The sequence below is a fragment of the Engystomops pustulosus genome, chromosome 6, assembly GCF_040894005.1.
Source record: "Engystomops pustulosus chromosome 6, aEngPut4.maternal, whole genome shotgun sequence".
Lineage (NCBI taxonomy): Eukaryota > Metazoa > Chordata > Amphibia > Anura > Leptodactylidae > Engystomops > Engystomops pustulosus.
The window spans coordinates 146186988-146259076 of NC_092416.1; the positions used below are offsets into that span (position 1 = coordinate 146186988).

The 72089-nt window shown below is 39.7% G+C and overlaps 1 protein-coding gene and 1 long non-coding RNA gene across 4 annotated transcripts; one reads left to right on the plus strand and one right to left on the minus strand.

The window, feature by feature from the left end:
* Positions 1 to 3364: 3364 nt before the first annotated feature.
* On the minus strand, positions 3365 to 33032 carry MATN4 (matrilin 4). 2 transcript variants are annotated; one of them, XM_072111671.1, is made up of 13 exons: positions 32900 to 33032; positions 18491 to 18591; positions 15425 to 15994; positions 14854 to 14976; positions 13889 to 14011; positions 12786 to 12908; positions 11772 to 11891; positions 10342 to 10464; positions 8376 to 8498; positions 6419 to 6823; positions 5822 to 5974; positions 4859 to 4963; positions 3365 to 3596 (listed from the first exon to the last, which is right to left on the minus strand). In XM_072111671.1, exons 2-13 carry the CDS (start codon positions 18561 to 18563, stop codon positions 3538 to 3540), a joined length of 2100 nt encoding a protein of 699 aa, XP_071967772.1. In that variant the 5' UTR covers positions 18564 to 18591; positions 32900 to 33032; the 3' UTR covers positions 3365 to 3537. The 2 variants fall into 2 exon arrangements, with proteins under 2 accessions (XP_071967772.1, XP_071967773.1); XM_072111672.1 differs by lacking the exon at positions 10342 to 10464.
* Positions 4113 to 44823, plus strand: LOC140064606 (uncharacterized). 2 transcript variants are annotated; one of them, XR_011847781.1, is made up of 5 exons: positions 4113 to 4193; positions 40349 to 40441; positions 42065 to 42154; positions 44484 to 44612; positions 44696 to 44823. It is a non-coding gene; the product is annotated as an uncharacterized lncRNA (long non-coding RNA). The 2 variants fall into 2 exon arrangements; XR_011847780.1 differs by lacking the exon at positions 4113 to 4193 and adding an exon at positions 29878 to 29999.
* Positions 44824 to 72089: the final 27266 nt, after the last annotated feature.

Here is a 72089-nt window from a genome sequence, read left to right on the forward strand (position 1 = left end):
GACCCTTTATAATTTTTCGGAGTTGGACTGCCATATCAGGAAGATGCCTGCTAGAATGCTCTGTAGAATGCCAAGTTCTGCTATTGGTGTTAGAAATCTGGTATTAATTATTTTGTGGTAGTTGGCTTCTAACATTTTTAAATTTCTGAAATACTGGCAAGGAGGTAATAGATTGCCTGTCAGCCTGTGGTAAGTGTTCTGTGGTCTGCTGTAATAGAAATGAATGAAAATGTGCCTGTCTGTCTATCTATGCCACTCTCCCAGCCTCATCTCCTGCTGGCTCTACTGGGTTCTCCCTACACTGAGGCACTCCATGTCTCCTTGCCTTTCAGAACTATGCTGAGTCCTCTGACTGTACACCCTCAGCACAGCCTTATGGCATTTTACTTCTGTGTCTGGGTCTTCTGCAGGTCGTACTCTAAGGCTGAGACAATTCTGAATTATATCTGGTTCTTTTCAATTGGTAGTCTGAACACTGATCTATTGGCTGGACTGCTGGCTTTAATAATTCTCGCTCTGAACAAGCAAGGGTTAACAGTCTTACACTTTCAGAGCTCTGTCCCTCTCACCTGGGGCATATGTCATACTCTAATAAAAAAACCTGTGTGTGCTATTCACCATTGCTAGTTAAAAGATTTTCTTGCTAGCTCTCTTGTATTTTCTTTGCTTGCTATACATTTGTACTTCTGATTTTTCAATATTTGGCCTAAGTTCTTGACTATTCTTCAGTGTATACGACTTCGTACTTTATATGCTATCTCAGTTGTAACCCTGATTGTGGACCTCCCCTTTTTGTTACTTGTTTGTTTGCCTTGGGGCAGGACTTAGCATAAAGAGGCATGAGGGATTAAGGAGCATTGAGCCAGGACTTAAAGGACATCTACCATCAGAATCAATGATAGTAGATGATTAGTACCCAACTTCCCATCCTGTCCCCCTGTGCGGTAATATTCAATTATCAGCACGCTGGCCCTTTAAATTTTACAGCGCGCGTCCCCATCTCCAGAGTGCAGGTGAGTGCGAAGCCGGGAAGGGTAAGTTGATGTGCAGGCTGGCTCTGGGGATACACGGGTGCGCCTGCGACCCGGAATAGGGGTCGCAGGGGCACCTGTGACATTTAATAAGATATAAAATAATATATGTGCCCATATACAGTGCCTTGCGAAAGTATTCTGCCCCCCTGGAGATTTTCAACCTTTTGCCACATTTCAGGCTTCGAACATAAAGATATAAAATTTATCGGATATTTTAGACTTTTGTAAAAAATAATCAACTGAAAAGCGGGGTGTGCAATATTATTCAGCCCTTTTACTTTCAGTTCAGCAAACTCACTCCAGAACTTCAGTGAGAATCTGTGAATGATCCAATGTTGTCCTAAATGACTGATGATAAATATAATCCACCTGTGTGTTATCAATTCTCTGTATAAATACTCCTGCTCTGTGATAGTCGTAGTGTTCTGTATCATGAAGCGCAAGGAGCACACCAGGCAGGTCCATGATAATGTTGTGGAGAAGTTTATAACCGGATTTGGATGCAAAAACTTTAAACATTCCAAGGAGCCTGTGCAAGCGATAATACTGAAATGGAAGGAGTATCAGACCACTGCAAATCTACCAAGACCCGGCCGTCCCTCTAAACTTTCATCTCAAACAAGGAGAAGATTGATCAGAAATGCAGCCAAGAGGTCCATGATACCTCTGGATGATCTGCACAGATCTACAGCTGAGGTGGGAGAGTCTGTCCATAGGACAACAATCAGTCGTACACTGCACTAATCTGCCCTTTATGGAAGAGTGGCAAGAAGAAAGCCATGTTTTCCAAGGAAGAATGGGCAAGAATTTCAGTCTCTCGCTGTGCAAAACTGATAGAGACCTGATACCCCAAGCGACTTGCAGCTGTAATCGCAACAAGAGGTGGCGCTACAAAGCATTAACTTACAGGTGCGAATATTATTAGACGCCCCACTTTTAAGTTTATTATTATTTACAAAAGTTAAAAATATCCAATACATTTCATTCCAATTCACAATTGTGCCTCATTTTTTGTTGATTCTTCACCAAAAGAATTACAATTTAATATCTTTATGTTTGAAGCCTGAAATGTGGCAAAAGGTATAAAAGTTCAAGCGCGGCGAATGCTTTCCAAAGGCACTGTACTCATGCTGTATGTCACTTCTTTACACAAACTTCATATGAATATTCACATGAATCCATGAGAAAAATAACCCTGTTTGCCAGAGCGTGTACCCCATACATCTATATGAGTGCTATATTATACATCTGAATAATTCACATATAAAATACAAAAGACCCTATGATCACTTCCATTTGTCTTCCAAATGTAATCTGTTTCCATGTGAGTTTTAACAGTTTTGTTCAGATGCACCGGGGCACCAACCATGAAACATCCTTTTTCTTGTGAGCTGTCGGACCTATGACATGCAATAGATAATTTTCTGGAAGGAGTAACCAGTAGTCGGTCGCGCTGCTAATGGCAGAGGTAGGTCTGATTGCTTAACAGTGATACAAGTAAATTTGTATAATAAATAAGTGATCACTTTCAACGCTGCTGCCAGACAGTACAGACCTCGTACCAACATAACAGAGACCTCAGCAACAAACAGCCTGCTAAATACTGGTCTTTTTCCCCAGCGCTCAGCTTTGAAGTGTCAATATTGTTTACATATGGAACATCCCATGTGCTCCCCCAAAATATAAAAAGAAGCCTATGGACCTGAAGAAGGGGTAAATCCGCCCCGAAACGCGTTGTCCTTTCCAGTCTTTTATGTAAACCAGTTGTGACAATAAATGCTCATTATTTATTATACAAATTTACTTGTATCACTGTTAAGCAATCAGACTTACCTCTGCCATTAGCAGAGCGACCGACTACTGGTTACTCCTTCGAGAAAATTATCTGTTACTTTCAGGGTTTCCTCCCTGTTAACCAGAGGACGCAGCAGCTCTTGTCAAACTGCACCTTTGAGATTCCCATCCACACAATCCAGAAAGGGCCTCATTCAAAAACATCACCTTCCCACACCCATGGAGCGCGGTGTTACCCGCTAAAAACTATGACATGCAATGATAGACTTTTCCCCATAGTAGCGGTTCTAGATTTATGGTGAAGCAGTTGGCCACATGTTACTTTTATAACAATGAAATAAACCATCAGATTCTCCAACAACTTTTAGCATCCAAATGTGTGTAAAAAAATAAAGTATGTTCCCATGAAATATGATTTTTTTTGTTAAGTTTTATTAAAAAGTTAAACAAAAATTAAATAAAAAATATCTCCGCACACTCTATACCACTAACATGGTTTCCAATTCCTACAGAAGAAAACAGTAAAATTCTTATAATAATAAACAACAATCTATTCACATTTATTTATAATATAGATAGTTTTACAGCTCTGTGTGGCCTGGTGGTCTATGCCTCCGGCAAGGGGTTACAAAATGATACCGCATGACATCAAAAAGTCACATAGATTTTTTCATAGCTTCTTTATTTAATTTTTTTGCATCAGGTATCTTCATTTCTTATCAGCCAACTGGTTTTCCAGGGTTTCAAGTCTTGCTGTCAGCTGGGCTAGTAAACAATGTTAAGGGGAATGTAGGGGTAATGCACTGTTTTATAGATGTTGACGTCCTAACAGCTGAAGTGCAAGATGAGCTATGAGCAATTCTAAACACTGACCGGTGCTTGTTTGCATCAGCCTATTACGTTGGCCAATGCAACGGCCCCAAGACGCTGTATGTGCCACAATTGCCGTAAAAGTGGGTCAGAGTACAGTGTTATCACAGCACCCTGCTGGGCTGGAGTTGAGACTGTGTAGTGACACTACAATACTGCTTCCATTCCTTCTTTTGTCTGACCTAGAGAGTCACTTGTCCCTAACTGTGCTTTAAAACTGGCGGTTGACTCTTCCACAGGACAGCCATGGAAGCCATGGAAGGTTGAGGGCCCTGGGTGAGTATACCCCGGCCTTCAATGTTTGCCTCCATTCCTTACAACTTCTCAACGGGATTTTATGTTTTCTCAGTAGAGAAAAAACAAACAAACTGCCCTTAGACCCCTCAAACATAAAGATATTTAAATTCTTTACAGGTTCCTTGTGGTATGGAGCCATGATAGTGAAGACTGTAATCCTGTACAGAATGTCTGTGTACCTGAGAGAGACATACAGAGGTACTATCTATTTCAGTGTTACAAAAAAGTTTGAGGGAATATTTAGTAAAATCATATCTGATTATATCATCAGTATAAAGTCCTAATAGAGATCTCCCCAACCCGCATATACATATGTAGGCTTAGAACCAATAAGAGAGGTAACAAATCGGCATTCTCAGCACAGTAAAGAGAGTTCAGTAAATGTATACATGCGGTCCGATCTACCCTCACTCTACCTCACTCTACCCTCAAGATTCCCACAGGCCTTGGGCTGTATGAAAATTGGGAGCCACTCACCAATTTTTGTTTTTACTGCTGTGACATTTTCTGCCTAAGTTTGATACCAGGGTCAAGGCTTTTTGGGAAAGGGGGATGGCCTTCTACAGGCTTTCAAGTCTGGACATGTTAATGACCTTCAAAGGTCCTAGAAGAACTCTTGTATCAAACTTGGTGGGTAATTTGGGGTTACAATGGGCCCCCTAAAAGTCTTGGAATGTAGCTGAAACTGCCCATATAGTAATCCACTCCAGAACTCGAGACTAAACCAATCTGGATATTTCATCCAGGGTATCCAACATCAATCATGATGCACTTACCAAATTATACGGCAATACTGTCCCTTTATACTTATCCCTTGTCATAGATCCTGTGAATAATACAATACAGGGACATAAAAAGGATATGTTTATCTGCCAGGTTTCCTAGCGTTGTGAGAGTGTTTGTCTGGAAACCGACGAGATGCTCACAGTCACAGGGATTCTTAATCTCTGTCTCTCCTTTTATCTCTTCTGCAAATACAAAGGATCATTTCTTTACTAAAACTGATTACATTTACATAACTCCACAAATGCTTCTCCAAGAGGAACACTGCTGTTATGGCCGAGAACCCCAAGACATATGTTCCTGTCTGATTTCATCTTGTCTAGTCATCATACCGGCATCTCATGTAGGCACTGGCTATCAATGTGACTGCTCTACAGATGTTAAGTTTAGTTTTGTGATATTTTTACAATGTTCTATCTGTCAATATTAATACTTATTTTCTGGAAGTTGCCTGATATATTGAAGGGCTCTTTATCTTTCCAAGAATAGCTATGGCTATTGTCAAAAGGTTGTACCTGGTGTCCCATCTTATACTCATTTCATTGAATAAGTATCAGCAGCTGTACTAGGCTTAAAGGTGTTTTCCACCTTTAAGATATAGATGACCTATTCATATTTAGCCTCCACCCATATATTATTCATGACCCATGGACCTTAAAGATGGAAAACCCTTTTACGAATGAGTTTAGTTTGGAATATCTACAAGACAGCCACATTTCCCTGAAAGACTTGGTTAAATTAAACTGCTTAGATTGTGATCCCTGAAGAAGCGAGTCAGCAGAAATGTAGCCCTCACGGATTATGGGGCCCCTTAACACTCGAGTGAAGGAATCTTTTTAATACCAAAAACATATTTTACTTCCTACATAATGGGCCCCACTTGATGAGTGTCTTGGGGGGGGGATATAATTTCCAAGGTGTTGAGCAACAAACTAAATCTTGTGGATGAAGGTAAGCCTAGCTACATGTCAATGTTGGATGGTAGCATTAGTCGGACAATAACAGCTATTTAGAGAAAAAGTAGAAACCTTGAGGCATCTTACCGGGGCAAATGTTAAGCTTCAAATCTTCAGCGATTAAATTCATTGTGGTAAAATCGGCTGTGTAGAAGGAATGCTTGTTTACGGGGTCAGATGCAATCTCATTGAGTTCATCTTCAACTGCTTTCCCAACACCCACGGCATACATAGTGATTCCTACAACACAGAATGTAGAAAATGAGCAAACAGCTAGAGGAGACCAGTCCCTGCTCCATGTGAAATGTAGCAGATCCCTGTGATTCAGTCTTGACTGATTTAATGTTTGCTAGATCGATTTAATATATATAATATAGACAAACTCTGTATTTAGAGACCCACCATGTGTTCATATATAGTAAATACATGGTGGTCCCTTAAGAGACATTTTGTAGTATATTTTGAAGAGTGAGTTTTGGAGTAAGTGATGATTTCTAATGCTTTTCTACAGGTTTGTGTTGTTCCACTATGAGATGATCATGTTAACATCTTTTTAATGGAAGGAGTTGCTTATTGCTTACACTATAGACATACCAAGAAAATCTTAAGAGATTCTGAGTGTTACTAATAAGGTTTTCATAATATATTCCAACTTATTACAGAACCTTTATGATGTCTTCTTACCTGCATCTTTGGCTTTTTTGGCCCATTCAGAGATGTCATCTTGTGAGCGTCCATCAGTGAACACCAAACCTATTTTAGGGACATTTGGCCTTGCACCTTCTTGTTGAGAGAAACTTTGCTCAACCATATGTTTCAAAGCCAGTCCAGTCATGGTGCCCTTCTCCATGTACTCTATGTTCTTTACGGCATTACTGATATCCTTTGCAGTTTTAAATTGGTTCAGAGAAAACTCAGTGCGGACACGGCTAGAATACTGGACAAGGCCAACATGTGTGCCATGGGCAGAGACATCCAAGGTGTCTACGATCTTAATTACAAACTGCTTTACAAGCTCAAAGTTCTGGGGTCGGACACTTTTAGAGCCATCAATCACAAATACTAAATCGATGTATCCAGTGGAGCATTCTATGAAAAAGAACAGCATGGCATTATAAGTATATGAAGAATGAAATATCTCATTTGATCAATTCGTTTTTTTAAATTTTTTTATTTGTTCACTGTAAAAAAAATATATGGCGCCCAAAATTTGATGTGAGAAACAGCTATTACTAGTCATGGGAGCCTTAACTTAGAAGAGGTGTACTTAGGCGTTCCTACTTTAGACCTGGGATTTTAGATATAAAGCAATAGTTATTTAGTTATAAACCCATTTTGTGCTCCTCTATAAGGGTGTATCGCTGGGATGGTGAAAAGATGAAGAATATATGCATGGAATAGTAATATTATATAGTATGGTATAATATAGTATAGTAAAAAGAATGTACAAATGTGATTCGATTTTCAACATGTATTTTTGTATTGATATTGGAGAAAGCATATATTTTCCAGTATAAAAAACAGCCATACTACCCCCCTAAGTAATATGAAAATTATTTTCATGCTTTATTTCCCTCATTACATTAAAAATGTACATAAAAACATTACACATGGCAAAGTTAACATAAGTTAAGAACAATAGAGGACAAACGTGGTACATTTTGATTTTGGTAAAATGACATGAAAACCCAACAGACCCTAAGTTAAAGGGATATTCCAGGAAGAAGCATAATTCATATTCAAATGGGTCATTAAAATATAAGTTAATATGTAATTAGTTCCCCTTGGCAGAAAAATGTTGTGGAAATATAATGAATTATTAAAATGCTACCGGCCCTTTAATCAGTCCATTGAGTTGGTCCCTATGGAAGAGACACAATACAGTAGATGGCTGCTTGTCACAAGTCCACATCACATGTCCTGCACCTGCCTGGGCAGGACATCTGACCATCACTATGTTTGGCTGTAGTGGGTTGGTTGCAGTGCATCCAGTATGACCAGTGTTGTGGTGAGACTCATCTCAGTGGGGAAATGTGCAGTAATGACGGTTACACACATCATTTCTATGGTAACAAAGCAAGAAAGTCTGTTTGAACATCACTAGGAGTAGAGCATAAGTGAGAGAATGTGTTATTGAGAGCTGTGGGATCATGAGAGTTGTAGTTATAGATGGTGGCCATCTTGGAGATAACTCCGTCTACTTTGGCCCTATATTGTTTTGAATCATAAAAACAAATTATATAAGCTCCATTTTGTGATTAATGGCATTGGGGCACATTTACTAAGAACACTGCAAACTGCACTATGTGCTGTTTGCCTGAGTAGTGTGCAGAGGGCACCAGATTCATGAATTGTGGCAACAACAGAGTGCACCAACCTTTTTTTGGTGCACCTTTAACATAGGGCGTGCTAAAAATTTCTGTCGGGCTTGCCAAATCAGTCAAATGAAACACATCCACAAAACTTGTGAACTGGGATTTTCTACCAAAAAATCTAATTGTGCCAGCTAAATCACTGTTTTGGTGGATGAATGTTAGCTGGACATATGATGAGTAGTAATGGTGTCACTTTGACTTATCATTCCTTCTCTACAGTTTATATATATCATAACAGACAAGACAGCTGGCACATAAATACTTACTATTGCAGGTTTTCCCATCTGCTTGCAGTTCTTGTCCCTCTGGGCATATGCAGTGGTATGATCCAGGTGTGCTAACACACTTAAATTCACATCCATGATCAACAATACTGCACATGTCATTAGCTGGAAGGATATTAGAAATAATAAAGAAAGATATGGAGAAGTAAATACATTGACTTTTCATTTTTAACATTGTTCTTTTAGACTTGAACCCTTTCTGAGAATCAAAATGTTATAATCATTATATATAGTGGTCATGTCACGGTTTAGAGTTACCAGATATATAGCGCTCTGTTCACACTACATTAAGCAGATTTGTTTGTAAGTCAAGGCTACCATTCCAGCATACATTGTAACTCTATTGTAATATGTGGCAAAACAGGATAATATTTTGCCGTGTTTGGTTATTGATTGTCTATTTCCACATTTGCATGTATTCAAAGTGAACCGAGCCTCCCACTGTTTATTCTTCTTGTCCTTTACTTGGTACAACATAAGGGGGTCTACAAGGATAAAGAGAATGTTTTACTAGAAATATGGAAGACAAATTATCCTTTGAATCCCGGCAGAATGATTCTCTTGCATTGTTATTGCAGTGTGTCATTTACTATTAAGGAAAGTTGGCTACGACATCTATAGAAGTGGTTATTTCTCTTTGAGAATTGACTAAACAGGAAATACCAGGCTTGCAGACCACAAAACTGAAGGATGATATTCATAAACTGGAGAAAGGAAAGCAGAGGCTAAAACAATTATTTTGCATTCCTTGCGTTATTGGAGCAAACCATTCTGCTCATGGACGGTATTAACTTCTGTACCGTCTCCAGCCTGAAATGAAATCTGGAACTTTAACTACTGTTCCTGTGATTTCCTGCCCCAGAGAGCTCTAGACTATAAAACCTGCCAAGAAAAATTACATCAAGCGCTCATCAAAGCCATAAGGTCCCATAAGTGGAATAGAATATAATGGAATGGGAATTTGTGTATAAACGTATCATAGCTAATGGTAACTATTGATCAACAGATTTACCAGGGTCTGAGAAGTATATTTAATAGATCGCTATCTCAGGTCATGGGAAATTTCATTACAACTTTCCATGACCTTTAATAAGCCTTAAAGTTTAATGAACCTTCATACATATTATAATGTGGCATTGGCTCTCTGTGCTTGAATATTTAAAGCTGTAAAGAGTTACGCTTTATGCTAGTAGTGAAAATGTAAGAATTAAAGGAAAGATATGGAAATATAGCATGGCCAATAGATCAGTATATGGCCAGGGAACAGTATGTCTCAGTATTGCTGAGAACCCCTAAATCTGTCTTTTGAATAATGTCTAACCATGTTGTTAGACTGACAGCACTGTCTTATGAGGGATGGATCACTTCTAAGCGTGAATAATGCATTTGGGGATAGGCAGCAGTTGGGTAGAGGTGAGTAAAAAGAAGTAGTCCCAATTAAGAATCAGTAGAATACTGATCAGTAGAATAGCAGTATTACACCATTATTGTAAGCAGGGACTACAGTATAAATAATCATTGCTCTCAGATATTGGACAATCTTGATCACATTTACTTTTTAACTATTGGACAAAAAGCAGACTTTAAAAATTTAGTTTTTCAAGTATTATTCTCATTGAGACATCCCCAAAACTTCTTGTACCTATCAGTAGTGTGGCCAAACTTCTTGGATAAGTCCTTAATAAAGATATTCATTGCACCGGGCAGGAACAGTAGAAAGCACCACGAAGATTTATAGTTGAGTTTTTATAAATTTAACAGCTTCACGATAAAGTGGTGGAGATGTAAGCCATCACATGTTTTAACAATCATTACTTTATCAACTATCCTTGTTCTTTTCCACCAGTAAATTTTTCATGAAGCAACCAATCATGGACATATAAGGGACGTACAAAGGTGAACCATTTGGGAACACCCGTAATGTGACGGCACTTTGCTTTCCACTTACACAGACATGTCTTTCCATCGCTCTGAAGAGTGTAGCCCTCATTACAGCGGCAGTAATAGCCATTCAGGATACCCACACACTCATGCTGACAGCTGTGATTCCCATATGAACAGTAGTCAATCACTACAATCCAGAAGACAGATATTAATATTACACAGTTAAGTGAGTTGGATCCCTCAAACACCAGCAAATTATTTGTAATCATGTCTTCATAATATCTGCAGGAATGTAAGACATTTGGAATTATTTGATCTTTCAGAATGGAATCTTTGTAGAGAAAGGTCAGTCAAATGAAGTAGTTTCGGCTCCAGTTGGATCAACATGAAAGTTGATTTCATTAATGACACGAGCGCTCATACTATATCTAGTACAGACAGATCTTTCATGCTGGATTGAAATTAAAGCCCCTTGTTATCTTTATGGGATTTCATCAAGACTCCTATTCAAGATCATTGTTAGACTAGAAAAATGTCTATACAGAGTTCCTTCTCGGATAAAAGCTCAACAAAATTGTCTATTAACAATAACAATGAAATTTAAGGGGAAGGATTAGGAGAAGAATCATTATGGTGGTCACATGAAGTCTGGCAAAGTCAGACACTGTGATTTATTGACGTATTTGTGTAGTCAGGTAGTCATTTATCAAAGATGGAATTTTAGATAAAAAGTTAAGTATAAAATAAACTAGAGTCGCCCATACAGATTTGATAAATTATGCCATCAATCTTATGAGACTATGGACATCTTAACTCCCTTTCAATAACAGGTAAATCTGCATCAGCATGGATTACATTTTGCAGAATCCTTTATTTTGTTCGGCACCAAACCCCTGGAAGTAGAGTCAGGCATTTGTCTTATTCTCCCTATTATTCTAAGATTAGGAGTTTCTAGCAGGAGGTTAAGAAGGAAGCCAAAAGAGCATTTGGATAACAGCGACCTTTATGTGTTTGGTCTAATTTGGACTTGACTTTAGATAGTCCATCTATAGATCACCATGCAGAAGGTGCATTATGTTTTGTCAAAAGTTAGACTTGTGCATATTGCAAACATTTTTATTCTGGTGGTGTCGCTTTCCTCTCTCCTGTATTATATGGTAACTTTTGGTCATTTAAATAGTAGAAATTGACCAACCATGGAATTGTCATTTTGATCCAGATTTATGGCACTTAGTCTACAAATTATCTCCTTGTTTGTATCATCTCCTTGTCTACTAATCTGGTGTGTGGAAACATTTCATAAATGCCTTCCACGCTACATAGGTTATACATTTCATCTATATAAACACGTATACACTGGTAGAGTGTAAAACAGAAGCCCACAGCATCTACAGAAGTGTTGTAAAGTGAGGCAAGATATGTGGCAAGTAGTGATTCGGTTTCTATCACGAGAAGGAATGCTACATAGAATGCCATTTCTAGAAATGTACTTACTTGTGCAGGTCTTTTTGTCCTCATTTAGCTGGAAGCCTGTTCGGCAGGCACAGGAATATGAGCCAAGGGAGCTGACACAGAGCTGTTCACAGCCATGATTTCCTTGACAAAGGTCTATCACTGAGAAGAGATTATAGCACAATAAAGTCAGTCCTAAAGTGCTAATGCTATATGAATATGTCTTTGGTTGGGTAAACCCCAAATTTGATCAAATCAATGAAATGGAACATTTCAACTGGTTAAATTGTTGCATTTAAAGAAAAACTACCACTATGAATAACAAAAAAAAAACTACAGATACTCACCTGCTCACCGCTTCATAACGATCCTGTTTAATGTTGACATCCCGGGATTGCCTGGAAAAAAGACAAGATGTGCTGTGCGCTGGACTGCTAATTTTTCACACCTCTCGCACACCTCTCGCACCTCCCATGCTGGGAGAGGGAGGTGATGTCCCATGGGAGGTGTGAATTCATGCAGGCAGCATGATAGATACCTCCCTCTCCCATGTTGAAGCGTGACACGTCAGAGATGTGAATAATTAGCAGTCTGAAATGCTGGACATCTTGTCCCCGCGCTCTAGACTGCTAATTATAAGTCTTTTTTTCAGGTGATCTTGGTGTATCAACATTAATGAAGACCACTGCTGGGATCAGGATGAAGAGCAGGTGAGTATGTTAGTTTGTTTTTTGCTTTTTGTAGTTGTAGTTTTCCTTTAAGTCAAACCAGAAGACCAATTATAAATTCATACTTTATCTGGTGGAGTGTTTAGTCTCCTTCATAGGGAATATTCCTTCATTATTAGCTGATCACTGGTGTTTCTGCTGCCGTACCTTCCTCAGGCACCTCAAATACAGATCATATCAAGCCTTACAACATTGGCACTAATGTTGATACGTTATCTGTCTAATATGTGGACATCAGATAATAAATCAGGTCCTTCAGTTGGAGATCTCTTTCTAATCTGGGGGTAACAGGATTACTGTTACCCACCATATGTTAAAATCGTCTTACTTGAACAAGTCTTCTTGTCGTTGTTGAGCTTGTAACCTGTACGACAGGCGCATGAGTAGGATCCAGGGGAGCTGACACAGATTTGCTCACAGCCATGATTTCCCAAAGCACACAGGTCAATTGCTGGAAAAGAAATACATTTTTTAAAAAAATATACCAATAATGTAGGTAGTTGTTGAGATATTTGTGTTGTGTTAAATGTTCTGTAAGCAGTCATAACTTTTGGAGTGCAAGGACTGTACTAGGACTCTAGTCCTGAAGCCAAATAGAGACCCAAATAGGGGATAACTTGTTGATTAAGGGGGGCCCAACAGCAGTAACTGCCACCATTCAAACAGTGAACCCTCGTACCCTAGTTGAATGGAGAAGCTTGCCATCCATTTGTGGCTACTCAACTCATTTTTATTGCCTATCAGAGATGGCCGAGTGCGGTGCCTATCTCCAGCAGGTTCATAGTAGTCTGTGGACCAACCAATTAATGTATTTGGGGGTGGATAAAAAATACTTATGGGTGGGAGTATTGAGATATTTTAGGAATCTTAAAATGTTAAAACTAAGAAAGTGTTGTCTCAAATTTTATTTTGTGCTAGGGACATTGGGGGTAATTTATCTTTAGTTGTGCTTGTCTTTTCTTGTTCTTTTTCCAGGTTTTGGACTTGTTTAATTTATCTTAGAGACTGATATATCAGGCAGTTGAGTCTGTGGGGTTTTTGCAACTTTTTATTAAAAAGTCGCACAAAAGTCTCAAACTCTTCTGGAACTTCTTCTAAAGTTTTTTTTTCTATGCCTGATCAGTACTGGAGTTTATTTGGGACTTTTTAACCACGATATGTGCCAAAATTTCTACGTTCACATATGGATTTTACAGATATACCAGGCGAGTGAACAGTCGCAAATTTAGGTGCAAATATATCAAATCTACCAAAAAAAAGAAAATCCTTACATAAATGACCCCCATTGTATTTAAGCTGTGGATCTAAGCACTATATAATGGTTTTATATGAGTCCTATTGCAAGAAACACTACTATGCCCAATGTCTCTTTTTCATTAACCTAGCCTTAGTTAGAATGAAGCCAGCCACCTGTGAGGTCCTAGTGCTTACCTGAGCAAGTCTTCTTGTCATTGTTTAGCTTGTAACCTGCTCGGCAGGCACAGGAGTAAGATCCGGGAGAACTTACGCAGAGCTGCTCACAACCGTGATTGCCTTGGGCACACAGGTCTATCACTACAAAAAAAAATTGTTTATTTAAAAAAAAATACTTTTACTACACATGTGCTTTAGGTACACTATAATATGCCATAGTTATCTAGTATTGGTCATGGCACATGCTCCTATTTTTATTTGTTTTTGGAAGAGAGCCAACAGGGGATCCTATTGATTTCAGTTGTATTCTAAGTAAAGTTTTTTTAAAGAAATCCTCAAAATTTAACAAACATCGCTGCTGCATAAAATGTTCTGAAGCAGAAAGAAAATCTACCATCAAAATCAAGCATAATAAACCAGGAACGCTTACTCATGTGGTAATCTTCTTATATTGTTATCCATGACCTCCTTCCTTCAAAAATCTAATTTCTAAATTATGCTAATGAGTCAGAAGGGCCCTTGGGGGCGTTTCTAGAGCTTCTTTGTGATCTGTCTTTACAGGCTGTTACACTGTTTGGGAGCATGTCTCACCTTCTCCCTGCTTTTTTGGCACTTCTCCCTCCCTCTGTCTGCTGTAATCTCTTACAGTGTGAGGGGGAAAAGTGCTCCTGCACAGTGTAATAGCCTGCAAAGCTACAGTAGAGAAAGGCTCTGGTACCACAGTCACAGTGCCTGGATATGTGAGTAAGTGCCCTGGTTTATTATGCCTGATTATGATGGTAGATGATTTTCTTTAAAGTAAATTAAATAATTATCAAAAAAGTTTCCACCAGAGGAACAGGTTCTAAATAAATTTTAGAGATAAGAAAGTAATTGTTGGTAGTGATAAAACAGGTGGAAGAAATTACAAAAATTCTGAAGTAGCAATGATATCTGTCCCCATATGTCTGTAATAATTAAGGACCTAAATCGAGGTGACTTACTAGAACATGTCTTTCCATCGGCATTAAGTTTGAAGCCAGGGTTACATTCACAATAGTAGGAACCAGGAACACTAACACAGGTATGTTGACATCCATGGTCCATTTCAGTGCACATGTCCACACCTGAAAAGAAAAAGAAATGATATTCTTTGTAAAGAAAATATAAGTTCAGAAAAGTTTTATTGGCCTCTTGTTCTGAGAGACTATAAACAATGATATCGATGAATACATTTTGTGAATGGTAGTTTACAATGCCGCCTCTGGAGAAAGTGAATATTAACTTCATCTAAATTTCTAGTAAGTTTGGAAGCTATGTACAATTGGTGATCTTGAGATTTGGTATAAAAAAGATATTTATGTTGATCCTAAATTCTTGACATGTATTGCACTTGGAGAAAACACTGACATTACTGGTTGTTGGAGATCATCAGCCATTATGAGTTACTATTTGTGTAAAATTTATATATGGCAAATTGAAAAAGTTGGTGAAAATTGTCCATTTTCTATCCAACTCTAGTGTAGGAAGAGATTACAGGGAAAAGTCTGTTGTACAAAATTTGATGTCACTCACCACAGAGTTTATCTTGGAATTGGATTGCAAAATGCTGGATAAGATCAAATGACTCTACATAAAACACATGGTCATCAATTGGAGGTGATGCCATTGCCCGGAGAGAGTTCACATCTGCTCTTTGTACACCAACAGCGTATATTTCAATCTGAGCCTCACGGGCTTGGGCTGCCACTTCTGTAACACGATCCTGAGGTCTTCCATCAGTCACGATAACGGCCACCCTGGGAATCCTTTTGGGCAGTGGTCGAGCTCCTTCTTCTTCAGTAAATGCAACATTCATGGCATATTGTATTGCCAGACCAGTCATGGTTCCTTGTGCTAGAGGGATTATATCATTGATGGCCTTGTGCATTTCAGGCTTTGTAAAGTATGACTTCAGAGAAAATACATTTTGTACTTGGCTAGAGTATTGGACCACACCAACCCTTGTGTGAGTAGGTCCAATCTCAAGTGAATTTATCATATCAATCATAAATTTTCTCATGCTTTCAAACTCAGATGGTCGAACACTTCTTGAGCTGTCAATTATGAAGACCAGATCCATAGGACCAGCTTTACATTGTTGCTCTGAAACAAGTAAGAGATGACTAACGTTATTCACATTATTGAGGAATATTGAAACATTCATAACAAATTTACCTACAGGCAAAAATTGGGATGGTTTGCATTGTTCTGTACCTGTTGCACCTCACTTGGCAGCATCGGAGCAGATGCTGAAGAGCTAGGTATACCTAGGCTGTCCTAGGTATCTGGACAATGTAGATAGGGGAGTTACTAGGAGAATCAGGCTTCCTCTACCCTCTCAGAAATATACATATTTGTATACTCACACATTTATACACTATACGCTCTACACACATACAAACATTTATACTATCTTAGACACATTTATACACTTACACACATACACACATTTATACACTATACACTCTACACACATACATACATTTATACTATCTTAGACACATTTATACACTCTTACACACATACACACATTTATACACTTATGCACACGCATGTATACACAGATAGACGGCAGGAATTATAGATAAGAGATCCCTAGTCCTGTTGTTCTGTGTCCCCTCCCTCACCCCTGACATTCATGCTGTGTACTGTGGAAGATGTGCTCTGTGTCTCCAAAAAATAGGCAGCACTCCAAGGTTGTAGTCCAAAAAATGAGGGTGAAGCTTTATTCCATGGCAACGTTTCGGTGGTTTAATCCACCTTTATCAAGCATGGAGCATGGTGGATTAAACCACCGAAACGTTGCCATGGAATAAAGCTTCACCCTCATTTTTTGGACTACAACCTTGGAGTGCTGCCTATTTTTTTGAGATATTGACAAAAGACCGTTTGCCACGGAACTTACGGCTTTGCACCATTTTACCATTCAACCAGTAGTGCTGCTCCGGACTTTTCTTTAAACTATATATATATATATTACTGTAGTTCACTTCCTCTATTCTTTAGTCTGACACTATGGGCCCCATAGCAGCTGCTGTGGTTGCTTCTGCTGTAGTTACGCCCCTGTATATAAACCACTTTTAATATGGTGGCTGATGCTGTAAGTCTTTCACATTTAAGCCTGTCTAGTCTTACTTGACGACACAGTTTTGTTGGCTTTTTTACACCAAAACATGATCTACGAGTATATTTGACACTCTTCTTCATATCCAAACCCATTAAATATCTCTCTTCACAATTAAGCACAATTCTTCTATTTCTACATCAATAGACTATTGATTGGACAACTCTCACTTCTCTCTTATAATATACACATTCTTTTTCCACTCGGTGGAACAGTTCTGGGTAACTGAGCTTAGGTCGGACATCAAAACCTAACCACATTGGGGAAGGAAGTCAGATGTGTTTTATTGACATGAACTTGGCCTAATCCACTGTTTGCTTTTAGCTCAAGTGTGGATCCTACTAACAAAAGCCTTCTCTATAAATAAGCTGTTGGAGGCTGCAGACCTTTCCATGCCGTGTCTCACATAGTACAGTGATTGACATCTCCTGAGGCTTGCTACATCTATCAGCTGCTTGCAGGCTCCTCTGCTCTGCTGAGACCACCTCCTACGCTGGTTTCTTGCCACATAATGACCTCTTTATTTTAGAATATCTTCGAAAAAGTCAAGTTACAGAGACGAATAGCTCATAGTTACTTTTTTTAAGAAAAATATATCATTTGAAATGGTTCGCAGAGTTTTGTCTTGCATTGCATCCAAAGGGAATGTAAATGGGAATTCTATCTTGGACAAACTGTACATGGAGTGTGCACAACTATTTTTTGGAATTTACATTGATCTAATAGTAAAAAGTCACATATGTGACACCAAATCTTCACTCACAGTGACCATTACACAGCTTTGCTGGTCACATTTTTGAGATTGTGGGACCTTCATCAAGACAAAAGCCTTTTTTTTACACAATTTTGAAAAATCTGACACAAATTTAAAGGAAAATCTAAATAAATTTTAGAGTGTAACACAAAATATGTTGTTGGTTTAAATAGGTCAAATAACCTTCTTGAGATTTTGATACCTTTTAATGGCTCACTTCTTAATCATAGTGTGTTTCCATTCAAATGTCATCCTGCAAGTGTCTTCCAGGCCTTATGAAAGAGTAAAATTTTGGCCCAGCTATGGTTGATACCTATCTGCACTCTTTTTGGCATGGTGGTCATTATGAGCGTTTGGTCTTAATGGAAAATACTTAGTATTTTCTTTTTTTCCCTATTCTTTGTTATTGGCAGACCTACTGGGGGGTATTTATCAAAGCTTCAGAGCCACACCATTGGGGTAGTAGCCCTGAAATAATCGCAAATGCTAGCTTATTTCTAGCACTTTCAATTATGTGAAGGGGGGGGGGGGGGGCATGGTCGGGCCAGGTTATGGACACGGCTTGCGGAGAATGGGCCGGCATATGTGAAAATTCACCGGCAGCATTTATTTCTATACCAGACAGGGCCTGACGTATAGGCATATAAGGAATAACCCCCACCATCTGTATCATATTTACCACACTTAAATACATACATTTTATATCTTTTAACCTTCTTACCTTCAACTTTTGGTCTTGCTTCGAGTTGTGTCCACAGGACTAAAAATAGTGTTGATATATAGAGCAGCTTCATCTTGCAGTTTGGAGATTATTATGAATTGCTGCAAAAAATAAGACAAAAACTATTATCAGAATGAACCTAAAAATTAACCTTATACAATTTTAATGTGAGATACAGTAAATACAGTAGTCTAGCCTAATTTACAAAGTATATCTAAGTTGATTTTGCTTTTACAATTAATTGTGCAAATTTTATTATTAAAGAAGAATGTAGAAATTCTTGTATATAACTTGATTCATTTAGGAAGACATTGATTTTCTGCTATATTAATTCCTTCTTTCCATCAAATGGTTCCCTTATTGCTGTCTACATATCCCATGACGCCTTTGGCTATGCAAAGACATGGACATCAAATATAGATAGTCGATTGCTAAATTCAGACAAATCGAATCCAAATCTTTTATTATTAACTTCGGAAGAATATTTCAAAATGGCGTCTGTATTTCATCTGTGGGAGGAGGGATGGGTGATGGAAAAAGTACCTCATTTAAGGACCTCCTACTTCTTAGATTAATATTTTAATGTTCTATTTTTTGTATCAGAGCCTCTTTTAATGGATAATTATGTAAAATCTAAACAAAATGTCAGTTCATACCAAGATGGTGCTTGTAATTGATGTATATTATATATATATGCCACACATGAACCCATTTGTGTAGCCTGTATATTGTACAAAAATATATTCATACAATAAAATAAGAACAAGTTTTCCTTTGCATTAATCCCATTTTCAAATATTATGTATATATATATATATATATAAAATTTTAGCTTTCATCAATAAGTTTAGCAGACTAAATTGACGTTTGACTTTCAGCCAACTTTTTGGGTAAGATCTCTCTGCTTAGTCAGTTTTCCATTTTGACTGGACTCGTGCCAGTAAGTATAAGTCTTACTGATATATACACAGCGAATCATTTCATTTACTTACACAGAAGCTTCACTGTAAATTCTGAAGTTTTCACTGTATGAATTAACTAAAAATGACAGTTAGTCATGTTCTAGTATTTCATTAACAACCATAATGAAGTAATCCAGATATACACAATACTGTATATATATATATATATATATATATATATATATATATATTATACTGTTTAACAAAAGGTCCAGGACAGGGAATATCTGGTGAATGCACATCGGATTGAAAAACTAAAAAATGTATGTGTCAAATATTTTTCAAAAATCTATCCAATGATACAAGACCCTGGGGGTGGGGTAGGGGGTAATTTTAAAATCCTAAATGGGAACCCACATTTTTTATTGCAGATCTGGATTCCTGAGGAAAAATGACATTAATTCAATATATGATTCAAGTAATTTTCATTGACAGGTGGCGCTGCAATCACCAAAAATTAAAATGAAAATTGTTAAAAATGGTGATATCTTGAGAAATACACATCAGATCCAAAAAATATGTGACAAATATTTTTAAAAAAACTTTTCAATGTGATAAAAGTTGACCCTGTATCTTCCCCCAATGGGGGTTTGTGGGGGGGGGGGGGAATTTTTTATGTAGAGACTACATTCAGCATAACCCAGGACCAACGACGTGGACGTAGTAATTTTCTGTTCTTATAAACATATGACTTAATTTACCAAAACATCATTTATTTAAGGTTTATTATACTGAACAAACAGAAGGATGTCAGTCCCACTGAAACAAATGATTCCCACCATTTTTTAATGAGCTCATTAGCATTTTCTGCACTATTTTATCTATGATAGAACGTGGACCTGAACGTGGTCTTACTGACAGTACTGTATCTTAGAGCCAGATGGCGCATAAAGCAGATACTATCACCTTATTTCCTGACTTTTTAGCGCAGGGAACCAAATATAGGATTTTTTTAAAAGACAATTCACTGTTGTGGGACACGGCCCCGGGTAATCTGACACATCAGAGAGACCTGCGGGAAGGTTAACTTGCTCCGGAGACTAAACATTGCAGGAAAAGTCATGAGAGTCCCTCAGAAGGAAATAAAGAACACATTTCCAGCTCACTTAGTTTATATAAGGAGAATTGAATGGCTCAATACAGTTTTTTATGGGATCACATAGCATAATATTCTGAGAAGGGCATAAAAACACAATATAGTAGTAATGGTGTGTATTATATTTCCTCTCAGGGACAAAGACCAGCATCAAACCTCAAGCTATGGAAGGGCAACCAACAGTGTAATTCCCTCATCTGTATCATTCTAGCTGAACTGCTTTGTTTTGTTTCATAAAAGATTTCCACATATGTCTATGAGCTACATCCTAAAGAGTCAATACACCGGTGATAGCCATGGGTTCAGTAGACACTCGCCCAAAAGCTATTCCTCCCTCCTACTCCTTACATATACAAGCTCAGTTCTAATACAGAGAGAAGTACTGTATCCCTCCCTGCTGGATGACTTTAGTTGCGCCTTATCTCTCTGGTGAACAAAGGACCAAATAGGACTAATCTTCTAATATGGGAAAGTGAGACCTTATGGGCCCCCAAAGCCTCTTGGGCCCGGTTGCGAACGCACCCTCTGCACCCCCTCAAGTTACTCCCCTGATGATAAACAAGAGACCCTCATAGATCCAGGCACCGTGAGATAGCAAAGCCCCCCCGTTCTGCAGCTTCACAAGTTGTCACACTGTGCAGGAGCACCTCTCACCCTCCCCCCTGCTCCCTCAGCACACACCCTCCCTCACAGCAGTAAAGGAAGTTTCAGTACATAATGGGAGGGGGAAGTGCTCATGCACAGTGCAGCAGCCTGTGAAGCTACAGCAAGAAGGGGTTTTGGTAACACCTCCAGTAACCCTTCTGGCTTATTAGAATAATTTTAAAAAGGAGGAGGCCATAAATAACAAATATAAGAAGATGATTTTGAGTAGGTGTCCCTGGTTTATCATGCTTGATTTTGATGGTTGTCCGACTGTTATAATATTAACTTTCCGGGCTGGGAAAAGCTTTTAAAAAAGTAATTTTCCGACCTCCGCAGTCGCTCCCAGTGTCCTGCACCACGGACCATCGGAGCCGTGCCCCTATTTATTTACAGGGGAACAGTAGCTCCGCTCTGACAACTTCCATGTGGCCTGGCCTGGTGCAGCACTGGTACAGGGAACGGGTGGGAGTGCTATGTGTGGGAGCACCTAGATCACAAAAAACTCCTGAACAGTTTAGATTTGCTCTAGAAAAAGGAAGGTAAAATCTATTTTTAAAATTTTCTGGCACAATTCTTACTTTTATACTAAGTGTGAAACAATGTTAATCAATATAGTCATAAAAATAAATTTCATAAAAATAATTAATAAAATCAGTTCATAATGAAACAGGCCCAACTGTATATGTAATGTTGTGTACTTCATATTAGATGCAGCTAAAACTCATGTACAAATACTGAAAATACCACATGACATACTTTATATATGGTAGAAGTTTTTCATTGCCTCGACGTTAATACTTAAAAAATATACATATAAAATCCTCATTGAGTCCTTTATGGATGTTATATGTACATTTTTTAAGTATAAAAGACCAGGAATGAAGTGGTTCTATCATATATTTTGCTAGTGAGGAAGGAGCTGGATAGCTGTGAAATGTGTATAGTACAGGCGGTCCCCTACTTAAGAACACTCGACTTACAGACGACCCCTAGTTACAAACGGACCTCTGGATATTGGTAATTTATTGTACTTTAGTCCCAGGCTACATTGATCAGCTGTAACAGTTATCACAGGCGTCTGTAATGAAGCTTTAGTGTTAATATTGATTCTTATGACAATCCAACATTTTTAAAATCCAATTGTCACAGAGACCAAAAAAGTTCTGGCTGGGATTACAATGATAAAATATACAGTTCCGACTTACATACAAATTCAACTCAAGAACAAACCTACAGACCCTATCTTGTATGTAACCCGGGGACTGCCTGTATGTATTGGAGCATCACGAGTACCATCCACACCAGTACCACCTATCTACCACTACAACATCAGAGGATCCATATGTTATGGTTATGTGAATGCATAATCTTGTTGGACATGACCTCAATGGACTGCAGAAGCTAATGAATAAATTAAAACTTTGATAAAAATCTACGAATATCTCCTGATACATATACATATACTGTAAGTACAAATTTGTAGTATATAGTATGAGTAAAACTGAGGGACTCATTTGAATTCCTTGAATAACCACTAATTTAAAAAAAAAATCAATTATATATATTTTACGTATTCGTCTAGGAAAATATTTTACTGTGAACTGTAACAACTATTTCAGGACAGGGAATGAGGGAAACAAGTAGAAATGCTGAGACAGCAATGTTGGGAGCAGACGTTGCAGAGCAGTTTTATGCCTTTTAACCTTTAGCTCTTCTTGACATCTTGCCCATTTGTACTATTTTTGATGCTGGAGGAATATTTTACACTGACTCCTACTGAGAGACCAAATATTATTCATCAAACTTGTGGCTTGGAAGTAAGTGGCACTAGAAAAATTGGTTTCTGGGAGCTACATGTCATTTTGTTGACTGGTTTCTCATGGAATTTATTAATTGTGTCGCTTGTCTAATAACTAATGCACCTAAGTAAATTGTTCAGCAGTTATAATTTGGAACTCCCTGACCTTAGGGTATGGCATAAAGAGGTCAATATGGTCACAATGTGGCCAAAAACCATAAAAGTCTTGATATACTGTGCACTGAAGTGGTGTAGGTTTGAGTTATAGGTTAAACCAGTCTCTGGAATAAGTCATGGTAGATTTCTCATCAATGGACATGCTGTGGCCACTTTTAGAGAAAATCCTGAAGCTGGCGCCCTCTGCACTATACACAGGCAAACTGCACATAGTGCAGTTCTTAGTAAATGTGCTGCAGTATGTTCATTATGTGAGAACTGCACAAAAGACATAGCAGCTAGTGAGGAGATCTCTGTTTTCTGTTCTACAAGATTCAACACTAAAGAGAATTATTGGTTTTTGCTCGAAACTCCTTCTGAATCCATTGCAAGCCCATGACAAGTCACTCGGAGGCATTCATTATATGTATTTTCGGGCGCACAAATTGTGTGGTTTGTTAGACTAAGATTTTAGATTGTGCTATAAGGGCTCAATAAATTGGCGCATGACCTGAAAGTGTCTGAATTGACTCCACATTTATGATAGTGAAAGAGAACTTGGAAGACTTTCTTTTTGTGGGTCTAAGTGTGTGAAATAAATTGCGCCAGAAAAATTTGTCGGCAAACTAGAACTGCAGAAAAAGTGATTGGGAGAAAAAGCTGCGCCGAAATTGAGACACTATTTCATTTATAGTTGTGAGCATCTGAAAAAGAGGACATTTGTGGTGCGGACATATAATAAATAGGTCGCAGGAGGCTCTGAAAAAAATTGAACCCACATGGAATCAACGGTAGCATATCTGCAGGTGAGCTATCTCAACTTTCTATTGTGCAATATATTATTTAGGTGCACAGTTTGGGTTGTAGTTGTTTTCCTTCCAGGGAACTGGTATTTTTAGGGGCACTGTGTGGAAATGTACTGTGATGAACAGAAGACATCTCAGGGACAAATTCTGCCTACAGTCATGGCTGAGAAAAGCCTTCATGCAGTGTTGTACCTGATGACATTTCTGTCTGTCTCTGATCAATAATATAGTCACTGACTAAGCTCCTGGTGTGTGAGTTAAGTCTATGAATGTATAGGGGCACATTTACTAAGGGTCCGAACGCCGCATTTTCATTGGGTTTCGTTCCGTTTTGCCCTGAATTGCCACGGGTTTTTGGCGCACACGATAGGATTGTGTCGCATTGGCACCGGCTTGAATGCGACACAAATCAGGGGGCGTGGACGACCGACAACCCGACTGATTCAGGCAAACCAAATCTTCTTGTGTTACTTCAGTAATCACTATGACTCTTCTAATGCAGTTTCTGAATAGGGGCATATAGTGCTTGAAATGCGTTGGCGATATTTCCCGTCATAATGTGAATTAAATTGACTAAAACTGTTGAACCTTCTGTTTGGATGATGGATCATTATCCTATGTACTTAAGTCTATTGCCGACACGTTGGGGAAGTGTGGATCCAAGATGGGCTGGGAGGTCTCCTTGGATTATCCAGTATCTGAATGAGCACTAAGTGTAGTTTATCTCCTGTTAAACTCTTCCTTACAATAGTGGTCACTATGGGTCTTCTGCTGCAATCCCAGTGGACTTTCTACAAATGTCACCTTAAAGGGAACCTGTCATCAGAAATTTGTCAAGTAAGCCCCTACTAGAATATTGTCAGGTAGCATGACACCGTCAGGTTTTTGTTTCTTTCATGGTCGAGGGTGATAGCATCATTGAGAAAATCAATTTTGAAGAGAGATGTAAACTAGTTGGATAGAGTCAAGGAGTCAGAGAGTTTAAGACTGAAGTCAAGGTAGGGAATGCCTCCTTTTCTGTGGTTGACATTGTGCATGAGACTTCAGGACATCTGGTTTTAGAGCTAGATTTTAGTGTTTTATTGTTAAAATCTCTTGACTTTGCACAACCAGTTTACATCTCACCATCTCACTTCAAAGTTGATTTTCTGGATGATGCCACCACACTGGGCCATGAAAGAAACATGATCTGGAAAGTGTACAGCTGCTTGGCAACATATTGGTAGTGTTTTTTTAGTTAAATTTCTGATGACAGGTTCCCTTTAAGTCCATTGTAGCAATAATGGCAGGTCTTCTATAGCAATCACTGCAGATCTGCTGTAAATTATTGCAGATTTTCTGCAGCAATCACTGGAGATTGTCTACTAGCATCACTAAATCTAGTCTTTCAGTCTCAAAAGTTTTTAGTAAGTTGAGTGATCAGCGAAGTACATAGAGTCCACAAAGTGTAAGGAGAGTAACGGAAGTGCCCCGGGCACCGTCTTGACTTGTAGATATGAAAACTATAGATGTCTCTTTATGCTTTGGCTACATTGCAGGTTTGGAAGTAAATTACTTCTCTTCTCTTATTTCCAGCAACTTGTTGCTAACAAAAACTGCATTGTCACAGGCCATTAAACACTCGGAATAAGGCAACAGTCAGGGGCTCTGTGGACATGTGGCCTCCTAAATTGCTGCTCTGTATTTCTTGCTATATTTCATGGAGAGGGAACAACAATTTATAAGTCACACCTCACTAGCCATGTAGATCCCTACAGCCCTGGCTTCCTGTCTACTGTGCACAATGCAATCCTTTACCATAATGCACGCGTCTAAACCCTGTGAATCCTGATGTGTTATAAGCTGAAGGCAAGACAACCCTGCCGAGTAAAGACTTCTGGAGGTATATGTGGCTTAATTCACTATGGCATAATGGTGAAAAATGTTACATGACACTTAAAAGGAATGTCTGTTCCTCAAAACAAAGGTTCAATTCTTCTGAAGGAGGACAGTAGCTACAAAGACATGCCAAGGCTTTCGGGTAATAAATACACTGAGGGCATTTCTGAAGGCAGTAACCTCTGTTCTCTGCAAGTGCACATGATGTCTGTCAACGGTGTGGTCAGATACAAATGGGAATATACAAGAGGAGGCAGAGCACTGGCATCTGTATTCTCAAGGTGACAAAACAGCGGTGTACATTTGTATCTTTGCTTAAAGGGAACCTGTCAATGGATTTTACCTCATTAAACTACTAGCCCCCCCTGGTTAATTAATAATGAAGGGTTAAGGATGCTGTACATCAGGGTTCTGTACTGTTAGTGAGTGTGGTGTCTTTAGGGCTGCAGTGTGGAGAGGTGAAGTCATGGAGCTGAAGTCAACAGGGCAGAAAATTCAGCATCAATATATCAGGGGCAGGAGAAGTCATTGTTTTAGTCCTGGTGGAGAAGAATCATCACCTCTGAGGGGTCCATCAGGATGAAGACTGGAACTGACTAGTCCAGCATTTTTTAAAGATGTGCGACCGCACTTCGAGAAAATACAGGGTGCTAACTGGATTAGGGTACCCACCTCAAATATCATGAACGACAAATGTAATCCAAGCGTTCCTTTGATATGTTGCTGAGTAATATTTATTAACTTGTAAATGGCCAAAAATTGATTGAATATACAATGACATTTTGGCCCCACATGGGCCTTTTTTTGTCTAACACAGGCTGTAGGTTGTAGATGCGTGAGTCTCTCAGAGCCTGATACAATCTGAAAGATGTGATTCTGATCTTTAATGTGACACCAAAATCATGATTATAGACATTAGAGAACTGAATACAAGGGGACATTTTATATCCTACCTGAGGGGGATGGTAGTTTTAAAGGGGTTTTCCCACAAAGGCAAGTTAGGCCCAAGCCACGGGAGATCTCCGTCAGCTCCATAGAGATTAACGAAGCAGAATGGTCATGCACGGCTGTCTGCTCCATTAGTCTGAGGAGCGGCAAGGGGTTGGTAGGACCCCTCATTTTCGCGATCTGTGGGGGTCTCAGCACTGAGACCCCCACTGAACAACAAGTTAGGCCCTATCCCGTGGATTTGGCCTAACGTGCCTTCGTCGGAAAACCCCTTTGATGTGGTAAAATCTGGTGACATATCCAGAACACTGAAAACTCCATTCACATAGCTCCCAATCATTTCAGTGGGACAGTCTAAGATTTAAGGTGCTGTTCCACTTTACCAGGTGGTAGGTAGTATGCTTAGCAATGGTGAAGCATAGAGTTGTTAACATTATTCAGTTTTTTTGATTGAATTGATATTTTTGTGAAAAATTGCTACATTTACCATGAGCACTAAAGAGGAACTGAACTCTTTCTGTAGATCACAGTTGATTGCTCAGGTCCTGTCCTCTTAATACCCTTACATTTCCTAAAAACTCCTTTACTGGATATCTAAATTAGCAGATACATATAAAGCAGTTCAATATATCAGACTATTGTAATTACTATATCCCAAAATCCCTGCTACAAGGCATTGAGTACCCCATTGCTTTTCTTGGTTCATGCATTGATCCCTTATTTTTGGTTTTTGGCCGTTCACACAAATGGAAATTTCAGGGGTCGGTGGACCCACTTCATCCAACTACTGGACTCCTTGGATGAGGGCCATCACTTCTGTTTTCCAGGGGCCTTTAATTTCTGTTTTGTCCTCTGGTCTGAGGTGGCCAGTGATTGGATGAAGTGGGTTCTGTTGCACAGGGCCCAAAACTGGAAGTACCAGAGTGATACAGGAAGCAAAAGCCTTAGTGGGGTCACTATGTGTTCTTTTATTTTCCTTTTTTTTTACCTCAATGGGTTTTTTCATATTAATGGAGAACCCCTTTAATGGCACCTTTTATATTCAAAGGAAAATTTACTAAACAAAACATGTCAAATACATACATTTCTATATTAGTTAATGGTAGACTTTCATCTGTTACCCACACTACATAGTGACTGCATAATCTTGTGTTGCTATGAAGGACCCATCATATGCAGACTATTCATCTTTTCAAATGGGAATTTTGTCTTTCTAACTTAGTCTTTTTACCTTTAAAGAACATTAATGAGGTAAAGCACACAAAAGGGGTTGTGCCAAATTCCCTTCTTATTAACTATCCACAGCTTAGTATTTGATTGATAAGGTCTGGCCACAAAGACTTCCATTGACACTGAGAGTATGTGCTGCTCTTCAATTCAACCTTCATAGGACTTTCGGAGAGTGCTGTGCCTGCCTTTTTTTGGCAGTTACATAGAGATAAATTGAGATATGCTTATAAAAGATTCCTAGAGAAGGCGATTTCAGGTGAAAATGTCAAGCCCATTGAATGTTTTATCATGTGCTCTATCCAGAGTAGTTGGATGTTGCTACTGTGTGAATAACTTCTCAAAACTTCCTTGTCTAATGGAGGGAAGCCAACAAGTCTAGTATAAATCACTCCAAAATTTCCTATGGGAGTGACATGCACTATGTCAGCAGTCTGCCACCTTGGCTGTTGACCTCTGATTACAAAGTAATAAAGATGAAACATCTTGAACCTTTCACAGATGGCTTTAGGCAAAGATTCTTCTTCTGGAGAATTTGCATTGATTAGAACACAGGTCAAGATTCTCCTACAAAGGCAAATCATCGGAGGTCATGTAACAGAGGCCGTTTTGTGGAGGACTACCAGTGCACAGACATCTCCTGAATACCTGCATTCAAGCATCTTCCCTACCCTAGTAAAATAACTCTACAGAATCCACATTCCAATCCTATCGAACAATCACCCTTTCTAACCACAGCTACACCGATGGCTATTTTTAACCTGGACCATAAAATCCAACTGTTCGCTAAATCTCCTTTGCTCCATATGAGAAAATAATTCAGTCCATGAAAGAAACACCTGAACAAATAGATAGAATGTCACTTTTTGGGGGTCTGTTCATTTTCATTTTAACTACATTATAGGAATATTATACTTATAACATATCCAGTTCTCTTTAGTTTCTAAGGAGTTAGCGCTCCCATCTCCACCTTCATCTCCATCATCGTAAGTAACGTTGTCATAAAGTATACAATAAATTGGACCATACATAATAATGGACAGAATAGGTGTCAAATTGAAGGATGGATGTCAAGCAAAGAGTCCAACACATCACAATATTTATCTACAGAGGGAAAACATGCAGTAAACCAACAAGTCATTAGCTATGCAAATAAGCCTGAAAAACTCATGTCTGTTCCATTATTAGGGTTGCCTGGTTTGGTCAAAGATCAAATGAGAAATTCTAAGGAAAAAGAAAAGAACTTGGTTCAGTCAATTTTTGTATACATTTGATTACTACTTGTTATATGACTTCATTGAATGGCCAAATTATTTTTAATAATCCATCCTGGAATGTTATATGTGAATTAGCTCATACCAGCTAAAATGGAGTTAACCTTTTATTTTCATACAGTGCACAGAGAGACCTTCCCGAGAGAAATTATAAGGTTACTGCCCCCTCTTCATACAGATATTTAAATAAGAAGGAGATTAAAGGAAACCTACCACTTGTAGTGGCAGGTTTCTGATGGAAATACCGGGCACCAGCTCAGGGTGAGCTGGTACCGGAGCTTATTTTCGTTAGTGTTTTAAACCGCGGTATCGCGGTTTAAAACACTTTTTAAACTTTATAGCCGGCGCAGGCAGGTACGCGCTCGGCGCTTACCATGCGCGCGGCTCTCATTCACTTCCTATGTAGCCGCGCGCATGGTAAGCACCTACAAGTGGTAGGTTTCCTTTAATTAGATGTTTCTAAGGTAAAACTTATATAGTTGTCCATGGAAACCAATCAGAGCTCAGCTTTCACTTTATTGTTGCCATGGGCAACTAGAACAGTTCTTATTGGTTGCCATGGGCAACTAGAACAGTTCTGCTGTCAGACAATTGTGACAAATCAAACATTATGGTGTTTGTTGTATATTGTTAACTCTCTGATCGCCGAAGGGAGTCAAAAACTGATTGTGAGTGGGCACCTCCATCTTGGTTTTGATCGCAGGTCTCCGTTGCTGAAGGTATGTAGCAGTGTGCCGGCGGCACACTTTTACTTATTTGTAGCAAATTTTCTATATACTACTATCCTTAAGGGGTTAGTCTTTATGTTATATTGTTTTCCAGTGGAATTGGTCTGTAACATAGAGAGCACCAGAGAGAATATCATAGTGTCATGATGAGTCCCTCATATAAATATCTATGTATAATACACTGGTTTAAATTTACTACACAAATACTTTCTGAGATTTAGACTGTGTATACTCAGGAAAATGTATGACAATGACAGTGTATTAGACTGTATACTCAGATAGACAGTGTATTAGACTGTGTAGTTTAAGTTTAAACAACTGGTTACTTATTTACGTTACATAAGCCATGCCTTCATTTCTGCTAAGACACACCCTTGGTGACCTTGGTGACCAAGCTCAAAGATGTATCCAAACCCCTTTCCAGCTGTTCAGATATTTCCACATTTTAAAGTATCCACCACAAAAGCTGGAATGGAAGTTGTGTGTTTTTAATTCTGGGCATCTGTGTGGGAGCTGGATAATTTATATGACAAGTCTTCAGATTTTTAAAATTTGCTTTAGAGATTACACTCAAACACAGTGAATTTACATGTAGATGCAAATGGCCAATGACAACCACCAGTAATGGTCGTCAGATTTAACTTAAACCAAGCCATTGCCCCCTGGGGTTATGAAGACCCTCTCCAAAATGTCCTATATTTTTATTATTTATGTATAATAATAATCACCGCCACTCGGCAAACAGAACAAGAGTTTGAGGTGGTGGGTCATCTGCCTTGATCCTGAGATAGACATTATGGAGGAGCATTGTAAGAAAAGTTCCATTTGTCAATTCTAGAGATGCTTATTAACTATGTTTAGTTGACTTGCAGACTCATGATGCTCCTCCCTAAAGTCCTCTTCAGCTGGATACCAAGCACTGACTATAGTCCATGCCCTCAACCCCTATAACTGTTGGCTCCTTACTACTATATGCTCCTAACCCATATCATATTGGTATTATATAGATGCATTTGAGTAAAATACCTTGCCTGATAACAGAATAATAATAATAAAGCTTTATTTATTCAGCGCCATCATATTCCATGGCGCTGTACAGGTAAAAAATCACTAAAATCCCAGATCAACTACAAGTCATATTCCATGTTCATCCAAAACAATCATTGGACCATATCCCAGTACATACCTATAAGTACAGTACTATGAATTGTTTATTATTTACTCTATTGGTAATTTTATGGGGTTTTTCAAATCTTTTAGGGAAGCCTAATGGAAAACATAACACTGCAACCAAACAAAAACACTTTGTTATTTTTTTTAAATGATCCAATAGACTTTCATGTAATGTGTACGTCACATTTTTTGGGCAAGAAAAACACATAAATAACCAGTTAAAAAATACTGGATCCGAAACATCCTAAAAGTTACAAATATTAGTGTGAACTCCTGAAATATGAATATGATGCAAAACAGTGTCGGCCATGGTCACAGCAGTTTTTAAAGTACTTTCAGTCTTCAGCCAGTTATTTACAGAGCCCTGCTGATAATAGACCCCATTCAAACCTCTGCAGATAAATCACTCTTGTTTGGATGAACTGTCTATATACCTAAGAAAGAGACAGCTGTGGGTGTTAAAATTGTCTGAAAAACTGCCTAGGACAGCTGAGGGGTTCAAAATACCAAACATAGTAAGGGACTGGCGGATTTTAAACTTTCCCTTTAAAAAAGAAAGTTCTTATAAGAAGATCTATAGACATCAATGGAGCAAAGCTGAGTTTTCCACTAAACATTCATAGTCTTCACAATCATCAATAGCTTTCTAGCTGTAAATACTCATCATAAGGAAACAATTAAATTCTTTTATGTCCCCTTTGGTCATGGAAAGTCATCTGTCACATGTAATTACCCCGAGCTTGGGGTTATAATGTATTAAAGCTGCATTTCAATCTCAAGAATAAACAGAGATGTAAGACTACAGAAGTGTAGGGGGCACAGCTCATTAATAATACTACACAATGTCTCCAGTGTATATGGCTCCAGCACGACTTGCTTATGGTTTCTTAATATGTGTTCCTTTAAGATTAAATAAGCAGTGGAATAAGAGAGGAAGCAATTTACATTAGATGTGCCGTCCTTCAATGGACCACAATCCTATGGAAACAGCTAGTAGTGATTAACGCATGAATAATAGCACATATCTACTACAACCTATAGAACAGAATGTGTCACTTACAAGTGTGAATTAACAGACAGGGCACTTAGAATCACTAGATGTACTTGCTGGGAGTTGTAGTCCCAGAACTGGTTCAGATGAACAATTTGGCTTATTAGAGTTTAGAATTTGCACTCTATAATGGAATCTGCTGAGCATTCTAGTCCAACAACATTCAGGAGAATCTATGTTTGCCAAATTTCCGAGATGCTAAATTCCTAAAACAATGACTTATAATAAGGATACATTGTAACAGGTTCTTAGTGGTGCGAGGAAATCAGTGGCAAATGATCTCATGCTGCTTGCCAAGAATGGCTGATCAAAGCCGCCCTAATGAAGTAGTGTTTCCAAAGCGTCTACATGTATTTAAATGCTTCCTATCTGATTCCCTCTAATGTCTTGACCAATGGGAAATTAGTGAGAGTTGTAGCATCCTGCTGGGGTAGCCTGTACAGCTTTGGCCCCCATCACTACAACACTGTATACAGTACAGTGCTATGGAATATGTCACCGCAATATCTATAGAAAATGATTGTAAAATCATTCAATCATGCATTAGACAATCCCATAAATGAAAGGTATCAGCATCCCTGCATCCAACACCAGGTGTCTGTTACATAGTACATCCTACTAAGTCATACTGCAGCCAGCAACAGAAGTGCAAATAGGGGTTCCTTACTGTATAGTCTGTCCACCTCTTCTTTTCTAGCCTTGGTTTGAAGAGGACTGAGGACCGTGCAGGTTTTTAATTCTGGGAGGTAAAAAGGGGGCCCCTCCCATCTTGAAATTGGAACTGCAGCAGCCAGCCTAAAGAACAACACAGATTAGCACTAAAGCTGTCACAGTCCACTAGCACAGGAGTTTTCCTGCTTGGGAATACTATGCATAATGCTACACTGTGGAGGGACCACTGGGACTGTCATTTTTTTATTAGAAGTAGGAATGTGACATCTAAAACTGATGTTAAAGGTTTATACACTGTCCAATCTGCTCTTATATTGATTATTTTATTTTATACTTCATATAGAAAGTACATCAAAGTTGGAGTATAACTTATCTCATGCTGCAGAGGCGAAAATTCATTCCCCTTTTTGCTCTAATTCAAGGCAATATCTCAACAAGATCAACTGTATATAAAGTAAAAGGGGTTTCTGCTACTGAATGTTTTATGGTCAGCAATGCAATCTATGTACAGGCGGTCCCCTACTTAAGGACACCTGACTTACAGAAGACCCCTTTAAAGACAAACCCCTCTGCCCCCTATGACCTCTTGTGAAGCTCTCTGGATGCTTCACTATAGTCCCAGGATGCAATAATCAGATGTAAGGGGTCTGTAATGAAGCTTTATTGATAATCCTTGGTCCCATTACAGCAAAAAAATTTTAAACTCCAATTGTCACTGGGGCAAAAAAAATGGTCTAGAACTACAATTATAAAATATACAGTTTCGACTTACATACAAATTCAACTTAAGCACAAACCTATGGACCCTTTCTTGTACGTAACCCGGGGACTGCCTTTACTCATGAGTGTGACCTGTCATCACAATATGGAGGGCAGTCAATTATAATGACATCTCTACCCCACTACTACCTTTGAAACAGAATACAGATTTATGGTGAAGAGTCCATTGTATTCATGAGGAAAGCATTATTTTTGCATCTTCATCCACTGTGGATTTACATCTGTTTAATATGGTTGTCCATTGAGATGGAGTATGTGTTCTCCATAGACTCATACCTGCCGGGACAGTACAGGCCGGCATGACTCTTCTCTTCCGCCCGACTTACAGTTTATTTTAAGTGAAATGCTATGATTCTCTAAAATACTGAATATCCCAGAATTAGGAAGAACAAAATTGTGATCCTAACACTGTCCTGGACAACCGGTTGATGGTGGCTTGAAGACATAAATCCTCATGCTAGTAAAGCATATTATAAAATATCAACAATTATACTGCAGAGAATGATCCTGTGGACCCTGGCTCTGACACAATAATGGGCCAGAAGAAGGCGACCACTTTCCAACAGATTCACCACTTTACAACCTTGTAGAACCTACTAGACTGTCTCCATGTCATGTCCTCTCTATACATAGATAACAACAGAGCTATGATGTGTTCTTACACGTGTTCTGTTTAGATGAAGGAATGGCCTTTACAGGCCCATCCCTTAGAGAGTCCAATCTTTTTAGAGTTTAATGAATCCCTGCTGAATGTGCATCAACTTATAACGTCCTCAGGGAGAAGCAAGAGATATCTTTTTGAAGACATGGAAGACTTCAATTCCTCACCCTCTAAATTGCTAATTTGTCAAGGAACATATAGATATATAGATGCTACCGTGGAGATAGAACTTCTTCCTCTGGAGACCTTTGTTAGTGACAGTCTTGACTTAATTGGCTTCATCTCTAATTTTTATGCCTGGCGGAAAACTTGTCTAGGACATCTTTGTCCACAGACCCCATAATATATGGGAATGAGTAGGGAATAAAGGACATACAAGACTTCTATTCTATGTGATTAGGGATAACAGGAACCATTTAAAAATGCCCCATGATTGAAAGGACGGCTTTATTCTAGAATTCAGAGCTATGTGCCATGTGGAACAGTAGAAAATTCAATATGCCTGAACAAATAAAGAGAAAGTAGCAAATTTCACCTCTTATTTGATTCCTGTTCACATGTAATAGGTACATATTTATGTATTAGCACAGACAACACATCAAACTTAACATAACTTTAGTGAATACCTACTTTTTCCCCTGCTAGGCACTCAGCAATGTAATGCTATGTGTGGGAAAATCTGCAGCGTCACCTCAGGAGTAATAAAGCATTGCACTGTGTCTTGTAATATCAATATGTTCTCTATGTAATGCAACACTGGATAGGTAGGTCCTTCCTGCCCTTTGTAGGCACTCTCTTCTCTCGCCAAGAGATGAGCATTGTACCAAACCCAAGCAGTTATTAGCAATTATCCATATTTTACTTATTATGCTCCATGATGACCTCTTGTGTGTTTATTCACCAAACAGTCCCGTTACTATTGAGGATGAATTAGGCCTTGTGAGTAAAAGCACATGAAATAAATGAATTCTATTAAAAGCTTTCGGTCAACTGTCTGGGCTTCTAATTTCCTGGTTCTTGGCATCATGGTGTCATCTTAGTCATAAGTGGAAATTGGGCATCAGGGGCCGTCATCTTTCGATGGTTTGCCTAGACATGTGCAGTAAGAAGCCACTGTGCTTGGTACAGTAAAATATTACATCAGTAATTTAATGTAATGATAATGGAAAATTCCACTGTGACCTGGGTTTCAGTGCCAGGGTTGGCATTCTTCGTTTTGTGTACTGGACTTTGAATTCCAAGCACCAAGAGAGTTTAAAACTTTCTAGGAAAATTGCTCTAAAACTTAAACTAAAAGTTCCATAATTTCTTAATTTTTTTTTTTTACTATTTCCAGGCTTTAGGGTCTCACAATATTTTTTTTATTTAATTAACTTCTCTGACCTCATGGAGCTTATGAGCAGTACCGATATCCACAAGAGTATAACGGTTAATGAAGATACTGTCAGAGCTAAAGATTTAGCAGCAGTAATCAGCCCTGTACCCTTTTTCTGAATTTGGAACTGCTGTCTTACTAAACGTAACTACTTCAAGACAAGCGAAATGCTGTTCTAACACGATGAAAGGACTGGGCAGTGGAGAACACATAAAAGGACAGGGTTTGTCTCCATTGGTTGAATGACCAGTAGAGATGAGTGGACCCGAGGTTTGTGTTTGGGTCCAGGGTTCAGCTGCATGACCCAGACATATTGCCAGATTGGCGGCCAAACAGCCATTCTGGCAAATTGGCACCCCTAGCTACTAGTCATGATTGGCCAGGGGGACCTAAGCAAAGGTTCATAGTCTAGTCCTTCTGCTGTTCTGCAATTTCACATGTTTAACCCTTGGTCTTGCTTCAGCTTCATGATCTCTCTTTAATGAAAAGTGGAAAGGTCTGAGGATATGATACGCAAGTCTCTACAAGGCGATTGTGATATCAACCGTTGTGGAGCTATGCAGCTCGTCATCTATGGAGTGTGAGCCAGTCCTGGGAGAGTAACAGTCCTGTTTTTGCTGTAGAGAATAGACATTGTGCTAACAAATCACCATTTGTAGTCTAGGTTCTTTAAAGTGAAGTTGAATGGGAAGTGAAACTGATGGAGTTACATGAGAATTTTTTTTTGGACTAAGCAAAGAAATATTACCAACTCTTGCAGCGTTCTTTGATGAGTTTGATGCGATTGCCAGAAAAGGAATCCAATATGGGAGATAATGCTAGACTACATTCACATCACATTTTTTTCCCCATTTATTAAAGACATACATCACATCATACAAACAAAAAATGATGGCACACAGGCCGTTATATGACACATGATGTAGTATCATTATATAGTAAAGGCAAATAAGCAATTTGTATTCATATGATATTAACAATGTGGCTATAATAAAAAAAGACATAACACAGGTATTCAGCACATAAAGGTTATGTCGAGATCAAGAATAAATGCTGTCCCTTATTCAAGTAACCATCTCCCAATCCCAAACCTCTCAAAGAATTACCGTACACAATCTATCAGTAAGATACCATTGTGTAAGGGTGAGAGACTGAAGTATATGGTCCTGCTCCTGCAAAGTGAAGTCAAAAGGAATAAGCAACACCATTTTTGTCATAAATTTGGTCATCAGTTTAGATTTATTTCATTCAGCATCCTGAAGTATCCATAGAATATAAGAACTATTCTTTATGTCTCTGTGTGACCAGTATACATTACATATTCTTGCTGTGGTAGATATGCTCAGTGACGGCCATCATAGTTTATGGGTAGATGGATGCAACTGTATTGCATCCATCAATGGTCTCTGTTGAGCGTGCACTCTGAGAGGTCCCCAGTGATGTCACTGGGAGAACATAATGTTTTCTCCTTTTTCCGCAGTCATGAAGGGGGGGGGGGGGACAGGGCTACAAATCCCACTTTATGAGATAGCGTGGGATATATCCAAGCCCTACATTTTAAGAATGCATCAGGAATTAAAAATATATGAGCATTTCTTATCTAGAAACTGTGTTGGACTTTGGAGAATCTTAATTCAATGACTAGTAAGACAATGAATCAATATGCTTATTCAATATTAGGTTTTCAGTGATACTCTGCCTCTGGGACATTAGGTGAGCTGAAAATTGTTTTGTTCTTGTAGATGGAGACTTTATTCCCAATTGGCCTAGGATGTGGTTTGGACTATGTTGTCATCACAACGTAAGTTGGGGGGGGGGGTGTTAGGTTTGGATTTTCAAAGGATTCAATGAGTTGAATTTCAGTATATCTGGTCTTTGGTTCATCTGTGGATGTAAGCCGCAGTTTTTTTTTCTCTCTCCTAACTTGGCCAAAGTGTTGAGATTTTTGGTTTATTGTCCAAAAAAACATACAACATTCAAAAGCAAGTACTAGCATCCAAGAGGTCAGAATTATATTATTGTACCGTACATTTGAGATTTTTTAAAGGGGCTGTCTGGGTTTAAACAAAAGTGTACAACAGGCCAGGGGTTAGGAAAACAAAAAATAACTTATACCTACGCCTGCTCTCCTGTTGTTTTGCATCATCTACCGTCGGTGCTGTGCTTCTATTTGCATACAGAGGTGGGCATGTCCATCAGTACAGGCAGTCATACAAGATAGGGTCTGTAGGTTTGTTCTTAAGTTGAATTTGTAAGTAATTCGTAACTGTATACTTTATCATTGTAACCCCCAGCCAAATTTTTTTTGGTCTCTGTGGCAATTGGATTTTAAAAATGTTGGATTGTCATTAGAACCAGGATTAAAAATACAGCTTCATTGCAGACACCTGTGATAACTGTTACAGCTGTTTATTGTAGCCTAGGGCTAACGTGCAGTAAATTGCCAACTATCTTTTGTGCATTTTGAGATGGAGTCTGCTCTTTAGTGGCTTAGGAGACCAATATGGATACTCAAAATTCTTCCGCTCCCTAGTCTCTATAATGAACCGCTTTTGGCATGTGTACATTCCAGCTTCCAGTCTCCCATCTGCTTTTCATAACCTGTCAGATTAAGGTTTTACTGTGATTCTTCAAAAATGTTCCTATTCTACAAGTTGTCATATAATTTATTTATAGTTCCATACTCCATCAACATACCTTCTTCATATGGCCCATAGAATTTAAGTTATTCTGACACTTGTTTAATACTTAATAAGGTTTGTCTAAGCCATAAAGTGTAGAATCATGTTGACACAATGTAGAAAATTCTATAAGATGAATAGTTCAGAATAAAAGGTAAAACCAAATATGTTGAAGGGAGATTATTTCCTAATGAATGGATTATAACACTGGAACGTTTATATGTTATGATAAATTTTTCACAATGTTCCTATTATTAAGTTACTGGAGGAACATGCAGTCATTTTCTCTAATAATTTGATCTTCTTCAGAAAAAAACAGCTAATTTGTTGGGTTGCCCTTATAGTAGGACACCCTACAAAGAAATACTTATAAAGGTCATAGCCAATGACATTTTTGGTAGGACACCAGTGTCTTTTGAATTAAACAATCCTTCCATTAAAAATAGAACACCATAGTACAAATAATCTAGAACATCATGGTACACATGGTTAAAGTGCATAGTAGGAGAATAAAAAGGAAAATGGCTTAGCCACGCATTTCAAAGTCCATATTCTTTATCAACCAAGCTGAAGGTCCTTTTTGTTCTAGAGCAGTGATGGCGAACCTTTTAGCAACCGAGTGCCCAAAAAGCAACTCAAAACCCCCTCTATTTATCGCAAGGTGCCAACCATGTTGCTTGGAACTGCAGGAAGATTCTTTGAATCCCGTCTGGTGTGCTGGGGCAATGGCCCGGGTGCCCACAGAAAGGGCTCTGTGTGCCGCCTCTGGCACCTGTACCATAGATTCGCCACCACTGTTCTAGAGGTTATGTTACTGAATACTAACCAATCATTGGTCCTGATGATATCGCTTGTGGTCCAACAAGTATCCAGACTATCTCAATGAATGATGCCAACTGGCTACAAGGACAATTGATGATGGACATTTTAAATGATATTATGGTTGGAAAGACCCCATTGTCTACTACATTACCTATAGTAAATAACTGAAAACTGATTACAAAATATTGTAAAATTATAAAATTTGTGTATTATTATTGATGATTACTTACACAAGATAATGAGGAAAAAACATGGTCCTTTTGGGGGTTTTCAGTAGATTCATAAGGGTTGGTTGGAGACCCTGTATCCTAGTAATGTACTTGTACTTGTAAATAGGTTTACCTTTAAGGTAAAGACTTGGCCTTTCTGGATGGCACATTTTCTATGACACTAGTGACTGTAATCAATAAGACTTCTGTGTCCTGAAGTGCACAGGATGAATAAGTAGTGTCTCATTGACAGTGTGGCGTCGGTCCAACACAGTGGTTTGTGTGACATCATCATAGCCCACAAGGCAAACCAGGAGTCTTTATAAGTGTCTGAGCAATGAGATGTGATTACCACTTGTTAAATATGTCCCTACCTAGCTTATTATTTGTGCAATAAACAGATCAGCAGTGTTAATTCTAAATGTTCTGCTGGAAAGAATCTGGTGATTCAATGGATAAAAATGATCTTCAGATGAATTTTCCTGTTAATCTGAGGACTATATATAAAACTTTGACCAGGATTGAAGGTGCTGGAGCCACTAACAGCTCTCACCACACCAGACTGGACTGGGTCTTTGATCAGGGGGGATTTGCTACATCTAATATAAATATTTTCTTTTGTAACATTTTAGTAATGGACTCATAAATATTTTATACCGGTATGGTTAAACCTGACTCATATAGTCAAGACCTCAACTTTAGAAAAGTATCCTATAATTTGTGCCGTGTAAAAATCTTGCTCCTATATGTAATGGGATTGTTTACCAAAGGTTAAACAGGACATTTCACCCCCTTAACTAACTCAAATTCTTTGCATCTTTTAAGGAGAACCTGTCACATGTACAAAATGTTGACATACCATCCTTGATTTCACTGTGCCCCTGATTAATATGGTGTTTTGTTTTCTTACATATAGGCATAATCTAAAGTTTCATAGCAGCCCCCATAACAAGGTATCTTAAGAGTTCCTTCAAGAATTTCAGAAAACCCCATGGGAATCGGGGCAGGGGTAAGAAATCAAAAGAATGAAGTATACTGTCTTAGTCACTTAAGACTCGTATTAGCTGCAGAGGTTGCCATGACACTTCCGGTCCTGTAAAATGGCTGAATTCAGGACATTAGAACAAGGAACTGGATATAAGTAAATATACTATATATTTTTTTCTTATGCTTGCCATCATTCATTAGATTATGGAAAACTTTCACTTTTTACTAAATAAACATACAAACAAAATGTGGTCAATTATTGGCCAAAATGAAAATGAAAACTATAATAGAGAATTAATATATAGTGGTAAAAATGTCCACAAGAGTCATCCTTGTTCTTAGAATGAATTAAAAAGACAAAGCTCCTTGTAATGTAGGCTCTGGGAATTGGCAGGGGACACAGAGAAGGTCAGCCCAGAGACTTATCCCAAGCTACCCTTCCCAAGCTACCTACTTGCCTTACTTTACCCTAGGCGACAAGTGGTTGATGTTGCCTTTATGTGCCAAAGTGCTAAACATGGAGATGAAGACAAGAAATACAAACAGAAAACTCAGAGCTCTGGGTCAACTAAGATGACAAACACTGTACAAAATCAAAAAGGCAGAAGCATAGTCTTAAATCAGACAGAGGGGCAAAATACCAGAACACAGAGTACAGAAATTACTGAGTACAGGGCTTAAGATATTATTTTTTTTTCGTCCACCTATTTAAAAGATGTGGAAATCTTCCCGCATTCAGATATAACTGTACATCATAAGGTGCGGGTAGTTACGTTATAGTGATCACCCGAACAATCATTGCGGGCTCCCTACAACATGTAAGAACTGGGCTTTCACAGTAACAACTGGGACCTTGATAGTCGCGATCCTGGCTGTCTAACCCTATAGATGCTACGGTCATGGTGTGTCTATAAGCCCCCATATGTCCAAATTATTTTTAAGAAATTACATTTTATAGAAAGTAAAATGTGACAATGCAAATCTGCTCTGAGTGGCTCTCCTACCCATCTATGCCCTGCCCTGTGTCCATACAGCAGTTTGCCAACACATATGGGGTATCGACATACTTGGTAAAAAATTGGATATCAAATTTTGTGGAGATTTTCATCGTGTAATCCATTTTAATTTTTGGCCAGTTTGGAAATTGCACCTCTAGTTTTTTAACCCCTGTGAAACACCTTAACAAACTTCTTAAAGTTGTTTTTTTCTGCTCATCTCTAGTCTGAATACTTTGTATACATTCATACATTACTATGGATCAAAAAATAATAAAAAATTGTGTTTTTGAATCTTTCAACCCCATCAGTCAACATTGATACAAATGTTTCCATAACTATGTGCATAGATTTAATAACTTTTATGGATTTCTGTTTGCTATATTTACAATAATATTTTTTTACACTAAAATTCGGATGCTGCCTTGTAATATTTTAGGCCATCTGGTGGAGTCCAAGTCATTAATAAGAAGAAAATGAAGTTTAATGTCTGGTGCTAGGAAGCATTTTTTGTGTCCTGTCTGATTCACCATGAGAAGGGGTGATGACATGTTAATAACTGACTCATCCCGCTCTATGTTCCAATCCTGACATAGAGGAATGTGTAACTGGTTAGTGGCATACCTGACACACACCACTGTCTCTTCTAGTGTGCGTCCATCCTGACATAGAGGACCTTCAGAAATTGAAGTGTTAGTACACTCAGGAAAAATATCTTCGGAATCAAAGGCCAAATTCTGGTATGTAACTGCTCCAATGCAGTATAAATCATAAAACTGAATGATCACTCCATGTGAATACTCATCATGCGCCTCTTTCATGACTGCTCAGTATTGTGAGAATATTTTTGACACAGAATTCTTTTCAATGGAATATGGAGTGTCCTGAATTTTCACCCGATATGTTTTCTCTCATATATATAGACACAATTTTTATGTCATTTTAACATTTTTATCTCTTATAACTGTTTGTAATTCCTCAGACCTCCCCCTATCCTCCCTTTCCCTCTTCCTTCCATACTATTTGTACGGCAACCAGGGGCGTAACTACAGTGGTAGCAGCCATTGCAGCTGCTACCAGGCCTAGATTATCAGGGGGCCCGACCAGACGACCTAACAAACTAAAGAATGGAGTATGTGCACCATTATATTATATGGCGCATTATACAACTTAATATGTATATAAGGCTACATTCACACAAACATATGGGGGATGTATGTATGGCTGCAAGCTTGCCACACCGTACCACTTTGTACATGGGAAAAGACTAGGATATGTCCTATCTTTCCCAATGTTACGGCCCGTATGCCATGCATCTTTATGGAGAGGGGAGGGGTCACCCCTCCTCCTCTCCATTGCGGCGGACGTATAGCCTGCCCAGCAATAGCCGCGCAGGCATACATTCATCTGCATGCAGCCTAACATCATCCACAGTATACAGCTGAGCCAAGAACTCAGATAATGTTGGCGGAGAGGAGACCATATGTCTCCTAATATATGTGTGTGTATATTATAATAATAATCTTTATTTATATGGCACCATCAAATTCCGTGTGTATATGCTGGATGTTTTAGTGTATAAATATACAAATAAGTGCATAAATATGTGCGTATAGGTGTTCACATATATGTATGTGGGTAAAAGTGTATATATGTGAGTGTATAAATGTGTGTGATTGTATGATTGTGTTTATAAATGTGTAATAATATATTTTTTAGAAGAGGAAGGGGGGCCCCTATGCTGAAATCTGCTGTGCTGCCCAGCCTCTCCTAGTTACGCTCCTGACCACCACCTGAAACCTCTTGATACAGTATACCAAAACCTTGAACTAAAAACAAAATGAGAAATATATACTATTCAAAAATAGAAAAAAAGCTTTATTGATCACAATATAAAAATCATAGCAATAGACAGTCTCCTTGATAAAGCCATCAGCGAAACACATGTCGGGTTCTCACAGTATACACCCAAATATTGGTATGGTAATTATCGCTTAGGTTTGGATTTGATTTATGCATCTTGTTTTTGTGCTATATCATGTTGTTCCATACCTAAAATGTACTATGCCATTAGCAGGCACATTCTTCTGATACTGGCATTATATACACTGTTTTTATTATATGTTCCTATCTATTGCTATGATACTTATATTGTGATCAATATAGCTTTTTTCTATTTTTGGATAGTATATATTTCTAATTTTATTTTTAGTTCAAGGTTTTGGTATACTGTATCTTATGCTAGGGATAAAGTTTGCATTGAATTGAGTGCCCATATCCCTAGTTTTATACATTTCTCTGTGGTTATCTAAAACCTCTTGAGCAAAGTGTGGATGGACACATTGGGGCACATTTACTAACTCAGCAGCTAGAGTTCACCTAAAGTGCATTGTCCGACAGTAATACACTATGCCGCGATTCACTAAGATCATGCGCCCGATATCCTGTATGTGTTGCTTCCCCCCTCAGGTCCAACAGAGTTCATCATCTTCTTCTTCCTCGTGCATGTAAGTGCATTGTGTTGTGACACAATTTGAAAGTTAAATCCCGCGCTCAATCCGAATCAGTCAGATCGTCCGATGGCACGCCCCCAAATTTGTGTCACAGGGAAGCCAATGCAGCTGTGCCAAAATCTGATCGCGTGCGACGCAATCTTAGCACAGACACCTGTTAAATACCTGTCCCAGCCATGCAGTCCCCGAAAAAAAAAAAAATGAACAGTCTGGCGAAAGTGCGGTCTATGACCCTTAGTAAATGAGCCCCTATCTTCCTGATCCATCATGATAAACCAGGGACATTTTGTCATAGATCCAAGGACCACGACTGTGGTTATCTTCATATATTTGTTATCCAAACAAATGCCTGCTGTAATCTCACACAACATATACCAGAGACCCAATGCTGGGGCAGCCATGCAGGCCCAAGCCATCATTCTGGTAGAGGTTGGTTATGCCTGTCCAAAGAATGATCTTTACAGGCTTTTTTCATTCCTGAGGCTTATGAGTGGCTTGGACCGTGCAGTAAACTTTCTGTATTCACTTTCAATGCAGTCTTTACTTTTCATGGTAGATTTGGATATTGATACACCGACATCCTGTAGAGTGCTGTTCACTTGGTTGGCTGTTGTGAAGAGGTTTATCTTTACCATGGGAATTATTCTCCGATCATCCACCACTGTTGTCTTCCATGAGCGTCCAGGTATTTTACATTGATGAGTTCTCCTTTCTTTCTCTGGATATACTGTAGTAATTTCTCAGATGGGTTTTCTTCTGTTTTCGCAGCTTGGCTTTGCTTCACCTGCATGGAGACCTCCATTGACTGCATGTTTTCTTCACAGCAGAATCTTTCACATGCAAGCAGCACAACTCAGATCAACTCCAGGTCTTTTATCAGCTTAATTGAGAATTATATAATAAATTAATTTCCCACATCTGCCCATGAAACCCTTTCAGTCAATCGTCCTTTTACTTTTGAGCCTTTAATTTGTATGGCATCAAATGAAATCTGAAAGTCTAGACTCTGGGGGTCATTTAGTAAGGGCCCGATTCACGTTTTCCCGACGTGTTACCCGAATATTTCCGATTTGCGCCGATTGTACCTGAATTGCCCCGGGATTTTGGCGCACGCGATCGGATTGTGGCGCATCGGCGCCGGCATGCGCGCGACGGAAATCGGGGGGCGTGGCCGAACGAAAACCCGATGTATTCGGAGAAACCGCCGCATTTAAAAACCGAAAAAGTGTTGCTTGGGGAGCGCTTACCTTCACCTGGTCCGAGGTGGTGCATTCCGGCGCGATGAGATGACTTTCAGCGCAGCAGCGCCACCTGGTGGACGGCGGAGGAACTACCTTCTTAAATCCCGGCCGGACCCGAATCCAGAGCAGAGAACGCGCCGCTGGATCGCGAATGGGCCGGGTAAGTAAATTTGCCCCTCTATGTCCATTATAAAACCATAACTTGAATATGTTTCAATAAACGGCTAAATTTGTGTCAGTGTCTAAATATGTATGTACCTAACTAGATTTTCTTTAACCCTTTCAGGATACAGCCTTTTTGTAGCTTAAAGAGGACCTGTAAAAAAAATAGTAAGCAGCTCCTAATGCCTTTTTTATGGGTGACTGGTCCTCTTTAAAGCTCAGCACCATTTTTTGTATTCGGAAATGTGTTGCTTTATGTGGTTATAACTTTTAACTAACCAAAGTGATTTTGAGATTGTTTTTTCATCTCATGTTTTACTTCATGTTAGTGGTAAATTTTAATTTATATGTTTTGAGTTAATTTATAATAAAATGAAAAAAATTTAAATGAACTTATTTTTCAGACAGATAGTTTTACCGCCCAAATTAATTACTAAGATTTCCCATGTGTCTGCTTTAGGTTTTTATCATTTCTAAATTGTCTTGGTATGTTATTATGATGTGTCACAGCTTACAAATAAAACATTGGTTTTCTCTATTTTCAAGGAAATTTCAGAACTGAATTTTGTGGGGAACATTTGAATTTTTATGAGCTTTGAAATATATAATACATTTACAAATCGCCCTAATGAATCACCCCATTTTCAAAACAGATTTTAATAAGATTATTAACCCTTTGAGATCTTCATAATAACTAAAACAAAATGGAGATGAAATTTAGAATCCTTTTAATTAAATGTCCACAGCAGGCCCTCACTTTACGTAAATCTCCACAGCAGGGACACCCTTTAAACAAATGTCTACAGCAGGGCCCCCCTTTAAAGAAATGTTCACAGCAGATGCCGCTTTACTGAAATGTCCACAACAGAGCTCCACTCGCATGAAATGTCCAAAGCAGAGCCTCCCTTTAATACAATGTCCACAGAAGAGCCACCCTTTAATGAAATGTCCACAGCAGAGCCCCCATTTAATTAAATGTCCACAGCAGAGCCGCTCTTTAAATAAATGTCCACAGCAGAAGCCCCATTTAATGAAATGTTCACAGCAGTGCCTCCTTTAAAGAAAAGTCCACAGTAGAGCCCTCCTTTAATGAAATGGCCACAGCAAGGGAGACTCGTACAATCTCAGAGCTGTCATAACAACTGATTGATGTTGGTGCTCTATGGTTGGGTTTGACTGCAACATTTAAAATGTTAACACCCGCAATTGGCATTAGACACCCGCCCTGTATAACAATTGCTCTTCTTGTCTTCTTCCAGTTCCCTACAACTGGGAGGTTAGAGATTTTTAGGAGTAATAATTTCTCTTTTCTCCTCTGCAGTTTTTACAATTAGTGAAGAGGCTAAAATATGTGATCACTTTCAATAGCTGACACTTTTATATGCAATCCCATCAGGGCAGAGCACAAAGCCTAGCTTGTTTCCTAGGTATTGTGTGGATTTATTTGGAAAGATCCCCTGCTTCGCTAGCCAGGACTTTTTACTGCAGATAAGGCCAATCCTGGCTGTAAAGGTCACTCTCCTACAATGCGGTGTTCACTTGGGTTCATTTCGGAATTACATTGTTCCTTTGCACTAGGTCAAGTTTCTGAAACAAATCTTCTATTTGGAAGAGGATGAAGAGAGTGATGTGAGAGTGTAGTGTCACACACTGATACATTTCAGTCTGAAGAAATCCCTGAAGAAAGTCCTAGAATCAAGGATCCAGCAGCTGGAAACTTCTTATTATTGGAACGTGATTTTTTTAACTTACAACTTTCAATTTAACTTATCGGAGGGAGATTAACAAATCCTAAAGTAGACCATACGTACTATGTAAGAATCTATGTATGTCAGCTGGACCTGATGATATCAGTGAGTGAAACCTGACAACTATTTAGTATCTGCCCAGCTCTCCCCTGTTGCAGATGTTGGAGGAGATATGGAGACACATGGATTTCAGCAGTTCAGTAATTTTTACTTTTCATGGAAATAAGCCACTGCCTGACTATACCAGCGGAAGGTTATAGCTTCCTATGCCCTTGTTTAAAAAAAAAAAAACTTCATAATTATGCAAATGAGACCGAGGGGCTCTAGGCTCACTTAACACCAATGGAGCCTGGAGTCCCTCAGTCTCATTAGCATACTTTTAAAAGCCTTTAAAAAAAAACAGGGCATGGGAAGCTAAAAGTAGAGCAGATCCTGCCAGAGGGGGCACACACCAGCATGTCAGTGTGCTTGGTTTACAATCCTTCATCCTGGTGGTAGATGTCCTTTAAAGAAAGTGAGGAGTGGTAGGCCTGTACTTTGCCATTATGTGATGGATAGGAGTAGTAGTACTGTGCACAGCCATTACATGAGTAAAAGGGGTAACAGTACTTTGCAGAGCCATCATAATATGGATAGAGTGGAACTCAAGACTATTACATTAAATTAAAAAAATATTATACTGACTGACAGACTGGCTGTGACAGGGACTGACTGACAGACAGGCTGTGACAGGGACTGACTGACAGACAGGTTGTGACAGGGACTGACTGACAGACAGGTTGTGACAGGGACTGACTGGCAGACAGGCAGTGACAGGGACTGACTGACAGACAGGCAGTGACAGGGACTGACTGACAGACAGGCCGTGACAGGGACTGACTGACAGGGACTGACTGACAGACTGGCTGTGACAGGGACTGACTGACAGACAGGTTGTGACAGGGACTGACTGACAGACAGGTTGTGACAGGGACTGACTGGCAGACAGGCAGTGACAGGGACTGACTGACAGACTGGCAGTGACAGGGACTGACTGACAGACAGGCTGTGACAGGGACTGACTGACAGGGACTGACTGACAGACAGGCTGTGACAGGGACTGACTGACAGACAGATAGTGACAGGGACTGACTGACAGACAGGCAGTGACAGGGACTGACTGACAGACAGGCTGTGACAGGGACTGACTGACAGACAGGTTGTGACAGGGACTGACTGACAGACAGGTTGTGACAGGGACTGACTGGCAGACAGGCAGTGACAGGGACTGACTGACAGACAGGCAGTGACAGGGACTGACTGACAGACAGGTTGTGACAGGGACTGACTGACAGACAGGTTGTGACAGGGACTGACTGGCAGACAGGCAGTGACAGGGACTGACTGACAGACAGGCTGTGACAGGGACTGACTGACAGGGACTGACTGACAGACAGGCTGTGACAGGGACTGACTGACAGACAGATAGTGACAGGGACTGACTGAAAGACAGGCAATGACAGGGACTGAATGTCTTTCAGACAGGCTGTGGCAGGGACTGAGACAGGCTGTGACAGGGACTGAGACAAGCTGTGACAGGGACTGACTGACAGTTTGTGATAGGGACTGACTGACAGACAGATTGTGACAGGGACTGACTGACAGGTTGTGACAGGGACTGACTGATAGGCAGGCTGTGACTGAGACAGGCTGTGACAGGGACTGAGACAAGCTGTGACAGAGACTGACTGACAGACAGATTGTGACAGGGACTGACTGACAGACATGTTGTGACAGGGACTCACTGGCAGACAGGCAGTGACAGGGACTGACTGACAGACCGGCTGTGACAGGGACTGACAGACAGGCTGTGACAGGGACTGACTGACAGACAGGCAGTGACAGGGACTGACTGACAGACAGGTTGTGACAGGGACTGACTGACAGAAAGGTTGTGACAGGGACTGACTGACAGACAGGCAGTGACAGGGACTGACTGACAGACAGGCAGTGACAGGGACTGACTGACAGACAAGCTGTAACAGGGAATGACAGTCAGTGACAGACAAAATATTTTTATTTCTATTTTGTTATAGCCAAGAGCAGTTATTTACTATACTGGGCAATGCCGGGATTATTGTTAGTTAACAATAAAATGCTTGCTATAGCTAAGAAAAGTATTACGTATATAACTTGCCATTTGCTGATATTAACCCCTTAACGCTCTGCGCCGTAGCTCTACGGCGCAGAGGTATAAGGGATGTATGAAGAGGGCTCACGGGCTGAGTCCTCTTCATTGCACCGATCGCGGCTATTAACCCTCTAAACGCTGCCGGCAAAGTCGCCCCCGGCGTTTAAAAGACGGCGGCGCGCGGGCGCCGCCATCTTTTTTCCGATCGCCACGCCCCCGAACGTCATCAGGGGGCGGCGATCGTTACCATGGTAGCCTCGGGTCTTCTTTTGACACGAGGCTACATAGTTTATCCAGGTTCGTTACAATGAGCCAGTGGCTCATTGTAATGTATGACCTGCAAAAATGCCATATATTGCAATACTGTAGTATTGCAGTATATGGTAGGAGCGATCTGACCATCTAGGGTTAATGTACCCTAGATGGTCTACAAAATAGTGAAAAAAAAAAGAAAAAAAAAAGTTTAAAAAATAAAAAAAATTAATAAAATATTAAAAGTTCAAATCACCCCCCTTTCCCTAGAACGGATATAAAACATAACAAATAGTACAAATCACAGACATATTAGGTATTGCCGCGTCCCAAAATGCCCGATCTATCAAAATATAAAAACAGTTACGGCCGGCGGTGACCTCCGAGGTGGGAAATGGCGCCCAAATGTCCGAAATGCGACTTTTACACCTTTTTACATAACATAAAAAATGAAATAAAAAATGATCAAAATGTTGCACAGACCTCAAAATGGTAGCAATGAAAACGTCGCCTCATTTTGCAAAAAATGACCTCTCACACATCTCCGTGCGCCAAAGTATGAAAAAGTTATTAGCGTCAGAAGATGGCAAAAAATTTTTTTTCTTTTTTGTACACATTCGTTTCATTTTTGAAAATGTATTAAAACACAATAAAACCTATATAAATTTGGTATCACCGCGATCGCACCGAACCAAAGAATAAAGTAGGCATGTTATTTGGAGCGAAGAGTGAAAGTCGTAAAAACTGAGCCCACAAGAACGTGCGTTTTTTTTTCAATTTTTCCACATTTGGAATTTTTTTTCAGCTTCGCAGTACACAGCATGTTAAAATAAATAACATTACGGGAAAGTAAAATTTGTTACGCACAAAATAAGCCCTCACACAGGTCTGTACACGTAAAAATGAAAAAGTTATGGATTTTTGAAGTTGGAGAGCGAGAAATTAGCCGAAAAACCCTCCGTCCTTAAGGGGTTAACTAGTATCTGGATACAGTCTTATCTCTCAGACTGGCATTCTCTCATAAAAATATAATTTTCAATTTTTACATCATATGTACTCTGGGGGTATTTATCATAAGTCCCTCAGGCACAGACAGATACATATGAGGCTTTGGCCTTCTGATGTACCCCGTGGGCAGCTGTGCAGCTATTTTTTCTAAATCCTACCTGAAATAAGCACAGCCAGTGGCGTCTCACATTTATCACGTTGTACTAGTTGATAAAGTAGTCATTTGGAGCACACAGTGAAAGTCGTAAAAACCAAGCCTACAAGAAAATAGTGCAAATGTGTTTTTCACCAATTCAACTGCATTTGGATTTTTTTTCCTGCTTCCCAGTGCACAACATGGAATATTAAATATAGTCACTATGAAGTGCAATTTGTTAATAAAAAAGTTATAGATTTTTGATGGTGGGGGGTGAAAATTATGCAAAAACAAAAAAGGGCCTGGTCGTTAATGGGTTAATAGAGCAAAATATGAGCATGTAGTGAAGAAAGGAATCCTAAAATGAATAACTGGACTTGACTAATGTCTGTAGGGGTGAGGACTAGACTATGGAGAAAGGCCACCAACAGAGGTAAGATAACTGTGGAGTTACAAGTGTCCATGAGTGAAGGAAAGTCTGTGCGTACAACTGTTACCCAGATGCTCCAGCAGTCACAGCTATTCGGACCAGTGGCAAAGAAAAAGCAACTGTGAAAATGGCTTGTCAAACCTCAGGTCAAAAAACTCTATTTAAAAAAATATCTTTTCTATATAAAATATGGAAGGTTATGTATTACATCTGCCTGAAAGTAGTGATGTATAAGAAAATCCTAGAGGATAACCTCCTGCAATATGCAGTATTTTCATGGCATTGATAATGTTTCTGTTGGTAAATACCAGCACCCACTTTTACAAACTGGAGTGAGTGGGGAAAACATGCAAAAACAAGCACAAAATATTTGCAAAAGTAAGCCCCAAAAAGTTGCAAATGCCCCCTTTTCAACTCTGAAGCCAGTGTGCAGCCTTTATAGATCCCTTATATTGGTAAAGATTTATTTCCTGTAAAACAAAGATCCTCAATGTAAAGGGCAATTTTCTCATGTAAAATCAGACTCTCCAACAGATAGGGTTGGGGGTGACAAACTTGAACCAATTTTTTTCATTTCTTCCATCTTTTGGAGTATTTGCCTTTTACTATGTATCTTTATGTTTGTTCTGTGCTGTTCCCATATTATTTTGATGCATTTGGGGGTGTGGTTCAGTTGTCTAATGACGTTAAGACTAATCTGCCAAGTGCAAGGTTTAAGAAAGTAAGGAAAGTAGAGAAAAATGGCAAAATTACACTGCATTTAGACGTGGTGTAGAAAGCAAAGCAAGTTCTGAAGACATATTTAAAGATGAACCATATTTGACAATCTCTTACAAAGCCAGCTTAATAAATAAATTAAGAAATTTCACCCAGTGTGCGCATAGGAAGTCAGTTCTTCCCATAAGATGATGTGTCAGTTAGATGGTCTTTTGGTGGACATTACTCCAACCAATCTTAAATATTAATCATATCTTTATAAAAGTAAATACAAAATACAAAATGAAAGTACACAAGAATCTGGTTACATGCTGCTTAAATAAACATGTATACATCATAATATACTCTACAAACAGTAATAAAGATACAAAATAACTCTTTCCTTCAGTTAAATATACACGTAAACAAGTCAAAGTATAACAATAAAACAGCATTCTTGCACAGATATAGGTTTTCATTTGTGTCTAATGGTTATATTTTTATATATTCTTTTTTGGTAGCCCCTTTGGGGGGCCATGTTAGAATCCGGAGCTCAATTGAACTTGACATAGTAGTTCATTAATGGCAGAGCTTGAGAAACATTATAGTCGACATCAGTCTTAGATTTGTCACTGTTTACTCATGATGACCATGTCACTTGACAGAATTTAGAAAATGAATTACAGATGGGTGAATTTGTTCAAATTCGTTCGACCCGATTCTCCAAATTTTTTGAAAAAATTAAATTTAACCCGGATCGAATCATGATGATTCACGTAAAAAATTGTATTTCCTGGCTGCAGAGAGCCTGTAGGGTGTTGTAGAACATTGTGCCATGCTTAAATATGCATAGGGAGCGTGGTTTGGTCTTCAACAATGCTGTGTTTTAATATGATACGCACATGACAGCCGCCGCTCTTAGGATCGCTTCACTCTTCAATTCCATGGGCACTTACAGAGGCCAACTTCCCCAAATAAGCGAAGCAGGAACGCAGCCTGACAAGGTAACGTCTGTGCCAACTCGAAAGGACTGAGCTGAGGGCCAAGATACCACTTTTTACATCAGATGATTCCTAGATTACGACAGAACCTGTTCTGTTAAACCCGGATACATGTAGAAACCCCCCAAAAGAGTGGAGAGGGTGTCGGCAGTAATTCTGCATTGACGTCACTGATAATTTTTCCCTTCATTTAGTCCGTCAGTGTCCGCCAAAAACAAACAGGAGTGGATCCAGAACAGAAATGACCAGTAAATGCAATATTAGCATGTCCTCTGTTTTCTGTATCCACTCCTGCTTCTGGCTTTTAATCCTGAAGCTTTTCCTTCTGACAGATGAAATGAAGGGGAAAACCAAACATAGTGACAACGTCATAGAGTGATGCAGAGTGAAAACAGCATTATGGAAATCACAGGGTCAGTTGGCAGCAGCACGGGTAGGCAGCAAAGTGGCAAATTGACAAATTATGGAGCTGGAAGCAACATGGTAGTCCACAGAGCGGCGCAATGAATTTGAAGTTTGAAATGAATTCGAAGTTTGAAATGAATTCAACGTTTGAAATGAATTCAAAGTTTGAAATAAATTCGAAGTTGAAATGGCAGTAGTACGTGAGTGATGACTGCCAGGAATCCTCCAGTCAGACCTGACAGAGGATGGACAATGGCCCATATAGGCAGCTGCTAACTGTCTGCACAGTATTTCTCTATAGTATGCCAGTTGTTCCTCCCTCTCGGTAGCTGTAAAAAAGGCACCCATTTTTGACTGGTAGCGAGGGTCCAAGAGGGTGGAGAGCCAAAAGTCATACCTATGCCGGATGTTGACTATACGGCTGTCACTAGTTAGGCAAAGCAGCATGCTGCGGGCCACCTGTCCAAGTGACTCTAAGGGACTCCCGGCCTCCATCTTCACTGTATACTGCCACTGTGCTTCTGAGTCATCTGCCTCGTCTTCTTCCTCCTCCGGATGATCCTGCTCCTCCTCCCCTTTTCACCTGAGTAGAAAAACCCCTAATTTCACCAGACTCTGCTTGTGCTCCAATGTCCTTCTCCTCCAGTTCAGCCCCCACCGGACTCATGTGGCCATAAGATGTAGTTGCCACTTCTCCAGTGTCCTGACCAGACAGATTTTGCAGCATCTATTCCAGGACATGAAGCAGTGAAATGTCGCTATTCATCCCGCAGTTCTGGCAACTGACAAATAACGTGGCCTCTTCAAAGGGCCCGAGCAAACGGCAGGTGTCACAAATGAGCTGTCAGTGGCTGACATTAAAGTTACACAGGGGAGTACTCCTGTCCGCTTGCATCATCAAAAAATCATTAATGGCTTTTCTCTGTTCATACATACGGTCTAACATATGGAGGCTGGAATTCCAACGGGTGGAAACATTGCATATCAGCCTGTGCTGAGGGGGGCCGTTCTGCCATTGCAACTAGAGGAGGGTGTGCTTGGATTTGTAAGAATGGCTGAAGTGCATGCACAGCTTTCTGGCCATTTTTTAGAATGTCTTGCAGATGGGTGGAAGACTTCAGAAACCTGTTGACAACCAGATTGAACACGTGCACCATGTAGGACACCATGTTCCTCACATTGTCTGTCACCATGGTTCCAATTTGCAGTTGTTGCAGAGAAAGCCACACATTGATTTCTTGTTGCATGACGGAGCAGCTCCTCCCCTGTGTGACTTTGCTTGCCCAGGCAAACCAGGTGTAGAACTGCGTGACACCACTGTGCCCTGCACATGTGGTATGATGGAGCAGCACTTAGGCTTGTGGATGCTCAGGTGGTGGTGGAGAAGGAGGAGGAGGACACTGGCGCAGGAGAAGCAGTTTGACAACGTAGTTACAGCTCCACATGTCCGCTCTGCTGTGCACCTTGGAAGAAACTGATAAGCTCAAGGACTGGCCCACCTTCTTTTCTACATATTTGTGCAGGTCTGCCTTTTTGGAAAATTATTTTGGCTTGGAACTCTGCACCTCGGTTCAGCACAAGCCATTAGTTCTCTGAAGTGTGCAGAGTCCACAACTTGGAAAGGGAGGGACTGCAGTACCAACAACTTGGACAGGAGCATGGTTAGCTTCTGCAACTTAGGATGACTGGACCCACATCGTCTTTTTGTAATCGCCTCACTCAACTACTTGAGGGGCATCTGGACCGGGAGATGATGTCAAACACAAACAGCTCCCTTCAGGCGAGGTGCTGGAGCTTTGACTGGCTGAAACGACATGTGTGCCACTAGGTGCTGCTGCCGCTGCAGGTGAGGGCTGCTGACATGCTCCTGGGCCATGCTAACTAATTGTTGTATCTGACAACACCCACGGACTCTTGGCTGGGGTTGTCAGATGTTATATCTGAGGAATTGGATGACCTAGTCAACCAATCAACAACCTTTGGGTTGTTGATCAACACACTGCCGCTAGATGACAACGGCAGTTCTGGCCCACAGAGTCACCCCTGCTGCGACGTCCCCTAACTGTGCTGCGACTTCTGCCTGCTCCACCTGCGACCTTTCTGTCTGACATAGTGGTTAATCAACTACGTGGATTTAACACGTATTTCTTGCTCTCAACTTTAGCAACAAAAAGTATGGAAATTTGTGTTATACAGATACCCCACAACGGACACCCTGTAATTGGAGCGAAAATCACTCTATAATCCACATGGATTTCACATGTATTTCTTGCTCTCAACTTTAGCAACAAAAAAAGTATGTGAATCTGCATTATACAGATACCCCACATCAGACACCCTGTAATTGGAGCGAAAATCACTCTATAAACTATGTGGATTTGACACGTATTTCTTGCTCTCAACTTTTGCAACAAAAACGTATGGGAATTTGCGTTATACAGATACCCCACAACTGACACTCTGTAATTGGAGAGAAAATCACTCTATAAACTTTGTGGATTTAACACATATTTCTTGCTCTCAACTTTAGCAAGAAAAAAGTATTTGAATTTGCGTTATATAGATGCCTCAAAACGCACACCCTGGGAGAGGAGCAGAAATCACTACAGCAGCTGTGTGGATATGACACAGATTTCTTCCTAGTTGCTTCAGTAACAAAAAGGAACTGCTATTTGGGGTATACAGATCCCCCTAAATGCACACCCTCGGAGAGAGGCAGAAATCACTACAGCAGCTGTGTGGATATGAAACAGATTTCTTCCTAGTCGCTTCAGTAATAAAAAAAACCCTGCTATTTGGGGTATACAGATCCCCCTAAATGCACACCTTGTGATTGGAGCAGAAATCGCTACAGCACAGTACAGTAAAAGCAGCTAGACGTTACAGACAGCACATGCAGTGTGAAATGCCGAAATTGCAAATGGCTGACAGTTTTTATAGGGCTGTGTGACATCACATAAGCCTGCCGGTCACTGATTGGCTTACAGGTCTGCACATGTCATCAAGGGTGTTCCTTTCTCCTTTCCCGAGTTCTCTGTCCCGTGTAACATGTTGTGCTCGCTCCCATTTAGCTAAAGTGGAGGGGAACAAACTTTGTTCGCACGAATCAGCGTAAACTTCGGATTCATGACAAATCCAACTTTCCGTGAAATTCGGATTGAATTACACTTCATTCGAATCGATTCGCCCATCTATAATCTGAATCAACCCCATCTAAATGAAATGATATTGTCTATATATGTTGTGTCAACCCTTATTTAATAATAGAAATAAATTCTGTGCTTATATCACATTGGTTAGTCAGTCAAGCCCATAAAATCATTAGAGAAGAAGCTCCGGTGGAGTGTAACCACATAATAAATCACTAGAGAAGAAGTTCCTGCAGAGTCTAACCACATAACAAATCAGTAGAGAAGGAGCTTCAGTAGATTCTTACTGCTGCTTTTATTAGGTACTATGATCTTACACCATTTAACTTTACTGTTACATAGGGAGGCACAGGGCTCTCGCTTCCTACTTTTACTAACTAGTTACTACAGCCCATTCCTTTCCTGCAGTGAACCTGTAAATTCCATGTCTGTCTATCCTCTGTTTATTATTCTGTCACAGTATGATGTGAAATATTCCCAGCAGACGAGTCCTATCTCCTATACAGGATCTCTGATCCACCCTTCAGGAGGTTTTTTTTGCCTGAAATGAACTTTGACATTATCTACTGTCACTTTAAGCTTGTAATATATATCTGACACCATGGGATTTAGACAAACTTGTCAACTAATACATTTTTTGCCTATGTCTGTGATTGCGTTTGTTAAAAATATAATCTGATTTGCCTTATCAATAATTGTTGTATTTTCTGCTTCTTGTCCACATCTTAGATAAAACCTGGAACTTCTGCCACAATGACCTTCTTACACAGTGGGGCTCATTTACTAAGGGTCCGAACGCCACACTTTCATCAGGTTTCCCGAATATTTCCGATTTGCGCCGAATTGCCCCAAGTTTGTGGCACACGCGATTAGATTGTGGCGCATCGGCGTCGGCTTGCACGCAACAGAAATCGTGGGCCATTCGACAAAACCGCGGAATTTAAAAAACGAATTGTGTCGCAAGATCAAGCACTCACATGCACCAGGAAGAAGAAGGTAAACTCTGGCAGACCTCGGCGCACCATCTTAGTGAATCGCGGCAGACCCGGATCCTCGTTGGACAACGCGCCGTGGGATCGTGACAGATCCGGGTAAGTAAATGTGCCCCAATGTTGTTGGGTTTTGGCTGTCCTTTCTTCTGTCATATTGCCACATGCTGAAATTAGTGTACCTTCATCTCACAGACAGGATCTAAAGCATAAATCTGGTCTGTGGAGTTTTACTCTCTTGGTTTAAAACTTGGACCCCAAGTACTGTATCCAAGAGATGCCAACAGATGATGTTGTGTCTATAAATTCCCCTTTAACCGACTCAGACACATCCTTACCTACTGGTCAATTTTACATGTATTTTAATATCTCATGCACTTAAAAAATTGGGGTATAAATGTGCTGGCACATAAAATAATAAATAGAGCTTAGATGTTGAATGCCTTGCTGACTATAATCCATACTGGCCTTCATTTATTGGGCTGCACTTCCTACATACTACATACTACATGATCACTTCAGACGTGGCTTAGAGGTAGCCTTAGTGGTACCTCAATTTATTCAGATTTAGTTCAAATAAAAGGCAACACTTTTTACTGTAGGGCAGATATGGTAAACAATTAAATTTAATTTCTTTAGATACCTAAAGGAATTGTCCAGGAATAACTATCTATGGCCTCTCCGTATATTCATTTGGATTGGATTCTATGGGAGCCGCCACTGTAGTTACAGCTTCCAGCCACAATGACTCTGTGATCTCAGTTTGTGAGGGACCAAATAGCTGATCAGTGCAAGGAGCTGGGTGTGGCTAGATGTTGGACCTGTCTTAAACAGGGAACACAAAGCTGAAAGCAGTTGGCTCCATGCTATCTGAAGAGGTTGCAAGACAGTTACGGCACCCATTCCCTTTTGCTGGAGTTGTGGTTATAGTTACAGCTTTTGTAATTATTACCCCCCACCCAATCACATATTCATTGCACCCCTGAGGAAGCCACAGAAGTGGTGCCGATACTCGTGTGGAAGCCAGCCCCCACGGACACTGGACATGTCAAGACTACTGTATGGTATATTTTTATGTTTATTAATGTATTGTTGTGACACTTTCTGTCAGGGTATTAGGGACAGTATTTATTGCCATTCTGCCCTGGACACAAGTTTACACTTGATATGTGTTTTTTATCACATCACTCTGCTTTTTCTTCTATGGTCACATACTCATGGTCTTTCATGGAGATAGGGCATCAATAATAAATACTGGACTATCCCTTTAAAAAGAATTAGGACTTTCTTTAAAAACATGTGATTGGGGAATACTAAAGTCCAATGTCCTTGCAGCTATAAATACATACAAAACCCTGTGATGTAATCTTGCTTGTATTTATAGCTACAAGTAACTCTATGGACAAACACACGGCTGTCCTCAGTCAACACTCTCTGTCGGAACACTAATTACGTGTAATATTTCCTTCTGTAACCAACACGGGGGGAAAACAGTCAAAGACGTCTTTATGCCTTCAGTTAGCATTCACTTAACCAATCCATGGATTTAGAAGGCCATCAAGATATTCTCTCATAAAACCATGGATACAATTACACTGTAGAACATGTCAATAAACATTGTAAACTTTACTGCTCGCTCTACAGCGTGATCTCCCACCAAGCTATTTGCTTGAAAATGAGACCATCTTGGAAATGTTCTGTGCACTAAATGTAAACTTCCTTTGCCTCCCAGACAAATAAAATCAACCAGTGTTTTGTCTAGATGGAGGTGATGGGAGAATGTGGAATTCTTGCTCTGCTGGCTAGAAAAGTTTTTTTTCTTCATCGTTGAGCACTATGACTACAAACGTGACTACTGTTCCTAGCTGGTGGGGAAGATTAATGGAGAAAGACTACAGGACATCAGTGTTACATGGAAGGGGGAAGGATACTGGAGCCAGAGCACTAGATTTGGAATTAGCACAATGCTGCTTTTTGAGAATGTTTAAAACATGCCATAAGGTACAAAACCAAAAAGAGTTTCTCAAAAGTCACTTCTAACCTTAGGAAAGCCTGAGGTACATGTACTATAGAAGTCCATTGTAGCCGTGGAAGAACCTAAGGCACATGTTCTATAGTGACTAACAAAGACACCAAGGACAAATTGCTTAAGTAACAATTTTAAAAAAGCAGGAGGGTAAAATAAAATTAGAGTATGACCAGATGTTCTTCTGAACATCATTTATTGGGGTGCTATGCAATCCATTCTCGCACTTAACCTGAGTCTTCATCAGACATTAAAGTAATACTGACCGGTCAGGCTCATGTGTTACAGGTCTCTATCATAGATAAATAGCAAATCTAAACCAGTTAACCAGTTAATAGCAGGACTTGATTTTTTGGTGCAGATCAGGCTAAGATGGACCCAGTCTTCTGTTTTTGATGTGATGCCACTTTCAAATCCAACAACAGTACAGTTTGGAAAGCTACACAAAAATATAAAAAGGGGTTTCTCATATAGACATTTTTTTCCATGTCCTATGTATTGCCATAAAAAAGGAGCAGAACTTACGGCCATAGTGAACTGGCATGTTCATCTATGATTTGCTATTTTTATGAATATAATATAAAACTTTTTTCCTTAGCAGCTTCTGCATGAAAAAGAAATTGCCATGTTAGGCTAAATGATGCTGATCGGGAGTGAAATCCACAGATATCAGCTGATTTCTGTCATACCGTTATGAAATAAAGCCTTTAATGTACTAAGCATTGCTCAATAGGATACTCTATTAACGAAGATACTATGGATAATTTAAAGATGAACATTAAAGGGATTCAACCATCAAAATCAAGCAAGATAAAACAGGAACAGTTACTCATAGATCCAAGCACAGAGACTGTAGAAATCTTCTATTTGTTATCCAGGACCTCCTTCTATCTAAAATGAACTTTTAAAATGATATCTTAGGGGCTATTCTATCCCCTCTGTGATCTGGCTTTGTAGTCTGTTACACTGTCTCATCCTTGCCATTGCTTAATGCAGTGAGCACTTCCTCAGCAGCAGAGAAGTAGGTAGATTCTAACCTTTTCCTATCTTCGCCTAAAGTATACTGCTCAATCTTTCCATGATACATTGGGGCTCATTTAATAAGGGTCTGAATCGCTCTTTTTCGTCGGGTTTCCCGAAAATTACCGGTTTGTGCTGAATTGCCCCGGGTTTTTGGTGCACGCGGTCGGATTGTGGCGCAGCGGCGCCGGCATTCACGCAACGGAAATCAGGGGGCGTGGCTGACGGAAAAACCTGACGGATTCGGAAAAACCGCGGTATTTAAAAAAAAATTTGTCGCTTGACACGCGCTTACATGCATGAGATAGAGGAACTGATAGGGAAAAGGAAAGATGTTCTACCACCCCTATGCTTTGCAGAAGTCTTCTGAATTAACAGAGCTGCACAGACACAAAACTCCTGCTAGATACAATAGACCGGTGGCACAGAGCGTGGAGATAGAAAAACCACCTTCCTCTGCTGTGAAAAGCTAAACTGAGGAAAATAACAAAGACACTGCTTGACATAGGTAATGAAAGTAAGAGGCAAAGTTGGCCTACATGACAAGAGCTATTAATTAGTGAAAAATAAATGATTATCGTAGCGGTTCATTAATAATGTTACATCACATCTAGTGATGAGCAGGATGATATTACACCTATACACACAAAGACCAGATTTCGATTATTGAATATTAAAATTTATGATTTTTATTGAAATTGCGCAATATCACAAAAACATTCTTTTTTTCAAAAATTTTGGAAGAGGGGGGGGGGGGGGTTTAACAAGTGTGAACAGGGTCGAACAGTCTGTGCTGGAGAGACAGTATATAACAGGCATCCAGTACATGTGAACCGGTAAGTACAATGGGTTACAACATTCAAGTATAGTTCAAGTTTATTGGTAAACAATGCAGATTGACATATTAACAAAAAGTGCCATCACGGGGACACACCTGGGTGTTTAATGTATTGCACAACCCGGTGTCTGTATTTATTATATTGCACTTGCCCTTGGTTTAGTTAAAGTGCTTGTAAATGTGCATTAAGTCCCTATAAGGCCAGTATATCTATGCAACATATGAATGGAGTCTCTACATTATTACCTGCTGGTGGTGGTGCACGTGGATCTGGATGGCTGACACACCGACGCGCGTTTCGGCACGCTGCCTTCGTCAAGGGGCAGGATGGTCAAAGTTTGTGTTCATCAAGTTCATCTAAATATTGTGAAAAAATTTGTTTTCGGGACCCATATTTTAACACCCAAAAATGGCTGTTAAATATCGTTAGTTAAAGGTAGAGGGCTGGAAATTAGTGGTAATAGCAGGGTATTTGCCCTGATAAAATAGGACTAGGAAAAGTACTTGCAATTGACAATTTCAATTTTAAATCTAGTGGATTTGGAATTTGATAACTTTAAAATTAAGTTCAGATACTGCAGAATTTGTCAATTTCAGGTTTAAATTCCAGTAATGAAGAATTTGGGAATGTCAAGATTAAATTCTGGTTATGTGGAATTTGACAATTTCAAGTTTAAATTCAGGTACTATGCAATTTTACAATTGCAAGTTTAAATTACGGTAATGCAGAATTTGACAATTTCAATTCCGATAATGCTGAATTTGCCAATTTCAAGTTTAAATTCTGGTAATGCAGAATTTGACAATTTCACGTTTAAATTCAGGTACTATGGAATTTTACAATTTCATGTTTAAATTAAAGTACTTCTGAATTTGACAACTTCAAGTCTAAAATCAGGTGGTGCTGCAATTGTAAATTGTAAGATTGCTGCAGGAGCTTAGCTGTATGTGAAAGCTGGGAAAGCTGCTCTGATAGCTGGGATTGCACTACTTGAGATTCCTGTTGTTTAACCCTATAGATACTGTGGTCATGGCATCTATGGACCAGTTCCGGGTTTTGACCTCTTCCATGGCACCCTGAGGTCCTATGAAGGACCCCAGTTGCTTAGAACTTTGAAAATTGAAAATTTTCCAGAATTTTTGACAATTTTCATTTTGTTATATAATTTAACGCAAAAAATATCATCCAAATATTTTTATTAATTTTAAGTAAAACATTTGAGGAGAAAACAATCTCAAAATTACCAGGATATGTTAAAGCATTTAAAGGTTATAACCACTTATAGTGAGTGACACACCACAGATTTAAAAAATCGGGTTTGGTCTGAAATCCCTAAAGGAGTTAAATTCAGGTAGTGCAGAATTTGGCAATTTCACGTCTAAATTCAGGTCATGTGATAGTTCACTCACTACCAACTTATTCAGACATTGGCACAGCCAAATCAATGAACATGAAGATGTACACATTGGCTGTGGACAGGGGGATCCTTTTGTCAGTGATGACATTGGGTTGACGTTACCAGTGGAGTGCCACAGGGGTCAGTATTGGGGCCACTTCTTTTTAATATTTTTATTAATGACCTTGTAGTGGGTTTACACAGTCAAGTTTCAATATTTGCAGGTGATACTAAGCTGTGTAAAGTAATAAATACTGAGGTCGATAGTTTAGCATTACAGAGGGATTTGTGGAAGCTTGAGGAGTGGGCAGAGAAATGGTTGATGAGGTTCAATGTAGATAAATGTAAAGTTATGAACTTGGGCCATGGAAACAAAAAGTATAATTATGTTCTAAACGGTCAATTACTTGGTAAAACTGGAGCTGAAAAGGACTTGGGGGTATTGGTGGATGGTAAACTTCATTTTAGTGACCAGAGCCAGGCGGCTGCTGCTAAATCAAATAAAATTATGGGATGTATCAAGAGAGGAATAGATTCTCATGATAAAGACATAGTTTTGCCCTTATACAAATCCCTGGTCAGACCACACATGGAATATTGCGTACAGTTTTGGGCACCAGTGTATAAAAAGGATATAGTAGAGCTGGAACGGGTGCAGAGTAGAGCAACCAGGATTATTAGGGGAATGGGGGGATTAGAATACAATGACAGATTACAAAATTTGGGATTATTCAGTTTAGAAAAAAGACGACTGAGGGGAGACCTCATTACAATGTACAAATACCTGAACGGACAGTACAAGGATCTCTCCAAAGATCTTTTTATACCTCGGCCTGTGACCAGGACAAGGGGGCATCCTCTGCGCCTAGAGAAGAGGCGATTTTACCATCAACATAGACAAAGGTTCTTTACTGTAAGAGCAGTGAGACTATGGAACTCTCTGCCGCAGGAGGTTGTTATGGCGGACTCTATGTACATCTTCAAGAGAGGCCTGGATGCCTTTCTGGAGAGAAAAAATATCACGGGTTATGGGGATCAAACATTTATTTAATTCTTAAAGGTTGGACTTGATGGACTTGCATCTTTTTCCAGCCTTATATACTATGATACTATGATACCACTGCCAGTGCTGAACATATGCTCTGACAGCACACTTGCCGCAGGACAGGATAGCACCTCCAAAGCATAGAGGGCAAGATCTGGCCACCCTAGAAATTGAATGGGGGAAACCCATCCTTTAGTATCAGAAGACAGGTGGACAGAGAGTCTTACACCATATGAGTCTGCCTCCTGGTACTATGTGTCATATACAATGATGGTGGAGGTTGAGGAGAATTGAACATGGCATTCCACATTGTGGCCATGCTCACTCTGTCTCCTGAGGTGGTGCAGGTGTTCCTATTGTATTGTCAACTTTATTTGTGTCTCAAGCTGTGATGTATCTATAATGCAAATAGTACGACCATTGGTATTTGTCACAGACTTAGTCAGGGATGCGGATGCTGGGAGTCTGACTGTCGCGGAGTTCAGGGCGACCTTCTGGATCACCGCGGGAGATGGTACTATCCGACACCCGGGACAGGAGTCCAAGTGGCACTTGGTCTTCACCAGAGCCCGCCTTAAACCGGAATGGTCTTGCTGCGGCGGGGTGCCACCAGGTCGTTCCATGGGTGCAACTAGCCCACGGTGGTATCCAAGGTAGTGGAGATACAGAGACAGTCCGAGCCTGGGATGACAGCAGGAGAACAGTGTAGGAGGACACACTGGAATTCACGGCTGGACACAGGAGCTGGAACACAATACAGGAACGCTGGAACGGACTGGCACGCGGAACAGGAACGCAGAAACAGGACAACAGGGACACAGCTGACACGGGAAACACAGGAACAGGCATACTGGAATCACAAGAACACAAAGAAATAATGGAAACGCAGGAACACTGGAGGGCTTTCACTTCACTGAAAATGGCTGAAGATCCGGCGAGGCAGGAAGGGAGGTACCGGATTATAAAGTGGAGCCAGATTAACCAGCGCCAATAGCAAGGACGCTGGCCCATTAAATCCTGAAGAGGTGGCATGCATGCCCTATTGAGCGGGGACGCGCGCGTGGTCTAATCCAGTCCGAGAGCAGGAGAGGTGAGTCTGGGCCTAGGAACGCGGCAGCAGGGACCGCGCCACAAAGAGGGGCACGGGTGTGCCCACGATCCATGACATGGATCACGGGACACCTGTGACAGTACTATAACACATGATGCATATATTAGTAACACTTGTACTATAAAGCTGAAATATATGTATGATGCAGATATATAATGCTGGTACTATAATGCAGTACAGTATGTTGCAGTTATTAACACTGGTACTATAATGTATGTATAACATAAATAGTACACCCATATGATATAGTATATAGTATGCCCTATAACAGTGGTGGCGAACCTATGGCACGGGTGCCAGAGATGGCACTCGGAGCCATTTCTGTGGGCACTCAGACCATCTCCCCACGACAGAGTTCACCAAATAGTACCAAATCCACCAAATCTTCCTGCAGTCCCAGGCAACTTAAGAGATGCTGCTCTCAGGGCTATTTTAAAGCGACACTTCATTGGCCTTTTTGAACTGCTGGAAAAGTTAAAAGGTGTGGACAGCGTTGCATTATCTGTGGAGGTCATCTTACTGGACCCACCATTCTTCCTATACAGAGAGACCCTGGAGAGAAGCTATAATGAGAGTCTGAATTTGCCCTCCTTCTTTCAACTGTATTGGTGGCCTCAGGCGGCTGATACGATTGAAAGATGTGGAAGAACAGGTAGAAATAAGTAACTGCTTAAAATACCATGTTAGCATTTCATGGTAAATAAGTGAATTTTGGTTGTAGTTTGGGCACTTGGTCTCTAAAAGGTTCGCCATCACTGCCCTATAATGTAGTACAGTATGAAGCAGATAAGAGCTCTAGTCTTACTCACAGTCCCTGCAGCAGCAAGCTCTCCTGCTCCTAATGGCATTGGGACATGTGACCCTGACTCTTACAGCAGGGTAACTTGTCACACCAGGTCAATCACAGACAAGCTCTGTGTGGGCAAGGCTGTGGTTGTGAGGGGCTGAAAGCTGCTTGATTGGCTGCTGAGCAGTCAATCAAGCAGCTTGGTGAGTTTATTGAAGACCAGATCTAAAGATGAAATGATTTGTGACTTACCACTTTGGGTGCTAAACAAGCCAAATTTGGTATGAACCTGAATTTGACAGTTTGGGTTCGCTCATCACTATTCACAACATAATTTTACGTCACAGCTTCTAATGCTTCCTCAGTAGAAATTGTATACAGTTTTAATATATAAATTACATAACCATGTGGCATTGTGGGTCTCTACCTTTTCAAACTCATCCAAAAACTAGTTTGTGTATTCCAAGCACTTAGTTAACTATTGGACAATTGGTTGATGGAACCCATCTTCAAAGACAGCGGTGGGGGGCAGTAATATAGAGTTGATTAAAATGTCAATGGGTCGTTCCGGTTAATCAAGGCTATTATATATTTAAGGTAATAAATACAATAGGGGCACACAGGGATGTCATTTTATTAACATCCTCTTTAAAGGGTCATCAATTAGCTCCAGCTCAAAGGCTTCTGTCAGCCTCTTCTGTGATGATAGATTGGCATTTTTCACATTCTTAATGGATAGCTTTTGCTCTTTTGACCAGTTGATGCACTTTTTGTCATCCCATTTTTCAAAAGTATTATTGATCACTAATTTCTGAAAGTTGTCAAGTAGTGATCAAGTGACCTCTAAATCTAACTGACTTGACTGTGTTCTCAGTAGGAATCAAAGATCCCACTTTGGTTGAACTACTAATTCTCTTGTTAACATTAAAGAAAATGCATTTTCACTCTCTAGCTAAACATCGATGACATTGAGGTTATTGTTAAGTTAAGACTAACGTTTTGAACACCAGTCGCAATCCCCCCTTCCTGCTGACGTACTGCAGCCAGGATCCACTAAGTACAGTAGGTCTGGAAGCAGGGTCGTAACTTGAGGGGGTGCAGAGGGTGCGGTCGCAACCGGGCCCAAGAGGTTTAGGAGGCCCATAAGGTGTCAATTTCCGATATGAGAAGACTAGTACTATATACCATACATTATAATCGGGGGGCTGGCACAGACTTTGCACTGGGGTCCATCAGCTTCAAGTTACACCACTGTCTGGAAGCAAACTCCATATTTACAATATTTTCTACCAGGGACAATAGCTGATACTCCACCAGATCAAACCAAACTGGTCTGACCTAATAGAGATAGGTACAGTCTCCGGCGGAGAATATAGTAAATATGGCGGACAGGGGTGTTCATGCAGAATTCCGACAAAGCTGTTGGGATGGGGGCTTGTTATTGTATTTTCTTCCCATTGTATTTCCATAGAAGATGAATAGCTTTCGAGTTTACTTTTACCAATACAGTCAAGATATGAGTTGCGTATTGAGAATTTGTAATGCTTTATGAAGATGATTGGAAAAACAAGTGTATCGTCTTAACTGTTTCTTTTTTTAAATTATTTTTATTGAAGGAATCATGCGTTCATAAGTAAAAAGGTCCCTGTTGGGTGTCACATCACATGCCTGAAAAAGGGTGACACACAGATATGAGGATGGATAAAGCACAAGCCTGGATGGCAACTTTGGGTTGTCTGAACTTTTGCTGAATGGATTGATTAAACCAATTCTTATATACACTCCGGTGGTATGTTGTGTGGTTTTTTGTTATTGTAAAACATGTCAATGAAGAAGTTAAAGAAAATCTACCATTAGATTTTTTATGTATTATGAACCAAACATACCTTGAGAATGCTGTAGCTACACTGATGCAGAAACATATCTTGTCTAATCCCTGAGCTGAGTGGTTTTGCTGAAAAAACAAATAATAACATTCAAGACCTTGGGGAAGCTGGATTGCATTCAGTCTGCCTTTCATAAACACATAACACAGAGCTTCCTGAACTGTTGAGACAGGACTAATCAACCTGAGCTGGATCACTCATACACAGCAGTTGGGGGATGGTGCAGCGATTGATTACTTCTGCCTGTCAGGCACAACACAGTTATTACATCATTCTCTGAAGCAGTGCATACTTAATGGGGCACATTTACTAAGGGTCCGAATCACATTTTTCCGGCGGGTTTCCCGAATTTTTCCGATTTGCATCGAATTTCCCCGGGATTTTGGCGCTCGCGATCAGATTGTGGCGCATCGGTGCCGGCTTTCATGTGACAGAAATCGGGGGGAGTGGCCATTGGAAAACCCGACGGATTCGGAAAAACCGTGGTATTGAAAAAAAATGTGTTTCAGGAATATGCACCGGAACGAAGCAAGTGAACTCCGGCGAACCTTGGAAGACCTCGACGCAACAGCGACACCTGGTGGACATCGGGTGCACTACCTTAGTGAATCGCCGGAAGACCCGAATCCTCGACAGGGAACGCACCGCTGGACTGTGACAGGACCGGGTAAGTAAATGTAACCCACTGTGAGAGGAGAAGTACAGGGCCCTGGCACAGAAGAGACAGAGCTTCATTATCATCATTTTATAATTGTTTTTTCAACAACTCGGTTCAGGGATTAAACAAGATATGTTTCTGCATCAGTGTAGCTACAGCATTCTCAATGTATGTTTGGTTCATACTGCATTAAAACAAATGGTAGGTTTCCTTTAAGAAAGAACAGTCATGACAATTATTATTTGTGTTTAGTCAGTGCTATATGGAAAAACAGAATTATAGCAAAAATAGTAACAACAAGGGTTTAAATCCAACCACAGCAGTGAAACCTCACAACCTTGTAGGATAAGTAAGATATGTCTTTAGATCTGATGAGGTACTGTCTTTCCTCTCCCTCTTGGACATACTACCCACGGCACTGACACGTGATACAGAAGGTTGTGTAAGGTGAAATATTGACCAATATGAAATATAAAATTCTTATTTGGTCTTGTTTGCTCAACATCTTTCTGATCTTATTTGATACAATCTAAATACACTTATATTTAAGCCTCCCAGCTTCTTGGGCAGAGTGGTTTCCCAAGACCTCCTGTTTGATGTGTCAAGAATTTTCATGTGGTTTTCTGAAATTCTGGATCTCCAAAGCAAACATGTCTTGTGTAATGCAAGTTAATGAGAGCTACAAAAATCCACAGCAAGCGTGGACCTCATCTCATGTGGTCTGCAGCTACATTCTAAGCAATCATGTCTCCCAGAGGAAATATCATTATATACAGTGTCTTCATTCTGGGTGATTGACATCCAGATATTGCACTGTATATAACAGAGAATCTTTGTAAAACAGTTTTTGCACAACTATTACCTTGCCGTGGCCTTATGTTGTAACATTGCCATCATTCTATTTTTACTATATGTGAAGGGCACACATACACCTTAATTCACCTATTTCGGCAAAACCGGGTATCTGAAATCTCATCTCAACTTTTAGAAAAAGTGCAATAGTTTTACAAGTTCTATAATAAACAAGGATAATCTGTGTATGGAAATGTATGATATGATTGTATATAGTCTGACATGAAACTAAACATATCAAAAAGGTTTTAGCACCCGGAGTTACCCTCCAAATGAGCTTACATTTTCAGTATATTCCAGCAATATTTAGTAAAAACTTTCCATAGTTATACAATGGAATATCTTTAATCTATAGATATCATAGTTGCATGCATTTTTATGCAATATGTAAAAATATACTTTTAATACAGTGACTAGCCAAGAGCTTTAAGGCATTGGTTATACTTCCAAAAATACAAACATTCTCCATTGATGAAAATTAGAGGTGCATGAATTTATCAAAAATTCTGTTCTACCGCTTTGTCAAAGTTTCACAAAAAAAAAAATGCATTCTATCCAAATTAATTTGTCAAGAGGTGAGTTAAAATGCTATTTTAACCCCTTAAGGACCAGGCCCTTTTTCGTTTTTTGCGTCTTTATTTTTCACTCCCCACCTTCAAAAATCTATATATTTTTTTATTTTTCCATGCAGAGAGCTGTGTGACGGTTTGTTTTCTGCGTAACAAATTGCACTTTATAGTGAGGGTATTTAATATTCTATGCCGTATACTGGGAAGCGGGGAAAAAATTCTGAATGCAGTGAAAATTATAAAAAAAAAACACATTTGAGCCATTTCTTGTGGCCTTGGATTTTACGTCTTATAATGTTTTTTTTTATAATGTTTTCATACATTTACAAAAATTAAAACCTCCTGTACCAAAAAAAAAAATCTTCATTTTGCCGTCTTCTTGCGCTAATAACTTTTTCGTACTTCGGGTACGGAGCTGTGGGTGGTGTCATTTTTTGCGACTTTTGATGATGTTTTCAATGCTTCTATTTATAGCATTGTACAACCTTTTGAACACTTTTTATTGAATTTTTTATATTTTTCAAAATGGCAAAAAACTGCCATTTGCAACTTTGGCCACTATTTTCCATCACGGGGTTAAACGCAGTGAAAAACAGTTATTATATTTTGATAGATCGGACATTTTCGGATGTGGCGATATCTAATGTGTTTATGATTTTTACTGTTTATTTATATTTATATCAGTTCTAGGGAAAGGTGGGTGATTAGAATTTTTAGGTTTTTTTAATATAATTTTTTATTTTTTACTTTTTTTATTTTTATTTTTTACTATTTTTTGGACCCCCTAGGGTACTTTAACCCTAGGTTGTCTGACTGATCCTATCATACACTGCCATACTACAGTATGGCAGTATATGGGGATTTTGCACATCATCTATTACAATGTGCTAATCGCACATTGTAATAGATAGCCTAGATCATGATAGCCTCGGATCTTTGTGTGACCCGAGGCTGTCATGACAACGGATCGCCGCTCCGGCGGCGATCAAAGGGTTAACACCCGCGATCGGGGTGCAAGCACCGATCGCGTGTGTTAGCGACGGGTGTTTGCTTAATAGTGAAGCAAGCACCGGTGAGTATGAAGAGGGCTCTGATTGTGTGTATGGATTTGAGCTTCACAAGGCTGAACAAGAACATAATAGGCTGCCATTAATCATTTTGGGGGTCAATATGCCGTTTTCATCACTGCTGCTGGGTTAAAATACGCTTCTGGCCTAATAGAGCATCAGGAATGTAATTTTTAGCTTGAGATAGGTTCCTATGGATTTTAAAAATGACGTTGGCAGTGTTTCGAATAATTTCAGTACTTTAGAATAGTTTCATTCTCTGCCAGCAGCAAGAGCTGAATCCCCGGGGACCGGCAGCTGCAGCGTGTGTGTGTCAGTCTCCTCTCATCCTCACGCATCCAGCTCCCTCCCCCCCTCTCCACTTCCTGTCATGTATATTGAGCAGGCAGGGGGAAGGAAAATGGTGTGCATGAGAAGACATATGCACATGTGCACACAGGCACATAAACTGCTGCAGCTTCCCTGTGTCCTCTGGACTCACCACACGCTGCTGGCAGAGAGCCAGCTAGTGTAAAATAAACTATTATAAGCCACTGAAATAATTCAGAATGGTGACAAAGACATTTTTAATCACCATTAAATAGACTATTGGAACCTGTCACTAGCTAAAAACGACATTTCTGGGAACACGTTAACTTTAAGCACCTGTTTGTTGAGGTTGTAGGGTCACTATCCCAATTTGTTGGGTTCAAATGCACATGTTGCCTGTGAATAATAAAGAAAGATAATGGCCCACATTTACTAAGGTCCTTGTGCTAGTTTTTAGTCTGATTTTGCGTGTTCTTCTATGCACAGTTATTTAAGGAGGCTATGCACCACATTTGTGTCGCATGTGACCCGGCTTTTGTGTCACGGCTGCAATATTCTTCTCGCAACACAAATTTCTCTACTGAAATCAGCGTTTTGGTGCTAAATTGGACCGTGCAACATAAGTATCATGCAAAGTTCGACAGAAGTCCGACGTATGTGTAAGGCATATTCAGAGCAGTGCAGGGAGCGCCAGATTCATGAAGACGGGTGCCACTAGTGCTACACTATGGTCACAAGAAAACAAAATTTGTTTCACTATATTTTGGCACGTTAACTTTCTATACTTGCAATAAAGGTGCTGCTTTAGGATGATCTTGAGCTATTCAATATATGCCATGGTCAAAGTTGCCGTGTAGCCCTAGCCTTATCAATGCTATTGACTATACTGGTAGGATGTGTCCAACACAATAGAAGAAAATATGATGCTTTATATTCTGTTTACTAAACTGAACATTGATTTATTAATACAAACACACATTATTTAAGGTATCTATCTATCTATCTATCTATATATATATATATATATATATATATATACCGTATTTTTCGGACTATAAGACGCACTGGACCATAAGACGCACATAGGTTTTAGAGGAGGAAAAATAAGAAAAAATGTTTTTTCCCCCAAATAGTATGCTAAAATTTTTAATAAAGTAACAGTAAAGTAACTGGGTGGTGCAGTGCAGCCATGTTCCTCTTTGGAGAGGGG

Coding starts and splice junctions, on each gene's coding strand:
- MATN4 (XM_072111671.1), bottom strand. CDS start 18,563: ATGAAGCTGCTCTATATATCAACACTATTTTTAGTCCTGTGGACACAA. Junction 14,977..15,424: donor ATTCCAAGATAAACTCTGTG/GTGAGTGACATC, acceptor TTTTCTTTTCAG/GTGTGGACATGTGCACTGAA. Junction 10,465..11,771: donor GGACAAAAAGACCTGCACAA/GTAAGTACATTT, acceptor TCTGGATTGTAG/TGATTGACTACTGTTCATAT.